The sequence below is a fragment of the Ahaetulla prasina genome, chromosome 1 (assembly GCF_028640845.1).
Source record: "Ahaetulla prasina isolate Xishuangbanna chromosome 1, ASM2864084v1, whole genome shotgun sequence".
NCBI lineage: Eukaryota > Metazoa > Chordata > Lepidosauria > Squamata > Colubridae > Ahaetulla > Ahaetulla prasina.
The window spans coordinates 248,053,786-248,125,874 of record NC_080539.1 but is presented as its reverse complement, the minus strand read 5'-3'; the positions used below and the strand labels follow the sequence as shown (position 1 = coordinate 248,125,874).

The window sequence follows — 72,089 nt, the reverse complement described above, 5'->3', positions numbered from 1 at the left end:
AGACAAAATGGAGGCTGGAAGCTGATTGGAAAGATGGTCCATTTATTGATGAAACAGAAGCACAAGGGTGGTTCTGGGCAGCTGACCACATGGAGTTGAGAGTGGGGGTTTTTTATACCTTCTCTTGGGCTTTGAACTTGAGCTTCCTGTTCCTGTGCAAGAACATGTATTCTATTGGTTGTTGTAGGGGACATAGCTGGCTCTGTAAGTTTGTCTAAGCTAAGTTTGGTTGAAGTTTGGAGGGTGATACAATGTCCTTAGGAGATTGTGCAATGTGGTGAGCTCTGCTGCTAGATGGTAGTGGTTAACCCTACCTTTGTTCAGACCTCACTGCAGAAAGTAATGGATTACCAAATCTGCATTTCCAAAGCTGCTCCAGCTCAGTATCTGTTTGGAGCGACAGGGAGTTGGGGCTCTGAGTTGGCACCTTCTAGGAGGGGAGGTAGCTTCCACACTCTCTTAGAAAGAACTGAAACACCATCCAGAGAACAAACTGATGCTGGGACAAAAGAGAGCCTCCACTTATTTATAGCTTCTTCTCTATGCCTGACTTACCAAATAGTATTAAAGTAGTTGGAACAACATACCACAAAAGGTTGAAGGTAATTTCCCAATAATCAGTTAGGGCTTTTCTCTTTTCTGACAGTATAATTTTATCTCGGCAATATTTGGTGAAAAAAAGTATTTGGCATCTTACGTGTTTCTTGTGAAACTTGTTTTGAAATACTATAATAGAAGTTCTACTTACAGTCTAGAAAGAAACCCGTAGCCTTGGTTATCAACATGCTCATACTTATGAATGAGAAATAACTTATGTGAATATGACACATCTGTAATTTGTTGCTCGGCTGTAGGCTAACCAGAGAGATCACATCAGTCTTTACTGGTTTAATTCAGGTTATGCCTACTTACAAATGTCACTCTTTAAGAGAATAACAGAATAATAGAGTTGGAAGAGACCTTTCAGGTCTTCTAGCCCAACCCTCTGCTGAGGCAGCAAGCCTTATAGTACCATTTCAGACAAATGGTTGTCCAATCTCTTCTTAAAAACTTCCAGTATTGTGACACCAGTGGTGGGTTTCAAAATGTTTTAATGCCAGTTCTGTGGGTGTGGCTTGGTGGGCATGGCATGGGAAGGTTACTGCAAATCCCCATTCCCACCCCATTCCAGGGGAAGGTTACTGAAAAAATCCCCATTTCCTCCCGATCAGCTGGGACTTGGGAGGCGGAGAATAGATGGGGGCGGGGCAGGGGTGAAATCCAGCAGGTTCTGACAGATTCTGGAGAACTGGTAGCAGACATTTTGAGCAGTTTGGAGAACCGGCAGCGGAAATTTTGAGTAGTTCAGAGAACCGGCAAATACCACCTTTGGTTGGCCCCAGAGTGGGATGGGAATGGAGATTTTGCAATATTTTCCCCCCAGGAGTGCGGAGGGAATAAGGATTTTCTAATATCCTTCCCCTGGAGTGGGGTGGGAATGGAGATTTTGCAGTATCCTTCCCCTGGAGTGGGGGGGGGGAATGGGGATTTTGCAGTATGCTTCCCCTGCCACACTCACCAAGCCACACCATGCCCACAGAACCGGTAGTAAAACAAACTGGATTTCACCACTGGGGTGGGGCCAGTCAGAGTTTTTACTTCCGGTTCTTCAAACTACTCAAAATTTCCGCTACCGGTTCTCCAGAACTGGTCAGAACCTGCTAAAACTCTGTGTGGCACCCACAATTTCTGGAGAACAATCTGTTAATTGTTCTAACTGTCAGAAAATTTCTCCTTAGTTCTAGGTTGCTTCTCTCCTTGATTCGTTTCCATCTATTGCTTCTTGTCCTGCCTTCAGATGCTTTGGAATATAGGTTGACTCCCTCTTCTTTATGGCAATCCCTTAGATATTGGAACACTGCTATCTTTGTATATTCCTCCCATGTCCCTACCTTTCTCCTTGTCTGTTTTCCCTTCCCCCAGCCCAGTTTCTTCTAAGAACATACCATGTTTTCAAATTAGTCATTATATTTGTAAAGGAGCAGGTTCCATCCAGCTGAAGCTGGTTAAAGAACAACTTTTCAATCAGAGCAATCAGACTTCTGCAAGTTAAGTTGGAAGGAAATGATCCTTGAAAAAAAATCATTCTAGGTAAGCTATGAAATTATGTAGTGCTTTCCAGTTCTCTAAAGAGTGACAATAAGTTGAAATTACTTCTAAATAACCTTGTTCTCCATCTTCAAATACTCCTACAGAGTGACTCGTTCGCTATATCTGGACCATGCCTATCTCCCTATGCCCTTCCATGAAATACCTGCCAATGTGTTAAAATGGAATAATTGCTAAGGTTCATTTACTTTTATGACAAGAGATAAAAATTAATTGCTGGGGCTTCCACAGATGCTGATATAAAAGAGTGACTGAAAAGATAGGATTTAACGTGGAAAAACCACTGTGCACCATAGCTTGGTGTTCCCACTGATTTCAATTAGAACCTACAGGTTGTTGTAATTTACATAGCAGGTAAAAAACCAGGATGCCGTGAATTTTAGTCCTTTCTTAGGCACAGTGCCAGCTGGGTGACCTTGGGACAGTCACTTCCTCTCAGCCCCAGGAAGGAGGTAATGGCAAACCACTTCTGAAAAACCTTGCCAAGATAAGGGCAGGAATTTGCCCAAGCAGTCTCAGAAATTTGGACATGATTGAACAGAAGAAGAAAAAAAATATCCACATAGAACCAATAGTGTCAGTGGGTACTAGCATGGTGAGACGTTCAGGTTCAGTTCCAAAAATTGTGTTTTTAGTCCACAGAGGTACAAAGCTAACACTTGTCTGCAACTCTTTAAAAGAGCCGCCTCTTTCCTGAGTTCACAAAACTGCTTAAAGAGTTGCAGACAAGTGGCAGCCTCACGCTTCCCAGTGGTGGGATTCAAATTTTTTTACTACGAGTTCTGTGGGTGTGGCTTGGTGGACATGGCAGGGGAAGGATACTGAAAAATCTGCATTCCCTCCCCACTCCAGGGGAAGGTTACTGCAAAATCCCCATTTCCTCCAGATCAGCTGGAACTCGGGAGGCAGAGAATAGATGGGGGCGGGGCCAGTCAGAGGTGATATTTATTGGTTCTCTGAACTACTCAAAATTTCTACTACCAGTTCTCCAGAACTGGACAGAACCTGCTGAATACCACATCTGATGTTCCCTAAATGCCCTAAATGGCCTTTTTAGAATTATATACAAAGCCTTATGAAGCCCTTATACACAAAGGTAAGAGGGCTAAATATAAAGGAGAAATATCCTGCATCTTGAAATATTGAAATAGAGTGATATAATGTTGCTCTATTAGGAATGAAGATAGGTTTTGTTGTTCTATGTGGATGGTTGGGTCACAAGTCCATATATAGAGTAGTGAAGGAAATGCATCTATTTCGCCCTTGCAACATTACCTTGAGAAGCCGGTTGGTATTTGAGACAGCAACAGGGCGAAGTTGTGCAATGAGTTTCTATGGCTAGGTATCATTTAAGGCTCAGCTGCGCTGAAAAAAGAAAAATTAACAGCTCCAAGTTGTATTTCACATTTTGCCTGCTGACATTCCCTCTTTTGATACGATTTTACAAGACACACAATCCCTTTGCATTGTGAAAAAGAGTAGGAATGAACCAATCCCTGCTCAAGTAACCTTTTCAAGAGGTGCATTTAATAATCCCTGTCATGGCTCCAGGGGTGGTATTCACTTACTTTCCCTACTGGCTCACAAAAGTGAGCACATGCACATCCACGCATGCGCCCGGCCTTCTGCGCATGCATTTTTATGGTGCACACGCCTTCCGTGCATGTACCCGGCCTCAAAAACGTGCCTAGACAGGATGGCATAGAGCCGGAGGAGGGGGGCGGGTGGCCTACCCGTAATTTCCACTACCAATTCGGGCGAACCAGTCCAAACTGTCTCAATACCACTTCTGCAGGGCTCCCTCTTGGGATTTTTTAATTCAGCCCATTTGTGACAAAAAGCAACAAGGAAAAAATGGATAGATGGAGCACTTCTAATTCCCCTGCTCAGTTCCAGCATTTCTTTTTTATGTCAACACACAATTTTTAATTTCTGTTTCTAATTGTTTACATACATATATGAGGTTTTGTTATAAAACCTGTGTTTGTATTCATTTTATTAAAAAGTAATAACTTTTGAAAATCCTACCAATAGGTGCTGGAGAATGTGACTACACTAGTGCTTCACCATTATCGCTGCCCTGAAATTGTGCCCAGAAATGCATTCTCGCTTGTAACTATCCATGGTGGCTAAGAGGTTGATGCTAAGCTCCAGCTGGTAGCCTGTTTGTTCTGTCTACTGCATCTTCTTAATAGTTGTGCCATGCACTTCCCAGGTAACCAGGGATTTCCCTGCAAATACTTCCATCATTTCTATTTGTGCAACAAGGATGTAATGATGGGAGATAGGAAGAAGAGCCTAGATAACAGGATGGCAAACAAAACCTGAAAGGTTTTGAGACTGAAAGGGAAGGGGAGACAGCATGCAATATTGGCAAATATTTGTAGCTCTCTGAGCCTTTGGGTTGGTTTCTGAACGTTTCGCTACCAGGCTAGGTAACAGCTTCAGTGGAGTTTAGGGGATGTCAGAAGAACATTTTTTTAAAAAAATAAATAAATTGTTAAACTTGTTTATAAGGGCTTTGTGTGGTCAGTAGGTCTTGTGATGGGTCGGGTATGGCTGTGTCAAGTGAGAAAGCATTTCGGAAGGGACCCTCCCAAGTTTTCAGAGAGTAAAAGTAAGGGATGGGAGGGGTACTTCCAGACTTGCAAGATTCTTCCACTGCAATCTTACAATAAAGTTGTTACTTGTGGTTGTGCCTCTTATCTGTGAGACCTTGAAGGGCTAAATCGATGATGTAATGTAACATTGTCTAATTTAATAAGGAAAACCTTGGTATAGAATAAGCTGAAGGGGAGAAGGGAAGAAGAAATACCAGTGGTATACAGGGGAAGAGAGTGAGGTGCAAGAAGCTGCTTTCAATCAGGAAAATATTATTTCAGAGGATGCACAGGCAAGCCTATCACACACACACACACACACACACACACACACAAACACATATATATATAGGTCTTGGAATATTCGGGTCTTTTCCTGTGTAAGATTGAGAGCATCTTGGCGATGTTTCGACGAGGTCTCACTCATCATCTTCAGGCACCAGTGTGTGTGTTGTGTCTGCTGCACCCCCTCCCCCCGAGCCAGGTCTCCTGGCTGAGAGTGATTCAGAGAGTGAGGGGGAAGAGCCGACAGGGCTTCCCTCTGCAGAATCTTCCTCTCTGGCTCCGCTCCAGATTCCAGAAGCAGGCCAGGTGGAGGAGGAGGTGCTGACACAGCCTCTTTCCCCCGACCCCTCCTCCTCCTCCCTGGCAGAGCTCCAAGAGCCAGCTGAGGAGAATCAATTGTGGTTAGATGCAAGGCAGCGACGCCGAGTGAAGCATGCACAGCAAAAGGAAAGGAGGGGCCAGCCCAAGGAGTGCTGAGTCATGGAGCCACACCCCACAGGGTATAAAAGTGGGCGGAGCTGCCTTTGGGCTCCGTGACGGACAAAAACAGACTTTTGGGAAGTTTGGCTGTGCTATTTTGTGATTCAGACTTTGGCTTCTGTTTATTCCTGCACTGCAATTATGCTGGTCTGAGGAGAACTTGGCAGGCAATTGCAGGTTTGTTGCCAGAACTGTTATCTGTCGTCGGAGTAAATCGCTGGCAAAGATAATCAGCTCGCGTGTCGTTTTGGTTGTGGTTGGGAGGGGACAGAACACCAACCTTACACAGGAAAAGACCCAAATGTGCCAAGACCTACATACCTATACCCGTGAAAACCTACGAAAACATACACACACACACACACACACTAGTAATACAAACAGAAGAGAATCTACAAACATGCTTCAAGTGAGGAGACTTAAAGGCGTCTGTGGGGAAATATAAAAAAATGTGAATCCCGAGAAGAAGAATTTAAGACTAAGGTAAAAATAGCCTAGGAGAATAAGTGTTAGAGAGGGAGAGATACAAAGAAAAAAAATATACCACCAACAGTAGTTGCTGTTGTTAGTTGTGAAGTCGTGTCCAACCCATCACGACCCCGTGGACAACATTCCTCCAGGCCTTCCTGTCCTCTACCATCCTCTGGAGCAGGGGTCCCCAACCTTTTGGATCTCAGGGACCACTAAATTCATAATTTTAAATCCCACGGACCACTAATATGGTCTGCCTAATGACTGGCTGGGTGCGCGTGGCTAGGTGGTCCTATGACCGGGTGGGCATGGCCAACTTGATGTCACTCACATCGAGGGGTGCCTCACTCCTTGCCTGCCCACTTGGGCTCCTTAGGGCCCTAACAGGAAGCAGTTCTTGGAGCTAAGCAAGAATGAGAAACTATGAGAAACAATTGGCAAAACAGCTGGCTTAGTTTATATTGGATCTGACCTAGAAGGAGGCTTGGTAGAAGCACCTCACTGACGACTAGCAACATAGGTTTTCCAGGCAGAGGGAAGACCTGCGGGAGTGCAAGGCCAGGTACTGGCGCCTGGAAGCTTAGTGGGCTGAGTGGGCTTAGTGGGCTGAGATGGTCAGTCAGTTCCAAGCCCTGATGCAGTCCCACTGGATCAAGGCCCTCCAGCTTTTCACCACCAGTGGCCCTTCGCTCCAGCCTTCACCCAAAGCCCCGCACCAGGAGGCTGAAGCAGACCCCAAGTCAGAATTTCTGCCCCCCTCTGACCTACACAAGAAGACCCCAAAGGTGAAGACTTTCTGCAGCAACACAAGCGTTCATTCCATGTATTCAGCCCAGGGGCCGTACTTTGAGGACCCCTGATTTAGTGCAATATTAAAAAATGCAAATTTTTCTGCGGACCACCAAAATTTTCTCACGGACCACCAGTTGGTGACCACTGCTCTGGAGTCCATTTAAGCTCACACCTACTGTTTCAGTGATTCCATCCAGCCACCTCTTTTGCCCTCAATCTTTCCCAGCATTAGGCTCTTCTCCAGTGAGTCCTTCCTTCTCATTATGTGGCCAAAATATTTGAGTTTCATCTTCAGGATCTGGCCTTCTAAAGAGCAGTCAGGGTTGATCTTCTCTAGAACAGACTTGTTTGTTCGCCTTGCAGTCCAAGGGACTCGCAGGAGTCTTCTCCAGCACCAGGGTTCAAAGGCCTCAATTCTTTAGCACTCAGCCTTTCTTACGGTCCAACTTTCACAGCCATACATTGCAACTGGGAAAATCCTAGCCTTGACTATACGCACTTTTGTTGGCAGGGTGATGTCTCTGCTTTTTAGTACGCTGTCTAGATTTGCCATAGTTTTCCTCCCCAGGAGCAAGCGTCTTTTAATTTCTTGGCTGCAGTCCCCATCTGCGGTGATCTTGGAGCCCAGGAAAATAAAATCTACCTCCATTTCTTCCCCATCTATCTGCCAGGAATTGAGAGGGCCAGATGCCATGATCTTAGTTTTCTTAATGTTGAGTTTCAAGCCAACTTTTGCACTCTCCTCCTTCACCAACAGTAGTAGACAAAGTGAAACTGTGACGTGCAAAATGTGCAAAATCTCACTGTAAAAGTATTACTTTTCTCAAGCATAGCATGGCAAGAACTAAAGTCAACCTTTAAAAAAAAGTCACCCTCTACTAACCAAGATATGTCAAAGAGCTAGGAAACAAGATAGAAAGTAGCAGCAGTGAGATGTTTCAGTGTCATGCTGAAATACCATAAACCCATGTCTGAATTCCTGGCCAAACACTTCCCTAGCAAGAGTTCTGTAAACCTGTCCCTAAGACCAAGAAACCACACATTGCCCCCATTCATTCCTTTCTCCCACAAAATCTTTGTGGCTCATAATCTGAAGAGTCAGAGCATCCTTCCTACCAAGAATGATGTCTGGATCTCTGCCTGTCTGTCCATCTGTCTATATGAAGTTTAGGACTGAGGACCAAATTGCATCCCTAACACATGAAGCTCAACCACTTTAGGATTCATACGTGCCTTCTCTTTGACAATGATCACCAGGAATGCAAAGAAATTGAACTGCTATATTCTTGGCAGTATAGAAAATCCTGCACATTTAGGGGGAGTGGGGGGCAGTTCAGCTTCAGATTTACCATTTGCGTTTTGGAGAAAAACTGCTCACCTTTTCTAGAGACTTGTCAAGTCTCTTTATCTGACCCATAAGCTTGCCTCCATCACATGCTTAACATTGGCATGTAGCTCATAGGAGATTAGTGATGCAAGGAATGCAAGCCTACAGGCTGAAAAAGGATCCTACCCCTTGCTTCATAACCTTCACGAGCCTGAAGGAGTTCTAAGGCTTTCTTTACAGTCCCCGTGCCACATTGTTGCTAGAAAAACTGACTTCTTGTACACTTTCCAACAATTGACCAACAATTCACCTCAAGCTCAACCCTCTTGTCTTCCCTCATCTTTGCCTACCCTTCCCAGCTCATAGAGCAAGAGTCATCCTACTAGCACTGGGCTATCATCTTAAATATCTACTAGCACCTGGACATCTCTCGTTGTGTTGTTGAAATAAGATTCATCTGCCAGTCCTTCATCTCAGTTCCCAAAATATGCTGAGTCTCTCCAGCTTATCCTTTTGATGTGTGCTATGGCAGCCGCACATCATCATGTCCGCTAATTCCAGGTAAATTGCTTTCCCGTTATCTTGTCCTGGCTTCAGTATCTTAGTATCTGGCTGACCTTGACTAATTAGAATCCTTGACTACACCAAGCAGGGTAGAATCTGGCTAGTAGTTGGGGAGGGGAAGGACTTAGCTGTCAGCCAGAGTGGGAAGTACAAAAAAAAAAAAAACCCAGAAAGTGGCCATGGTAAATCACTTTGTAACTCTGCCAAGGAATTGGCATCACTGGTCAACAGGAGTTGGGCACAACTTGAGGGTCCCTTTTATCTTTTTAGAACTTGTCCTGAAGGACCTGCTAAAGGAGAACGGCATATTAAGATTCCCATAATAAAGCCACGTAGCAATTCTCCACATGTTGACCTTCCTAAACGAATGTTCTTGCTAAACCCATTGTCAGTGAGAATGAAGGAAGTCTGGCAATAAATGATTGCTCTGGCCCCAGCTGGAGGTTGGCACTTTCTGGTAGGTGGGCGTGCTTGCTTTTTGGACATTCCTCAGCATCTGATAAACTAACATTGCAAGTTGCCAAAATATAGTAAGGGAACACACTTGGAGCCTGGCATCTAGACAAACAACTCATTTTGGAACCCAGAAAATCTTTTAGTTGTCCAAGAAAGGTAAAACTATTCCCTCTGACTTGCTTGCCTTTCTCGGTTTAACTGGGAGCTGATTTTCTTCATTCAACCAGTGGGAAGATTTATCAGGTGCCAGGGGGGAAAAACAGTTTATCAATGAAACCTTTCAGCCAGGTTGGAATTTTCATATAGTAGGAGTCCACTTTTGCTTTCTTTCTCTTTTTCCCCAAATGCATTACTTTCTGCATGGAATGGATATAAATATATACTGAAACCAACTATAAAGAAAATCAGTTTAGATGAACAACAATAATGCCAGGTTTCCAGGGAAGGGCTGCTGGGGGTTTGCAAGGGTTCGGGAGAACCTCTAGCTAAGATTCTATACAGTTTGGAGAACCTCCAAATTCTACTCCTGGCTGGCCCTGCCCACCCCGCCCCTCCTAGGAGTCCCCATGCAGCCCTTTTTGGATGCAGGTAAGTGCAGGACATGCACGGAGGCTTGGGGAGGGCGAAAAATGGGCCTACTGGAAGTTTGGGAAGGCTGGAAACAGCCCGTTTCCAGCCTCCAGAGGGCATACAGAGCCTGGGGAGGCAGTTTTCGCCCTCCTGGAGGCTTGAGGAAAGCCTCTGGAGCCCAGGGAGGACAAAAATGCACCCCCCTGCCATGGTGCAGAAGGTCAACTAGGCCAGTGAGGGCTAACCTTTTTGCCATCGTGTGCCAAAAGTGGGGGAGCATGGGGGGGTCGCGCATGTGGGTGCCCACATCCATAATTCAATGCGCCCTGCCCCCTGTGCATGGACGCATGACTCCCGCACACTTCTCCCGCTTTTGGCATGTGATGGCACAGTGGGCCTGGTAGGCCCATTTTTCGCTCTCCCCAGGCTTCAGAGGCTTTCTGGGAGTCTGGGGAGGGCTCAAAATTTCCACTACAGGTTCTCCAGAATCCGTCAGGACCTGCTGGATTTCACCCCTGCTGTGAGGATCAGTGGGGTCATGAGGTACCACATGGGGTGTCACATGGGTTGGGATGCCACATGGGTCAGGGAGAATGAGCAGGGGTTGGCATGGGTTGGGAAGGGTGCCTGGATGGGCTTCGAAATATGTGACAGGTCAGGAATTCCATTCCCTTGAAAGTCATGGATCCTGGAATTTGAATTGCACTCTGTAAATTAGCCCATTTGAGGTACCTTGATTCAAAATTTGTTGCCCTATGATGCACCAATTCATCCAGTTAAAGGTCAGGACAATAAGAGTTTTAGTAGTATATAGATTAAGAAGGATAATATAACATAATATTTTCTACACCAAAGAATAGTGTAGCAGAAAGCCACTCTCTTGGTTACGTATGTCAACACAAAGTATGCTTTTGGTATTTTGCTGGTTGGTTTGGAGACCAAATAGGGGAGTTCCATGCTGGAAGTGGCCGGTGGATTGATCACAGACTCCACCTCCCTCCCCTTACTCTTTGTGCTCTGCTCTCCACCCATCCATCTTTTAGGTTATCATATTGATGTATCCTCATTGTGTTCTTTTTCGTTTGTTTATTTATTGTTCTATTGCTTTACTTCTGTTCTATGCACTCCCTTTCATTTCTTGCTTTTTATTGTTGTAAGCCACCCAGAGTAGCCCCATGACCAGATAGGTGGCAAATAAATTTAATAAATAAACACATCTTTTGAGCATACTTTGGGATGTGACTGAAAGGTTTACATATTTAATTCACCAACTGTATCTTTTAACAAGGCTGGCTATTCAAGCGCCCCTATATGCTAAAAAGCAGATTTATTTTTTATACAACTAGCACCTATACCGTGACTGTTAGTTTATTTTCCACACTGACAATATATTCCAATGTTTGCAACAGAAGCTAGATAATAAAGTTTCCATTAACAGACTTACCTAATCTAATCATGATTTATCTTAGACTCTGAAATCAGGTCACTTTCTTTCTCATTTATACAAGACTTGTTCACCTTGCACAATTTACTATTTTTTTTAATACTGTGATGATAAGATTTTGCCACCTTCTTCATCTAAGGGGGGGAAGACAATCCAGCTATGTTTTCCAATGTTAGCCATCCCTAAATCCTGACACACTTAAACAATAGTCTAAGCCTAACAAAGAATTATAAGAAAAAGCTAGAAGGGTTTGGATATTATTTTATTTGTGATTTATATTTATAACTTAGCACGTATGTCACTGTCTCCACCTATTTTTTCCCCAACAAAGACTGAGAGAGTAGCTGGCTCAAAATCACCCAGTGCATGTCCATGGTTGATAGTGGACTAGAACCTGGATATCCCTGGTGCCAGTCCAACATTTTAACTTGTATCTGCTTTTTCCTACATAGATAAAGGTAGATACAGAATCATCTCTGAATCACTATGTGCTAGCAACATATTGCATTAGTAGTTGCAAAATCCATCGTACTTGATATCATTTCCATCCCATCATTTTCATTTAATACTGTAACTTTTTTTAATGTAATTTTTAACTTCCATTCAATTGTGTCCAATTCTCAAAGGCTTCTGGACAAGTCCCTGTAGTCTTCTTGGCAGGATTTTTCAGAAGTGGTTTGCTATTGCCTTTTTCCTAGAGCTGACCCAAGGTGACTGGCCCAAGTTGATCTAGCTAGTTTCCTGCCCAAGGCAGGACTGGAACTCACAGTCTCCTAGTTTTTAGCTCAATGCCTTAACCATGACACCAAACTGGCTCTTCTAACTGCATTAAATTTAGCTATTTGCCAGTCCAGCATTATTAAATGGGTGTGAGGCTGGTCAGATTGACAACAGGACATGAATGCTCAAGCCTTAATACACCAATGGCTAAGTTCATCCAACCATAGAATTGTTTTGCTCTACCTTCTGGTGTGGGAGGGGTCTATGATGACTGGACTATCGCCTCCCCCCAGAGGTCTATTCTCCTCAGTCATTTCAAATTTCTTTCTCCTTCCCAAAGAATGCCACACTTCCACTCTTGCCTTCCTTCAGATCTGATAAGAAGAATGGTGTTCTAAGAATAGAAAAACTAAGAATAACGGAAGGAAATGGGAGCCAGGGTTTCTGACCTCCTTTAAAATTCCATGATTGAGCATGACTGCTGTACAATAAAGCACTTATCTGTTCTTTTTCATTAATGGCACTTCTGATCAAATAATTAGACGATTACAGTTTTCCTTATGTGGGATAAATAATGGTTAATCCATCACCTTCTGAATTTATGCAAGTCAAGCTATTATCAAAACTACAATTATAGAGTCAATAGAAATGGTCTGCCCAGAGGTGGGTTTCAGCAGGTTCTGACCATTCTGGAGAACCAGTAGCAGAAATTTTGAGTAGTTTGGAGAACTGGTAGTAAAAATTCTGACTGGCCCCGCCTCCATCTATTCTCTGCCTCCCAATTCCCAGCTGATCAGGAGGAAATGGGGATTTTGCAGTAACCTTCCCCTGAAGTGGGGTGGGAATGGAGATTTTACAGTATCCTTCCCCTGCCACGCCCACCAAGCCATGCCCACCAAGCCATGCCATGCCCACCAAGCCACACCCACAGAACCAGTAGTAAAAAAAATTGAAACCCACTTTTTGGTTCTGCCTCACTTTATAAAGTCATGGATTAGATTTTTTTTAAAAAAAATGTATGTACCTCCATATGTTTTAATTATGTTTTTAACTTTTGTTCTGTGTATGTTTTTATTGGCTGTAAACCGCCCTGAGTCCTTCGGGAGAAGGGCGGTATAAAAGTTTAATAAATAAATAAATAAATAAATAAATAAACAAAGCAGCTAGCAAGCAACTGGAAATAATTTCATGAACACCAATGGTGCTTCCTACAAAGAGCTATGCTAAACTTCCTAAAGTCAGCACAAATTATGTGGTGGGGTTGCTACATTTCAGGACTCCCTAGGGGTTTATGTCACAAAAAAATGCCTTCATTGCCATGTCCAAAAATATCCCTTTTCAAACATGAGCTTGTAAAACTAGTAAACTTGCCAGGTCAAGACACGAGGTCAGCTGCATTTAAGGAAGACAGAGAGACAACTAACATTTTGAGAGCTGTGGGAACGAAATGTACAGATGAAATAAGTAAGCCAAAAAAAATGTACCTTAGGCAACTTGTGTTCTGTCCTGCTCCATTATCTCAGGTGAGCAGTGAATTAAATCAGGCTTGCTTGCCAAGAAAACAAATGTCTAGTACTGTAATTTCCTACTAAGGATCAGGGCAGAATGAAGAATGGGAAATTCATTATATTTAAAGTGGGAACAGTTAAACAGGAAACTTAGATAAAGGAAACTCTTTCAGTGATCTTTCAAATTAGAAGCTACAGTTTTGTTTCGAAACTAGTTTTCAGGAAACATCGAGGAAATCACTTAAAATAAGGTTATTCATTATTTTACAATGAAGGCACTATGGCCTCTGTGCAGTGATGAGAAGTCTTACATCTGCCTCAATCTATAATAATAATTGATAGAAATCATTTGTAGAATTTTACTTTTCCCTATCTCTTTCATTCTTTTGGAAATGGAGGCAGGATAAAGATATATGTGAATCTGGAAAAAACCCAAAACCACAGGGAAAATGTAAGTGGGTATATATCTCAAAACTATGGTCCCAAGCACATCTAACAAGATAGAAAATTATTAGATTAGTTGATCTTAAGAAATGCTATTTACACTTTTCAATTATGGCCCAGTTGAAACCACTAATTCATATGATTCTGAATGTAGTTTCTAGCAGTAATTCGTTTAGGGCAGAGACAAATTGTGGCTTTGTAGATACAAGTAGTCCTCGATTTATGACCACAATTGAGCCCAACATTTCTCTTGCTAAGTGAGACATTGGTTAAGTGACTTTTGCCCCACTTTATGACCTTTCTTGCCACAGCTGTTAAGTGAATCACTGCAGTTGTTAAGTTAGTAACAGGGTTATTAATTGAATCTAATTTCCCCCATTGACTTGGCTTGACAAAAGATAATTACATAGCCTCAGGAAACTGCAACCATCATAAATACAAACCGGTTGCCAAGTGTCTGAATTTTGATCATGTGACCATGGGGATGTTGCAATGGTCGTAAGAGTGAAAATGGTCATAGGTTACTTTTTTCAGTGCCATTGTAACTTTGAATGGTCGCTAAATGAACTGCTGTAAGTCGAGGACTATCTGTATTGATAAATTACCATTCCCAACATCCCTGAAATATGGCCAGTGGTGAGGCAGGCTGAGAATGTAGTCCAGAAACAACCAAGATGTACACGTTAACCTATTTCTTACCTACCAGATGGCAGAAAAAGCAGGCATTCTGTAATCAAGGTAAACCTTAAGTGAAAAATGCCATCTCAACAGTCAGATTAGCCTTTTTCAACTTTGAAAACTTCCATATGTGTAGACTGGAATTCCCATAATTCTTAGTTATGGCCATACCGAGTGTGGAGTTCCAGAACTTGAATTTGCCAAGATTGCCAATTGCCAAGTTGGAAAATTTGGACTTAGAAAAAGGAATTCACCAAATTCTACAAGCACCATAGTAAATAACAGACTTTTCACTATCTCTTTCATTCTTTTGGAAATGGAGGCAGGATAAAGATATATGTGAATCTGGAAAAAACCCAAAACCACAGGGAAAATGTAAGTGGGTATATATCTCAAAACTATGGTCCCAAGCACATCTAACAAGATTGAAAATTATTAGATTAGTTGATCTTAAGAAATGCTATTTACACTTTTCAATTATGGCCCAGTTGAAACCACTAATTCATATGATTCTGAATGTAGTTTCTAGCAGTAATTCGTTTAGGGCAGAGACAAATTGTGGCTTTGTAGATACAAGTAGTCCTCGATTTATGACCACAATTGAGCCCAAAATTTCTCTTGCTAAGTGAGACATTGGTTAAGTGACTTTTGCTCCACTTTATGACCTTTCTTGCCACAGCTGTTAAGTGAATCACTGCAGTTGTTAAGTTAGTAACAGGGTTATTAATTGAATCTAATTTCCCCATTGACTTGGCTTGACAAAAGATAATTACATAGCCTCAGGAAACTGCAACCATCATAAATACAAACCGGTTGCCAAGTGTCTGAATTTTGATCATGTGACCATGGGGATGTTACAATGGTCGTAAGAGTGAAAATGGTCATAGGTTACTTTTTTCAGTGCCATTGTAACTTTGAATGGTCGCTAAATGAACTGCTGTAAGTCGAGGACTATCTGTATTGATAAATTACCATTCCCAACATCCCTGAAATATGGCCAGTGGTGAGGCAGGCTGAGAATGTAGTCCAGAAACAACGAAGATGTACACATTAACCTATTTCTTACCTACCAGATGGCAGAAAAAGCAGGCATTCTGTAATCAAGGTAAACCTTAAGTGAAAAATGCCATCTCAACAGTCAGATTAGCCTTTTTCAACTTTGAAAACTTCCATATGTGTAGACTGGAATTCCCATAATTCTTAGTTATGGCCATACCGAGTGTGGAGTTCCAGAACTTGAATTTGCCAAGATTGCCAATTGCCAAGTTGGAAAATTTGGACTTAGAAAAAGGAATTCACCAAATTCTACAAGCACCATAGTAAATAACAGACTTTTTCACAGTTTATCTAATCACTTTCTTTTAAAAGATGGTAGGTCAGACAGCATTTGGGATGGCATTTTTTTCAATTATTGTTGCAGTATCACTTTCTTGTTAAGCTATAAAAGGTATATTTTTTTAATATAAAGTTTAAAGTTTATTGTCATTGTACGCAGTATACCCATACAACGAAATTCACATAACACCCAGAGACCAAGCCCAACACACATGACAATCCCCACTCACCAAAAATTCCCCACCCCTAAATCACCTAAGCATCCACGCAGCAGACCAAGTAATGCTGTCCAACAGCTCAATGATGGTGGCCTTTTAAGTTCATTTTTGAGTGCAATTATAGCTCTGAGATAAAAACTATTCAGAAGACATGTGGTCCGAGTTTTAACTGTTCTGTATCTTCTGCCAGAAGGCAACAGTCCAAAAAGATTGTAAGCAGGATGGGAAGAGTCTCTGACTTTTTATTATTATATGGGGAATGAAAGTTCACCAATGACATATTTTCTACAAGAACAAGTGGTTGCAAACATATATACTTTCAGCCAGTGGTGAAATCCAATTTTTTTTACTACCGGTTCTGTGGGTATGGCTTGGTGGGGGTGTTGTGGCTTGGTGGGGGTGGCAGGGGAAGGATATTGCAAAATCACCATTCCCTCTCCACTCCTGGGGAAAGGATACTGCAAAATCTTCATTCCCTCTCCATTCCTGGGGGAAGGATATTGCAAAATCTCCATTCCCACCCCACTCTGAGGCCATCCAGAAGTGGCATTTGCTGGTTCTAGGAAAACTCAAAATTTCTGCTATCGATTCTTCAAACTGCTCAAAATTTCCGCTACCGGTTCTCCAGAACCTGTCAGAACCTGCTGGATTTCACCCCTGCTTTCAATCCAGATGTTTTATTTTTCTAGGGACAGGAGTATTTTTCTAGAAGGCCACAATTACTATTAGTAACTTTAAATTTCCTTTCTTTTTCCAGTCTAATGCCTTTATTGTTCATTACATTCTTTTTTAAAGTCCACAGAGAATTCATTAAACAAAAGCAAATATTTTTGGTATAATTTCTAAGCATGTTTCCTAGAGAGCAACATCTTGAAGATAGTTTACTTCAAAAATATTTAAAATTCAAGATCTTGTTTAGTTCATTTTATAGCATCCCAGTTCTTTAAAGACCTTCCAATGGTGTCTTCTTCTTGTCTTTATTGAACTCCATCTTAACTCAGGCTGAACCATCACAGCCTCAAGCCACACCGTTCATTGCACTGACATGCAGAAGTTCAGCAGCTGAAATCTATCAACTGTAAATTTGTCAAGAAAAGTTTTACCAAATTTATGTTTGTCAGGTTGTTTTGAAAGCACAGGATTTAATAAATTATGAACATGATAGACTGAAACTTCTTTTTGTTCCACTTTTTAGTTTTCTAATCTATAAACATAATCCACAAATCCATGAGATTAAATTTGAGGTTTATAATACTATGTCCCATCAGTTTACATGAAAACGGAATGTGGGTACAACGTGTACATCAGAAGAATAAAATCCAACCACCCCTAAGCAGGGCATTCTCATCGTGCTACTATATATTTGTCCTCAGGCCTCCTGCTTTCTCAGACTGTAGCCATTGCTTAATATTTATCTGGCATTTCTTCAGCCTGACCCGAATTTGACTCTTGTGTGAAACTGAAGAGAACCAGAAAAAGTGTGCAGTGTTGTGCAAAATCCATCAGGCAGTCCACTTCAGGATATTTCATCAGCCTTATTTATTTATTTCTAAAGCATAATTTAAGAGGTTCTGCCATGTATACCTTACATGTAAGTATCTTCTTGTTTTGCATCAGAACTTATTTTTAGCTAATTGTTTTTCTTAAATAGAGATTGTATGAACTTTTGCCTTTGGTATTGTGAATTGTACTGATGTTGTTTGGGTAATACTGATGAGAAGACAATTCCTCACCTCCACCCTTAGTTGTGAAGAGGAAAGAGAGTGAAGGGAGTAGATTAGAAAACAAATAGAAGGTGAATCTTAAGGTCGATATTTATTCATTCATTCATTTATAAAATTTATTGACCCCCTCAATCTTGAGGGACCATGTGAGCTAGTCATGGGAGACAAAGCTGCTTGCCTGCTGAATTTTAACCTGTTTTGTAATGCCTAAGGAAAGTAATCCTTCTTTTCGTTTTCTTAGCCTTCCTTCTTTCCTTTCTTCCTTTCCACTTGAAGGAAGAGGGGAAAGGGGAAGGTAAGAATTACTCTCTTTTTATAAGAGAATAATTTGTGTGAGAAGGACAGTTTGGTGATTTTAAGGTATCAGACTAGAAACTGTGAGATTACGACTTTCTCTCACTCCTAGGAAAGAGGCAATAACAAACCATTTCTGAAAAACCTGGCCAAGAAAACCACAGGGAATTTTATAGGCAGCCTCCAAGAATTGAACACAATTTTAAACAGTTTTATATGTGGGAACCAGGGGTGAAATCTAAAAAATTTCCCTATCGGTTTTGTGGGCGTGGCTTAATTGGTGGGTGTGGCTTGGTGGTCAGATGATTGGGTGGACGTGGCCAATAAAAATAAATAATAAAAATAATAATAGGCAAAGTATACAAAACAATAAGAGGTACCAAAAACCAACTTTCACACTTTACTGGTTGATGATCTCTGGAGGGCTCGGGACAGGGGATGTTCCTCTGTCCTAGTCCTATTAGATCTCTCGGCGGCTTTCAATACCATGAACCATGGTATCCTGCTGTGGTGGCTCGGGGGGCTAGGAGTGGGGGGCACTGTTTATCGGTGGTTCTCCTCCTATCTCTCCGACCGGTCGCAGACGGTGTTAGCAGGAGGGCAGAGGTCGACTCCGAGGCACCTCCTATGTGGGGTGCCACAAGGTCAGTCCTCTCGCCTCTTCTGTTCAACATCTATATGAAGCCGCTGGGTGAGATCATCCGTGGCTTTGGGATGCGATGTCATCTGTACGCTGATGACACCCAGCTGTACATATCCACCCCAGGCCACCCCAACAAGGCCGTTGACGTCATGTCCCAGTGTCTGGAAGCCATACGGGTCTGGATGGGGAGAAACAGACTTCAGCTCAATCCCTCGAAGACCGAGTGGCTGTGGATGCCGGCTTCCTGGTACAGCCAGCTTACTCCATTGCTGACCGTTGGGGGCGAGTCATTGGCCCCCACAGAGAGGGTGCGCAACTTAGGCGTCCTCCTGGATGCACGGCTGCCTCTTGAAGATCATTTGACGGCCATCGCCAGGGGAGCTTTTTATCAGGTTCGCCTGATTCGCCAGTTGCGTCCCTTTCTGGATCGGGTTTCCCTGTGCACAGTCAACCATGCCCTCGTTACGTCTCACCTGGACTACAGCAATGCTCTCTACATGGGGCTCCCCTTGAAGAGCACCCGGAAGCTCCAACTGGTCCAGAATGCGGCCGCGCGGGTGATAGAGGGAGCACCTCGTGGCTCCCATATAACACCTCTCCTGCGCGGGCTGCACTGGCTTTCAGTGGTCTTTCGGGTGCAATTCAAGATGTTGGTTATCATCTTTAAAATGCTCCATGGCTTAGGACCAGACTATTTACAGGACCGCCTACTGCCACAAACAGCCTCCCACCGACCTGTGCGCTGCCACAGGGAGGGCCTCCTTGGGGTGCCGTCGGTGAAACAATGTCGACTGGCGACCCCCAGGGGTAGGGCCTTCTCTGTGGGGGCTCCTGCCCTCTGGAATGAGTTGCCTCCAGGGCTTCGCCAACTCCCCAACCTTTGGACCTTCCGCCGTGAGTTGAAGACTCTTTTATTCCATCGAGCTGGGCTAGCCTGAATAAGTAATTTTAAATGGGGTTTTAGTTTTTTGTATTACTTAGTTTTTAATATTTTTGGCCACTATTTATATAAATTTTAGTCTGTTTTTAACTTGTATTTATTGTATTTTTTAACTGGCTGTGAACCGCCCTGAGTCCTTCGGGAGAAGGGTGGTATACAAATGCAATTATAAATAAATAAATAAACACACACAACATAACACAACACAAAACAATGTACACAATGTACTGCACCTCACCCAATCTGGCTTCCAGCCCATTTCTGTTTGATTCTTTCAGAGTCACTGTGAGTTTTTGACCAAAAAATTTCTTTTTTCTAACAAGGAAACATACTTTAGTCTAGCAGAGCCATACTTGACTTTTTCAGGAGTGCACCAGTCTACCTTCTTTAAAAATAGAGGCACCGGTCTACTAATTACCTTTTTTGGGGAGCGCACCGGTTTACATTCTTTAAAAATAGAGGCACCGGTCTACTAGCTGCCTACAGTGCTGATCAGCTGTAGTGCGGCCCTTTGAAGCACCGTGGCAGTCATTTAAGGCCGTTTGCAGCTATATCACCACTGAGAGCTTCAGAGAAAGAGAAGAGGAACCACAAGGCATGGGCGGTGGGGGAGGCAGGGATTTTTGCTACCGGTTCTCCGAACTACCCGCCCCTATCGCTACCGGATCACACGAACTGGTCCGAACCGGGAGCATTTCAACCCTGGTGGGAACATGTCTAATAGCAATTTAGAAGTGGAGTCTAATATAATTTACAGTTATGAGGTGTGGGGGCACAGTGGTTAGAATGCAGTACTGCAAGCTACTTCTGCTGCCAGCAGTTCGGCAGTTCGATCCTGACCAGCTCAAGGTTGACTCAGCCTTCCATCCTTCCGAGGTCAATAAAATGAGGACCCAGATTGTTGGGGGCAATATGACTGTGTAAACTGCTTAGAGGGCTGTAAAGCACTGTGAAGCACTATATAAGCCTAAGTGCTCTTGCTATTAATTAATAATTAAATTACTATTCAAGATTACTTTTGAAATGATCATTTGAACTGAATGGTTGATGACAAGACCTCAAAAACATGAAATTTTTCATTAGCGACAAGGTTAAATGAGCAGTAATGGTGGATAAGCTATCTTTCCCCCATTAAAGAATCTTCCCAAATTTCTGGCACACCTCAATATTTTCAGAAACATTTTTATAACCAAAACATAATGTTTTGAGTAAAAAAGCATTTAGCTTGTTATGCTGCAGAAGGCAGGAAGAAGACAAGATATGGGAAGCAGAGTTGTGATTAAACACTTTACATTGTGGTTCAGCTGGTAATTCTCTCTCCATACTGAACTCCAAAGAAATCAGTTACACATGTCTATAGAAAAACCCAGCTGTGATTTCCCTCTCTTCCCCCAAATAAGCCCCACAGCCAACCAACCCTAGGAATTCCTAGGTAAACCAGATGATGCAGTATTGAAATATCTTTGTTCAGGTGTTGAAAAACAACAAATTCTCCATTTCTATGGAAAGTTGTTCTTTTGTATCCTCTGATTAGCCCCGTTATAGCATGCCAGCAATTACTTTTTGCTTTTTTAAAACATTGTTGCATTGTTCAATGTTAAAACCTTTGTTGTTTTATGAAGAAACAAAAAATCAGTTTTCTTTTAAGACATTTTATTTCCTGCAAAGCTTAAAAGCTGATTAACAGAAAATGTTGACCAAATCATTATAATTAATAATCTAATCTAATCTAATCTAATCTAATCTAATCTAATCTAATCTAATCTAATCTAATCTAATATAATATAATATAATATAATATAATATAATATAATATAATATAATATGTGTGTGTATATGTAGGGGTGTGTGTGTGTGTGTGTGTGTGTGTGTGTGTGTATTTGTTTTCTGAGGTTTTCGTGGGTGTTTGTATGTAGGTCTTTGGTTATTCGGGTTTTCTCCCACGTAAAATTGGAAGTGTCTTGGCGACGAAGTCTCATTCGTCATCTTCAGGCTTCAGGCTTTGCTCCCAGAAGCACGAAGCTAAAGCCTGAACATGACGAATGAGACTTAAACGTCACCAAGACACTTCCAATTACGGGAGAAATCTAACCAAGACTATATATATATATATATATATATATATATATATATATATATATATATATATATATATACACACACACACACACACACACACACACAACAAGAGAAGTATTACTACCTGTGTTTCCCCAGAAATAAGACATTCCCTGATAAGTCCCCTCCAAAAATACCCCCCCAAAAGTAAGCCCTCCCCCAAAATAAGCCCTCCCCAAAAATATTTAAATGCATGCGCAACTGGTCCCTGCCATTTCCTCTGGTTAGGGTCAGGGAGACAGAGCTGGAAATCAGGCAAGACGGCAAGAGGACCCCGTCTTGCTTCACGCACCCCAAAATAATAAGACCTCCCCGAAAATAAGGCCAAGCACTTTTTCTGGGGTTCAAAAAATATAAGACAGGGTCTTATTTTCGGGGAAACACAGTATTAGTAGTAATTCCAACAGCTAGTGATTCAGCCCATTTCTGGCTTCTGATAGTTCTGCAATTTATAAATACGGACATCAAACTTACCTGCTACATCTTACTAAAACTAGAAGGGGAAAAAGTATTAATTTTTCAGCAAAACACTGTGTTTCAGAATCTAGAGCTATTTCTACCCAGCACTCAATAAACAGTGAGCCTATTAACAATTAGGGGATAGTCTTTTTTATTAGAATAAGAAAATACATTCTATACATACTTTCCTTATTGTAATTCTTTGCCTCAAGAGTTGGTTCTCAACCTTTATCTTTCTTAGAGTGCTCAGATAAGAGACCACATCACAGCCCATCCAAACATTGCTCAATATTGGACCTTGACATCCAATAGTTAAACTTTCTCATGCATCTTCGTATCACATACACACTATTCTTAGCAACTACCCATTTCCCTGAAAATAAGTCCTGGTCTTATATTCTTTTTGCCACCAAAAAAAGGCACCATCTTATTTTTTTGGGGGGGAGGATATTGTCCACTGACTCACCTCACTTGTACTCATCACCCCTGGCCTTTTTTTCACTGCCAGAGGCTGTCAGAGGCCTTCAGGAACTGAAGGTCAGCAAGGCTCTCCTGAAGGACTCTGTAGCCAATAACCAAGCTCTGGATGGAGCTCTGTTATTGACTGCAGAGGCCTTCAGGAAGCCTTGAAGGCAGAAGAAATGGGCCGGCAATGCAGGTGTGCAAGGCCTGTTCGAAGGTAAATAATAGGGCAGCTCCACCCCACCATAGCTTAATTTTTACCCATGTATCCTGGAGTGGATGAGGTCTTAATTAGGGCTTATTTTGGGGGTAGGGCTTATATTGGGCGTGCGTGTAAAAATCAAGCTAGGACTTACTTTCGGGGTAGGTCATATTTTTGGGAAAACATGGTAGCTTCATGAGAATCATGCCCAGGGCTACAACTGAAAACAGGTTCCTAATTATAGAAGAATAATTTCAGAAATGGGGCAATTCACAATTTGTAAATGACAAAGCAGTTCAACGGGGGAGACTCAAGGCATCTCAATTCACTGGTAGTTTGCTGGATCACAATTTCAAGAGACGCAGGGAAGGACCATGTTCCTAATATCTCATAAATCTTAGAGCATTGCCCTTACTTCTTGGAAAAATATTACGGTAGGCATATAATCATTGACAGCCAGTTTGTTGTGTAATGATTAAGATATCAGGCTAGAAACCAGGAGACCGTGAATTTTAGTCCTGCCTTAGGAACAGAGTCAGCTGGGTGACCTTGGGCTAGTTACTTTGTCTTAGCCCTAGGAAAGAGGCAATGGCAAACCATTTCTGCAAACTCTTGCCAAGAAAACTGCATAGTGTCTGAATAATTTCAGATCCACACTCCAATTTCCCCTATTTAGTTCTACTCCCTGTAAGAGTAGGTCCAGTACAATATGATTGCACTTACGCTGGATATCTAAGTCTTCTGTTCCCAATAGATTGTATTATCAATTTTACTAAAAAATCACGAGTGCCATTTAGTTGCTCCACTGTTTTTCAATTCATGATCATATAAAATAACTTCAGTTTGTTTTGCTGTTTTTACATTTTATTTCCGTTCTTTCACAGTAGCAGAATCTGGGAAGGCAACAAATTAAGCCACCTCAGCAGAATTGTCAGTAGAAATCTATTTGTAATTCTTTTCTCTAGAGTCTTGACTGTGAAAGTAATATTTAAGTGGCAAAAAGTCAATCTCAAGACACTGAATGAAATGAAATTAAGCAGAAGGAATTAAAACGATAAAAAACCATCTGAAATAGAAAATACATATACTTCAAAATCAGAACTGTTTTTTACAAACAAGTTTATTTATAGTTTTACCAGAGCACAAAGTTGAATGACAGCAAACCTTTTTTTCTGTACAACAGTAGAATGGCCAGTGCAAAATATGTATTTTTTAAAAATGGATAAACAAACATTCTGACACTTTCACTCAGAAGTCTTATTCTGGGCCTCCATTCTCCCTTCATTTAAATCGCAGTTAAAATTGTCCTTGTGTTACACAGTAAAAACAAGAAAATTCCCATACCCCTTCTGAAAGACACAAATACCCTAATCGAATCATCTGAAGATATCAAACTTTTAGCAAGATTAAGATCAACCAGGCTTCACAATAAGACAAAAAATAGGGATAAAACAAAAGGCATAAGCGCAAACATTCAGCATACATTTTTAAAAGTCAGGCATTGATTTAAAGCTGCTTTTCCTGAGAAACTAGCACTATTAAAAAGTATCGTGAATCTAATATCCTTTTCATCACCAAACATTTCATTACCCAAAAATTTTCTTTCAGGTGTCAGGGTCAGTACAAGAGAAAACAGACAAGTAAGGTCTCAGACAAGCTGTAGATACAGCAAGATAATACAATTTTCTGGCAGTAATTTCTCAAAATCCTATCCCTTGGTTCCTACCATCCCAAAATTTGTTTACCGATTTAAATTTTAAATGGAAAGTTGGCATGCTGCTTAACCATTTCCAGCAGTTTCTTTATTTCCACAATAAAGTGCATCCAGACCACACACAGCTGAGCATACTGATCACAAGAGGTATTTATTTGTGAATGGGAGCTCCAGCATGTTCATTTGGTAAGGGGCTCTCAGTCTTCCAAATAGGTCCTCAGCTCAGAAAGACTGGCCCCCCTCTTAGTCTAAAGGTATTTTGAAGCAGTCAAGGATCAGCGCTATTTTATAAACCTCAATCAGCTTCTTTATTGGATTACAAGAATTAGCATGCAGTACTTAAGGCAGAAAAACATGTTGACTCAAATGGTTTGCACTTTTTAATCTGAAATAACAAGCTTTCTCCATTCTTTTTCGGGGGGGGGGGGGATAGCTATAACCTGCTATGAAGGCTGTTCATGTCAGGAAGTTAAAAAAAGACAATTATGAAGAACACAGAATTTATACTTCTGTAAAATGCAACACACAGTTGGGACCAAAATTGTATTGTGCCATGAGACATTTCCTTCAGAAATGTTTGAGGAGTATAATAGTTCAATATTTTGCTTAATTTCAAGAGCTTGATGAAAGCAAAAAATATATAAATCAAGATTCTGGTCTAAGAAGTTATCTCTACACATATGAGGATTCTGGCCATGAGCACTTACTCAACAGATGTCAATCAAATGTTGCATGATGAAGCTGCATATAATCTACCACCTCAACCAGTGTTGTCTACCTTTGTGTGTGCAATCCCAATCCAGGGCCTATCATACAATCATATGGGAGATCGATGTAGATTTAGCTTTTATGTATGTTTCTAATCCAACAGGCAATTTTGTACAGAAGCTACTTCTGCACACCTACCCTATTCAATTGATCAGGGTGCAAGGGTATGTCTTAAATGCATCTAAAACATATATTAGACATCTGTCTATCCAGTTTAATGTGATTTCTGTGCAACTCTATGCAATATCTAAGAGAAGTGAGCAATGTAAAATCTGCTTCTCCCCACTCTAAAGATTAGAAATGTGAAAGTCCACGCTACTTGAAGAAGGAACATTAACATACAAAGCATGTACATTCCTGTACTTCCAGATTAGAAAGCATGAAAAAAACAAACAGAAGTGGCAAATCCAACAACAATCTCTTTAAAGCTTTGAGATGAAGGCATGGAATCACCACAGAAATAAGAGTTTTTTCACACGTTATAAATCCAAGGCACAAAAGCCAGATATTCCTGATTATGCTTATAGCTTTCTACTTACACAGTGAATTGAGCCATTTTCTTTATTTGCACAATAAAGTGCATCCAGACCACACACAGCTGAGCATACTGATCACAAGAGGTATTTATTTGTGAATGGGAGCTCCAGCATGTTCATTTGGTAAGGGGCTCTCAGTCTTCCAAATAGGTCCTCAGCTCAGAAAGACTGGGCCCCCTCTTAGTCTAAAGGTATTTTGAAGCAGTCAAGGATCAGCGCTATTTTATAAACCTCAATCAGCTTCTTTATTGGATTACAAGAATTAGCATGCAGTACTTAAGGCAGAAAAACATGTTGACTCAAATGGTTTGCACTTTTTAATCTGAAATAACAAGCTTTCTCCATTCTTTTTCGGGGGGGGGGGGGGGAATAGCTATAACCTGCTATGAAGGCTGTTCATGTCAGGAAGTTAAAAAAAGACAATTATGAAGAACACAGAATTTATACTTCTGTAAAATGCAACACACAGTTGGGACCAAAATTGTATTGTGCCATGAGACATTTCCTTCAGAAATGTTTGAGGAGTATAATAGTTCGATATTTTGCTTAATTTCAAGAGCTTGATGAAAGCAAAAAATATATAAATCAAGATTCTGGTCTAAGAAGTTATCTCTACACATATGAGGATTCTGGCCATGAGCACTTATTCAACAGATGTCAATCAAATGTTGCATGATGAAGCTGCATATAATCTACCACCTCAACCAGTGTTGTCTACCTTTGTGTGTGCAATCCCAATCCAGGGCCTATCATACAATCATATGGGAGATCGATGTAGATTTAGCTTTCTTTATGTATGTTTCTAATCCAACAGGCAATTTTGTACAGAAGCTACTTCTGCACACCTACCCTATTCAATTGATCAGGGTGCAAGGGTATGTCTTAAATGCATCTAAAACATATATTAGACATCTGTCTATCCAGTTTAATGTGATTTCTGTGCAACTCTATGCAATATCTAAGAGAAGTGGGAGCAATGTAAAATCTGCTTCTCCCCACTCTAAAGATTAGAAATGTGAAAGTCCACGCTACTTGAAGAAGGAACATTAACATACAAAGCATGTACATTCCTGTACTTCCAGATTAGAAAGCATGAAAAAAACAAACAGAAGTGGCAAATCCAACAACAATCTCTTTAAAGCTTTGAGATGAAGGCATGGAATCACCACAGAAATAAGAGTTTTTTCACACGTTATAAATCCAAGGCACAAAAGCCAGATATTCCTGATTATGCTTATAGCTTTCTACTTACACAGTGAATTGAGCCATTTTCTTTATTTCCACAATAAAGTGCATCCAGACCACACACAGCTGAGCATACTGATCACAAGAGGTATTTATTTGTGAATGGGAGCTCCAGCATGTTCATTTGGTAAGGGCTCTCAGTCTTCCAAATAGGTCCTCAGCTCAGAAAGACTGCTTTAAGGGAGAAAGTAGTACATATCAGTTATAAAAACCTGCAATTAACTTCCTCTAACTGTCTGGAAAGAGAGGAGACAATAGAATAAGCCCAGTCAATTTCAAATTCACATCCAAGATGAATTCCAAAACCTGGTGGTTTATTGCATCAGCTTATTTCATCTGTCATTTCAATACTTTCTGAACAAGGCACTTGACTCAAAATATCACTTGATCAGGAACAAAGCAAAGGCATTATGTCATCCTCAAGTCTCCCAAATACATTTTAAAAGTCAGGCATTGATTTAAAGCTGCTTTTCCTGAGAAACTAGCACTATTAAAAGTATCGTGAATCTAATATCCTTTTCATCACCAAACATTTCATTACCCAAAAATTTTCTTTCAGGTGTCAGGGTCAGTACAAGAGAAAACAGACAAGTAAGGTCTCAGACAAGCTGTAGATACAGCAAGATAATACAATTTTCTGGCAGTAATTTCTCAAAATCCTATCCCTTGGTTCCTACCATCCCAAAATTTGTTTACCGATTTAAATTTTAAATGGAAAGTTGGCATGCTGCTTAACCATTTCAGCAGTTTCTTTATTTCCACAATAAAGTGCATCCAGACCACACACAGCTGAGCATACTGATCACAAGAGGTATTTATTTGTGAATGGGAGCTCCAGCATGTTCATTTGGTAAGGGGCTCTCAGTCTTCCAAATAGGTCCTCAGCTCAGAAAGACTGGGCCCCCTCTTAGTCTAAAGGTATTTTGAAGCAGTCAAGGATCAGCGCTATTTTATAAACCTCAATCAGCTTCTTTATTGGATTACAAGAATTAGCATGCAGTACTTAAGGCAGAAAAACATGTTGACTCAAATGGTTTGCACTTTTAATCTGAAATAACAAGCTTTCTCCATTCTTTTCGGGGAATAGCTATAACCTGCTATGAAGGCTGTTCATGTCAGGAAGTTAAAAAAAGACAATTATGAAGAACACAGAATTTATACTTCTGTAAAATGCAACACACAGTTGGGACCAAAATTGTATTGTGCCATGAGACATTTCCTTCAGAAATGTTTGAGGAGTATAATAGTTCGATATTTTGCTTAATTTCAAGAGCTTGATGAAAGCAAAAAATATATAAATCAAGATTCTGGTCTAAGAAGTTATCTCTACACATATGAGGATTCTGGCCATGAGCACTTACTCAACAGATGTCAATCAAATGTTGCATGATGAAGCTGCATATAATCTACCACCTCAACCAGTGTTGTCTACCTTTGTGTGCACTCCCAATCCACGGCCTATCATACAATCATATGGGAGATCAATGTAGATTTAGCTTTCTTTATGTATGTTTCTAATCCAACAGGCAATTTTGTACAGAAGCTACTTCTGCACACCTACCCTATTCAATTGATCAGGGTGCAAGGGTATGTCTTAAATGCATCTAAAACATATATTAGACATCTGTCTATCCAGTTTAATGTGATTTCTGTGCAACTCTATGCAATATCTAAGAGAAGTGGGAGCAATGTAAAATCTGCTTCTCCCCACTCTAAAGATTAGAAATGTGAAAGTCCACGCTACTTGAAGAAGGAACATTAACATACAAAGCATGTACATTCCTGTACTTCCAGATTAGAAAGCATGAAAAAAACAAACAGAAGTGGCAAATCCAACAACAATCTCTTTAAAGCTTTGAGATGAAGGCATGGAATCACCACAGAAATAAGAGTTTTTTCACACGTTATAAATCCAAGGCACAAAAGCCAGATATTCCTGATTATGCTTATAGCTTTCTACTTACACAGTGAATTGAGCCATTTTTCTTTATTTGCAAAAAAAATGCATTATTCTTGAATATATCACTGGCTCAAAAGTAAAACTTAATGTGCAGCTAGTGTGGCTAGGTTTTTGTTAAACAGCAGGCTATGTACACATGCAACCATTTTTATTGTCTTTCAAAGTCAAATCTCATCCAGTTCCATGAGGGTTTTGTAGTTCTCAGCTATAATGGTGGGAAAGCCAAACTCGCAATCTCCCGTTTTCCCACTTTTCATCTATGCAATAAACCCGAAGGAAAGTCAAGTTGTATGCTGTAACATAAGCTAGCTACAACGAGGGGCATCATTCAGTTGCAAGTAAGATCTGACCCTATTTGTCCTGGTTTTAGTTTGAAGTCTGAAGCCCATACAAAAGAAATGAATTAAAAGTTTAAAAATGGAAACTGGAGGTATAAAAGATCAGGAAAAAAAGAAAAAAGAAAACCCCCTGTTAATATGAACAGAGTGCAGAAACTTTTTCTCACGATGAGCTTAGAAGATAGTTTCTTTGCTCTGAATAAGTGTCTGTGAACTTTGGCAATTTGATGGTATGGGGAATTCTTTACAGCTGAAATCCACATATCTTCAAGTTACCAAAGTAGTATTAAAAAATACTGCTTTAAGGGAGAAAGTAGTACATATCAGTTATAAAAACCTGCAATTAACTTCCTCTAACTGTCTGGAAAGAGAGGAGACAATAGAATAAGCCCAGTCAATTTCAAATTCACATCCAAGATGAATTCCAAAACCTGGTGGTTTATTGCATCAGCTTATTTCATCTGTCATTTCAATACTTTCTGAACAAGGCACTTGACTCAAAATATCACTTGATCAGGAACAAAGCAAAGGCATTATGTCGTCCTCAAGTCTCCCAAATACACATTTTAATCTTCTTTGTTAGGGCTTTTGGTTAATAAGACTGTTTTATCCAATGGATTTTCTATCTTTACAGGCTGAGTTGCAGGAAGGAGAATGAGACATCGTGCTGTGCAGCTGATCCAAGTCCAAATATACAGAGAAGTGGGTCATTTCAGAATAATATGGTAACCATCATTACTTTCAGCTGTAAGATAAGGGTGAAAAAAACCCATCAGGAATTCATTGAAATATTTATGTTTTTAATCCTATAAATATCTACAATTCTATGGTTTGAACTTTGCTCGGATTCTGGTTGTACAATAGGAGACTGTAAAAATGCCATTCTGCAAAATCATTTTGAATGTATTGGGAAGTCACATCAGTGTTAAATTATGGGGTATTTTTTGCAAGAAAATATAAACTTTTTCAGTGGGAGACAAACTATATACAAGTAGATGACTTACCCTGAGTATCAGTCATAAAAAAAATAAAAGAAAGATCAGTCTAATTCCAAAGCAAACTTCTGCAGTTTCCCTCTCAGAACACCTACCCAATGGTAAGCAGCCTTTTTACTCATTTGGCTCCTGGGGCTGTGTTTTATCAAATTCCCATTCAAAATGTTCTAACAATTACCAGGAGGACCTCTTGACCTACTTAGAGAAGCAACTGGAATAACATAATTATTGCTTCTAGAAGAGGGCTCCATGGATGCCATCTGGCTATATCTTCATAATTATAGTTGAATGTTAACCAAAGAACTTTTGAAAAATGCTTATAGGTTGTTTCTTGCATCTCTCAGTATGTGACCAAGAAAAACTACTACATTGTGGCAGAAAATATATGCAGATATACCTTTCAATGTGGAGATGAGGAAACAAGATTCATCTTGAAAGTTTTGCACCATCTGGACGAAGAGAAAAATGGAACATGTTTTTATTTCTTTCATGACACATTTTTCTATTAATCTTTATTTAACAGGAAAACAGTGATCAGGCATGAGTGACAAACTCCCAATGATCTCTGGATGGCAAAAAGGAGTATATTTTTTATACAACCCAATGTTTTTCCAGAAGTCGGCAGCTCTAAATAAGGTGCTGTTATTTTAAAATAAAGTCATGTAGATAGTGTCTATTAGTATTAGCAAACCCAACTATTAAGGAAGGAAGATTCCCATCTGAATTTGAGGGAAAAAAGGGGGCTAATTCGAATATATTTGCCAACAGATTTCAAAAAGAATGGTCTTGTGGATTATTTCTAGGGCAAAATCTGAACTTAAGTTTAATCTGTAGCAATGTATTTAAATGGAGGCACTTTATTCTAGGTGATATACACGTGAAATATTTAAAAATAAATAACTACCCTGTGACAAGTATGACTGTGCAAAGTATTCAAAAGAAGTGTTTGGGAGGTCCTGCTAGTGAGAAGACTTGTTAATAAGCCTTCAAAGCATTAAAACAGGGGTGTCCAAACTTGGTCCCTTGAAGAGTAGTGGACTTCAACTCCCAGAATTCCCTAACCAGCATGAGCTATAAATATGAGCAAGTTGCTGGCTGGGGAATTCTGGGAGTTGAAGTCCACCAGTCTTCAAGGGGCCAAGTTTGGACATCCCTGCATTAAAACCATCATGACCTTTGCAAAGGCTGTGCAAGTCCTTCCAAAAGTGACCTGGCATATATTAGCATAGCCACTGTGTTTTTTTCATAGTCTGGGCAAAAAAATGTCACTGTATGCACCCACAGATAGGTATATGGTTATCTTTGCTATAACCCCTGAAGTCTTGCAAAGCACACAAATGCTTTAATGCTTTGGAAATGTTTCGTACTACTAATGCACTTTGCAAAGCATCTATTTTGAATGTCAGGCACAACCTTACAAAACAGTTCACCCAGCAGACAAGACTGGAAAGTAGAAATTTGTCAGATTCAATGCATACTTTGAAACCCGTTATTACTTCAGCAATACAGAGTTAGTTACAAGTAGTAGATGGCAATTGGTTTTTCCAGGAAGGTCAGCTCTGAGGAAAGTTGAGAAGAAAACAATGGGAAATAGCTTCACTTATGATTCAAGGAGATTTTTCTGGCACAATTTCCATTATTTGTAAACACCAATTTGAGGCTTTATCTGTCTTTGGTTTCCCCCATTATTCCTTTTATCATACAAGAAAGCACTCATGTAGGAGAAAATTAAGTAGCCATTTCTATTGTAGGGATTTTTGGGCTCTAAAAACCGTATAACATAGTAGTACTACTATTACTACCACTATACATAAATACATACATATCCAAACACCATACGCACACAGACACGCACAAAAGAAAGTATTTCTGTTTTAGTTCTTGAAAATGAGAGAGGAAAAAAGCTTTCCAATTCAATATTCTAACATTGTTGAATGACGGGTGCTCAAGTACTGAAATGCACAAATTGATTGTAAATGTTTACAGGCATCAGTACATTTAGCACTTAATCTCTGTAGACATTTGTTCAGATTGCAAGGTGCTATAATGTTCATGGGTGACTCTAAGACCTATCTCCCTCTTATAGTTCTTACAAGCATTTAAAGTTTCTTCTCTCACACTCACTTGTCAAAAGTAGAAATATTCACCACAATTAAAGTCACAGCTACTAGCATACATACATACATAAATCAAGCATGAGGTACAACAGCTTCTGCCTTTCCTTTACATCCCTGCTGCCACCCTACCATTAGAACACAAAAAATAAGGCAATAGCAATAGTTAATCAGTAACCTAAATATTTAATGAAAGCCTTTTCGCACCAAAGTTAGTCAAGGCCATTCCACTTTCCAAATGCTGCCTTAAAGCATTTCATGACTATTCAAACGTTACAAGTTTCTGAATCATCAGGGTGAAACAGTAGAGCAACTCTCAAACAAACATTACAGGCTTGATCCATAACCACATGGGAATTTTGCGCTTAGCTATAACTCCTGTACAGAGGTCAAATACAATGAAACTTCTTAAGTGATTCTGAAGCATGCAAAAGGCTACTCAGAAAAAGCTGTAATATTTGACAGGTAAATACAGGGTATAATTAAGTGAGATATATTTAGAAGTAGTTAGAAGAAAGAAGGTAAATTTCCTCCCCGTTTGCCCCAAAGCAAGACACTTCGTAGTTATTAGGGCTGATATCAGTTACTTTTACTTTTAAAAATACCTCGCATTTTTATATATTTCAGTCTTTATATACTAATGCTATCTAGGAATGTCTGTTCTTTTTCCTTACCATCTGCCTGTAAGATTAATCAAAATGAAACAAGCCACAGATTTAGCAGTTGAAATCACTTCCTAAAATGTAAATTGAGATTTCCTGACTTCCCTTATTTTTATTCAAAATTAACTATATTTAAACCTGTTTATGCAATCCTCTCCTGTTTATATCAAACTTCCATCAGTTAACTGGACACGGGGGTGTACCCTTCTGCTATTACTCTTCAACAATTGAAAGTCACATTTTCTTATTAGATAACTACAAATCATCTCAACTGTTGCCATGTTTCTCCATCCATGCCTTAATTATCTTTCAATATTAGCCTTTTGTAGGCAACAGAAAAATTAGTCAATGTTTCAAATATCGTTTTGTCTGCCTATTTATTTGCAGGGCTTATAGCCTGCTCTGATCTACCATCTCTGACTTTCCCAGGTTGAACACAGGTAATATGATAGGGGGGAAAAAACAGATTGGAAAATAAAAACTAAAACATTAAATAAAGCAAATTAGGAAATTATAAAGAAAAAAACTAACTGAACTTTCAACTTGTTGATTCTACTCACTTTAGCACCATATAAATTCTACTAGAAATTTCTGATTTTAAATATTTCAAAGATCAAGGCATCTTAAATCGATGAACTTTTTTTAAAAAAAGCAGTAAAGAGTGATTAAGACATTTTAATGTTTTGAAGCTAAGTCGTTTGAAGGGAACATAATTCAGAAAAAAGAAATAAGTTAATGTTATGCCTGGGACATCAAAATATAGTATCAGGTGCAAAACTCTTCTAGTTAAAACTCTTACCTCGTTGCTCACTAATACATGGATCCCTGTAGGTCCCTGCCGATAGATCCGGTTTATCTGCTGTGGGGAAATACTGTACAAGTTTGCAATCTTCTCCATCAACTCCAGTGTAGTTAACTCTTCTAAGAAGATAGCATGGTATACTGCAACAATATTGGAGAAAGAACAACTTTCAGGAGTGAACATACTGGCAAGTTGCAGCTGATTATGTGGGACCCTCTTTTGTGTTAGTCACTCTCTTTCAGCCCAACCCACCTCACAAGGTTGTTGTGGTTGTAAAGAAACTAAGAGAAGTATTAGGTATGTTCCCTACCTTGAGTGATTTATAAAAATAATAAAAATGGGATATAAATAAAGAAATAAATAATGCTAGCTAATGCAGTAAACTGCCACAGATCAACACATTACTAGCACAAGATCAGCCTATAAATATTGAATTGCATCTTGAGGGACATGCTATTTACATTTCATATGATGCAAAGTACCCTCTCCTATATTTCATTCATCCATAACTTGACGAAGAGTGTTGAAAATCAGACATCATGCTGGTTGACACACATCTTACCAAAGGTTTTTCAGGAGGCAGGCAAGAAATCTTTTGATGTTGTATGTCTTACAGTGAAAGCCAAAATCCTCTTTTAAAAGTAAGTTTTCCAAGACCACAGTCTGATTCAAAAGGTAACAGCAGGGTTGCAAACCCATGTCTAGCCCTTGGAAAGAGATCCCCTAGATATGGTCAATTATTGACTTTATATCAGTCTTGCACCTAAACCATTAGATGCAATAACTGTTTGCCCTTTGAACTAAATGTTTAAACCAGGGGTGTCAAACTCACAACATCATGGTGGCATCACTTGACATATCGGGACTTTTTTCCCCTTCACTAAACCGGGTGTGGTCGTGGTCAGCATATGATGCATCCGGCACATGGGCCAGGAGTTTGACGGCCCTGGTTTAAACCTTAAAACCAACTTGTCTATTTGGCAAGGAGACTAGGACATGAGAAGAATCCTTCTGTTATCAAGAGAAGGAAAGGACATTGTGAGACTTATTGTAGTTACGTATGAATAGGGGTAAAATCATAAATATGCCTCATGAATATGTCTGAATATACTTAATTGAGAGATCTCATTTTGATGATTTGCCATATGTTGGTGCAGGAAGCTTTCCAGGCCCAAAACGGGGCACGGGTGAGCATCGCATATTCTCCCCCCCCCACACCCTGTTTTGGCTTCCAGATTGGTGCAGGAGGCCTTCCAGGCCCAAAACAGGGTCTGGGGGGGCACGCGCAAACCCCCAAAATGCAATGTGAGCGCCCCCATGCATGTGCTTCGGGCATGTGCATGCATCCCCTGCATGTGTCCCTCCCCCCACGAATGCACGCCAGAGACCCGAAGACCAGCTAGCCAGTGGGAGGCACATGCGTATGCACAGTGGAGCTGGCCTGGGGTGACGGCTGGCATGCCATGCGACATTGCTCCGCATGCCACTTTGGGCACGCGTGCCATAGGTTCGCCATCACGGTACTAGAGGAACAATGGATTGATGATGAAAAAAAAATCCTTTCATTTTTTTTCTTTACAAAATTTTTATTTTATTTATTTATTTATTTAATCGCATTTTTATACCGCCCTATCTCCCAAGGGACTCAGGGCGGTTTACAGCCTAATAAAACATACATATAAATACAAAATAAAACACCAATTTAAAAAACTTATTAAATAAGGCCAAAATTTGGTCATGGAAAATGCAACGGGGCAGAAGGAAGATAATAAATGTGAAGCAAATAGTGGCAAGGACAGAAATACTGAATAGTGAATAAAAAATATTTTATTATATTGTTTTAACATCCATCTATGTTAAACACTTGAATTGGAAAATTCTGATAAAACTATTCACTATGTTAGAACCTAAAGCTGTCATTTAAAAATTATGATTCCCATCATTCCACCTTGGAATTTTTGTTATTCAAGAGCTTCTAGGTTATAAGTTTTATAAAAAGACTATCTGTGCTATGGAATCACTATACAAGATTTCAGGATAGCTTCAGTTCTACATATGATCCATTCTGGAGAAACTCCAAACATGCCCTGAATCTTCCAGAATGCATCCAACAGGATTTTTCGGAATCTAATTCAAATGTTAGATTTATATGTCTAACAAAACTATTTTTATAATTTCTTAAATTCTGTGAAATGAATCATAAAAGCTCTCAAACGGCTCAGATTCTGCCCAAATGACACTTACTACAAAGAGTACCATCTCCATTCTCTCGTTTTTGATGATGATGAGTCCGATTTTGCTCAGGTTCTTGACAGACATAAATGGTCATCTTAGGCCTTACATTCCTAAAGGCAAAACAAAGTTTTCTGTTCAGTTTTGGCATTGTAGGGAAAAGTACAGTTCTCTAATCTTAATCAACAGCTTTAACATGACTGCCCCAAGGATACAATCAGTATGACTTCTGTTTAAGCAAGGGATTGGACTAGAAGATCTCCAAGGTCCCTTCCAACTCTGTTATTCTGTTTTCTGTATCAATAAATCTGTTTCTGTATTCTGTAATTGAACAGTATGGTGCAAGCAGAATGGGAGAGGACATCTGTGATTTTTATAAGCAGGAGTAATGATCACTGATGATGCAAAGTTACAGTATTAAATTTGGGCCCTATCTTCCACAGTATTCACATATTCAACAACCCACAATGACTAGTATAAGAAGAAGAACAATAACAAACCTTCCTTTAATGGCATTAAAAAGTCGAATGCCATCAGCTGGGCCACAAATCTGAACAAAGTCTTCTTTGGACATCTTCAGTAAGTCAGCACCTATACATTTCAAGCAGAGGTGATTTTCTTTTTCCTTCCAAAAACATATATCCAAGAATACAGACCCACCTTTCACAGATGTTTTATGATAGATGCTGGCTAATTAGAAAACGGGGCGGGGAACAGAAAAGGAGTTTTGTACATAATCATCAGAAAGCCGATGTATACAAATATGCATAATTAAATTACAGTATTGCGCAGAAATATCAACACATGACCTACGCAAAGTAGAGGTGTACCTCTTTTAAGCATACATTTAATACACATACCTGAGAAACTTGAAAATAGTCTACAGAACTGAGAAAACCTATTTCGATGAAGCCACTGCTGAGCATCTTGAATAGAAGCAGAGGGAAGGAGATGCTACATTGCAAAAAGAATAAGAAGGTCTTGAAATGAACTGTTCATCAGTGTCCTAAAAAAGAAAAGCACCACATTAACATGATCCCAGATACTTACATCATTGCTGGAAGGCAGGAGCTCCACCTGATGAGTTGGAGAACTGTTGCTAAAAAAACATACAGAGTTGAGAAAAAAAGAAAGCATTTTTAAAATTCTCATTTAATCATGTTGGCCATCCCCCGCCACCCCTTCCACCATACAGCCTAGGCGATACAGTAAAACATCTAAAATGAATTTTCTTTATTATTATTTTTTTATAAATTTGGGCCAATGCAAAGACCCGGTTTGAACAAGAGCTGCTTGAGTCTTATCAAGCATCTATGCTGGTTAATGACTACAATGCAGTTTCAAAATAAAATATCAAGCATCTAAACCGTATCTTGATTTTTAAAATCAAATTGGCATTATTTGGAGCTAAATCTTATTCAAGTGACAGAAAAAGCTTTGGCATGAACTAGGTCTCTTCCCGCAAAGGTTGTCATCTAGCAGGTCCTATGAAGTATTCCTTTTTAATTGAAATGCCCATGGGATTTGTCAGACTCTCACCCTTTTTTGATTTCCAGAAAGTTCTAAATAGCTTGTTTTTCCCACAAGCATGGGGATAGGATGAGGTTAGAACCCAGGGCCCATATTTTGGTGCTATATTGGAGAATATCAGGTTCTATTACTGTTTCTGGAGTTTTAATATTGTTGAGAACTATGGCTCATAAGATGGATGGTCGTATTTTTAAAATAAAGGTATAAATATAAGTTCATTATCATTGTAGATTACTATTCTAGCAAGGTTTGAAGTGGCTCATATTAATTTATGATGACAAGATCTTGAGATCCAGATGTGGTTTATAGTTCAGACTGAGGGAAATCATATCCAGATCTTCATTTCGCCTTAAAGCTTGCTACAGAACTAAGCAAACCACTATCCCCTCAGCCCAACACATCTTTTTGTTACAAAGCTATAATGGAGGGAATAGGTTGCAAATTATATCTTAAGGTCTTTGAAGAAGGAATTGACATATATATCTAAAATAAATTAAAACATTACCTTTTCCCCTAGCTCAAAGTGGAGGGAAATCATCTTTAGAATGATTTTAGAGAGCTTTAGAATCATCTAAAAGCTCTCTTGCATGTATTCTCTTATGTAAATAGCTTTCAAATAAGGCAAAGTTGTGCAAGAGTTCAGCTGAACAGGAATGGATCTTACAATCTCAGTCCATCAACATTAAGCTAGGCCTGAAAGCCAGGTTAAGCTTCCTAATCTTTCATATTCGGAAGCGTTTAGAACACACAACCATAAAATCTCAAAACTGGGTTGCCTGTCAGCAGAAAAGACAAAAATATTTATCACGTACCCTTCTCCAAGGCTGAAACTGTTTGGAGAGCTGTTGTAATTTGGAGATGGAGCGTTGTTCACTTGATAAGGCACATCCGGCCATGGGGAACACTGTGCAAACAAAACCAAGGTGTTGAGAAAGAAAATCCAAAAATTCAATCTCATTCTATTTTAAAACTAGCTTTTGTTGGATCATCAATAGCAAAAATATATTTATTATCACCTACATGCACACTCCACACTTCTGAAATTATTTGATTTCCAACAGTGATTGTTATATGCACTAGAATTCAAGCAGCTACTCAAATGTTAAGCATAAGTGGGGAAATAACCTACAATTAGTTTCCTAGCACTGTAGATTTGTACATGGTGGAACAAATAAAATGCCCTACTTCAATTGTATATTCAGTGGGGAAAAGGGCTGCTAATCTATAAATACAGAAATACATTTCAAGCCCTCTTTACTACATATAACCATGTTGTACCTAATATATGCAGAGTGGGCTTACAAGAAAGCTAACATAAGTCTACCCACTCTCTTTTTACACAGAAATAATTTTAAACCTATGCTTAAATTGTTATATATTATTATATAACTAAATTCTTAGCAGAATCTAATGTTGTTAAAGTAGATCTTTGTGCCGCTGGAGGTTTCCTGCTTCTCCTCCAACCCTACTTCCCTATAGCTGAAATATACTTAAGAAATCCCCATATTATTCATTATCCATACTGTGGATTTGCTGGTGGCTGTAAGGGGTGCCACAAGTGGGACAGCTGAAAGGATTTTGCCATTCATTTTCAGTGATATAACAGGCAACTTGTGCATTAATTTAAGATTTCTCTTCACAGTAAATACAAACATTAGTAAATATTTAACTTTTTTGGAACAAGGACTATATAACTTCCTACTTTAAGGTGCTAAAGGTCATTCTCATCAACAGCAGGCCACCTCAATCTAGTAGTTCTTCAAAACTAGGTCATTTTCCAGGCAGAGGATTCACTGCCCTCAACCATTAGGACCCATAATTATGTGCTGGCTAAATGACACAGACAGATATAAAAGGTTCTATAAATGAAACAGCAAATTTGTTTCAGCTCTTCTTTAAACATTTAACTTTACCCTACTTTCTCAATGTTTGTTTAATCTGGGTCTTGCAGCAATGTGAACTTTAAAACTAAAAAGTCAAAATCCAATTAAGTCTCAAAAGAGGAAAACTTCCCTGCAGACAGAAAAAATATCTGCCTATTGATCTGTTTTTACTTTTGTTTGTTTAGATTGCCCAATAATGAAATGAAATGAACTGCACAAATAAAACACAAAATCTAAAATGAATTAGAAGAATTGAAGGGAAAAAATACCTTGAAGATAGAAGCAAGCAGAAGATAACACAATAAGATCAAATAGTTATTTTTAAAGATTTAGAAGACCTTCACTGTGTGCTGAAAGAATATGCAGTATACATACATCAGTAAACCTCTATAGGGAAGTCAGTCTATAATCTGGATGCCCTATTGTTAAGGCTCTGTTTCAGTGGAGGTACTCATCAAGAGAATTGTGGTTCCTTCTCACATGTTATTTCCCCAGCATAACAGCACAACCATTCTCCTTCTGTACACTCAGCCTGGCGCATTGTGAGTATCATTTTGAGGAGGTCTGCAGAATTACACATTTTGAGATTACAATATAATTGTACATGCAGCCTGAGGTGCAAAAAATGATTATTATTTTTATTCTGATGGCAGGTTGGAAGGGGAATGGGTGGGAGCTTTACCTCAATTCATTGCCAAAAGTGGCTTCTTCAGTGTATCTAAAGATAGGGCCAAGCCTGTGGATTTTAGAAAATTACCTTAGTATCCAAGTGGGGACACTTTAAATAACTGGTTCCAATTGGTTTAGAAAGTTATTATTGATGACCTGAATTTCAGAATCCAGCAGAACATCCTTTTCAGCACTTTGGAACTTTAGGAAGCATCAATTTTAGGATATATTAGTTTTAAATATAGGTCAAGCAGGTCATACTGAGCACCATCAAATCTAAAAATGCAACAGTGTCCTGTTTAGACTTTACCCATTGTATCATTTTGCTTCAAAATTGAACACTCCACAATATTGCCTTTTATACATATAAAATATGCAGTCTTTTGCAAGTAATAACCATATAACACTGCAACTCTAGGACAGTGGTACCTCAGTGAGAATGGTTGTATCATAGGAAGGCTGATATTTCTCCCTTTCTTGAGTGGTTTTCTTCTCCATTTTTTCTCTGTCTGTTTTCTGTTTCCTATCTGCTCCTTTAGGCTATAAAAGCACATATAAATTTAGTTTGTCTTAAGCAAAGGATTATCAAACAGAAAGTGCAAAAGTTTTTATTGATAGATGATAAACGTGACATTGAGGCATGTTTTAATGGACATTCTTCCCTTGTGTATATGTGCCATGGGATATAGGATTGAAAATTATTTTTGTAAAATTGGCATGGGCAATCTGTTCCAGGTGTTGTTGAACTCTAAATCTTGCCAAAATACGGCTCTGGTGAAAAATACCGGTAGTTCAACAATATGTAGAGGGTGCTGATGTTTCTTCACCCTTTCTGAAGGATACATTCCATTAGCAATGGCATCAGTGGATACAACCATGGGGAGCAGGACAATTCCTGCTTTTCTTTTGCAAACCTTGGAGTTTAGCTACTCAACAAACTTAGAAGGCTCACAGATATTGGAATTATTAAAGTGATTATTCATCAAGTGAATTTCATGGCAGAGAGGATTTTTATTGGAGAACTGCCTTTTATAATTTTTACTTTATTGCATATAAAACAATATCCCAATAAAGTATCTATATCACACTCTCCATTCCAAACATCAAAAATACATAAATATATACAGAGATATGCCCACCTTCATTCAGATGGATATAATCTATTATGTTAATCATCATTGGCTAATATTCCAATTTGTTCAGTAATAGTTAGAATTAAATTTTGTTTCTAATTTTATTTATTTATTAGATTTTAGCGTGTATTATTCCGGGAATTGATCTGAAGTGGGATGCAGGGCATGAAATCACACAATAATGAAGGCATATATGCAGGAAGAAATAGGCCAAATCACATGAGTCAAGAATCTTTATATAAATGCACAAATTATAGGGAACAAACAGAAAGAACAAGGAGTCTGAATGCAAATATGATACAGTCAACATTACAAAATTTGATGTTGGATGAAACTCATGAGTGAAATGTAGGGATTGAATGATATAACTTACTCAAAAGCAATATGCCAGGCAAAAGGGGAGGAAGAGTAGCTTCATATGTGGGAACTGCATACATGTGTTGATAGACAGGAATTTTAGTGTGAGTCTATTTGGAAGCACTTTGTAAGAATACAAGGAAGGGAAAATCATTAAAATGATGGTGTGTTGTAGACTACCAAGCCAGACAGAAATGGATAATCATTCTTAAATATCTTAAAGAACTTGCAGAGAGAAGAAACATGGTAATAATAGAAGAATTCAAACATCTGGAACACAGTTGGAAACAAACGAAGTCAGCACCGCAAGATCTTCATAGTTGGGCTTGCTGACTTCCATTTGCCAGACAAGAAAAATAAGAGACGGGCTTTCTTAGATCTGATCTTAAACATTTGAGAGTGGTTACCAAAAAAGTAAAAGCAATGAGAAAGTGGCCATGCTCAAGTTATATAAAAATAGAAACTGAAGCAGTCATTCATTCACCCTTCAGGAGAACAAATTTTCCCAGAATTTGAGAAGTACTAGGTAGGATCCCATAAATAGAGATCCTTACGTCAAATGAAGTGCAGGTTGGGAATAAGATAAGTACAATTGTATCCCATTCTAATGAGGGGGGAAAAATGAAAAGAGATTAAGAATCAGTTCTTGGATGCACAGCAAGCTTTTCAATGAACTAAGAGGTGAAGGGGCCATATAGAGGAAATTGAATAACTGACAAAAAAGGGGGAATGATCACCAAGAGGAAGTAAAGAGATGTCAAAAATTAACCAAAAATCCAAATTTTAATATGTGATTATCTGTAATTTTCACAGAACAATCTTTCCGTGCCCCCAGTTGTGCCAATTTAAACTCCATACATTCTTCTTTTCTGAGAGCCTACAGATCCCCTCATATCTGTCCAACCATCCTCTTTTCAAGAATAATGAAGTAAGGTGGGGGGGGAGGAAGAAATGTCATTTGTAGCATCTCCTTATGACACAAAATTAATAGAAGAAATTAGCCACCTACCTTAAATACTTTGATCTGGCAGCTTGCAGAATGCAAGTGTTCTGTATACTCCCCATTTTCATTCTGTTTAAATGTATCCATTTGTATTCGGAATGGTACCCCTTTCTCCCCTCCATGTTTCCTTGGAGTAAATTCCGTACTAATACAGTGCACCTAACCAAAAGAGATGTGCTTAGTGCTCAAGTCCAAAATCACACTGTTTGAGATTTGGGTTGTGGGTTGTTGTTGTTTTTAATAGAAATATTTGACAAGTTTTATGTGGGGAAGCTGAACTAATAATGTAACCTACTGCTTAGCTATGGGAAAGGAATCAGTATAACCCAAATTGAGGTACCCACTGAATCCTCAGGGCGCAGTGGATAGAATGCAGTATTGCAGGCAAACTCTGCCAACAGCCTGGAGTTCGATCCTGATGGGGCTCAAAGTTGATTCAGCGTTACATCCTTCTGAGGTCGGTAAAATGAGAACCCAGAGGGGAGCAATATGCAAATAATTCTTTGATATTGTAAACTATCCAGAGAGTGCTGTAAAGATCTATGGGGCAGTATATAGGTGCTATTGCTACTACCCAAATTACATTGTCCTTTTCATCAGCTCTTCCCTAAAGCAGCTATTTCCTTCTACCAAACATACAATAATGGAATTTGTCCTATCATTATCTGTCTAGTGGCCAGATAATGCCAAAAGTATTAATGATTAAAAGTTCACTGGTAGTTTGGACCATATTTCAATATTGTTACTATTGTTATGCTCAAAAGTAAGGCCTCTTTTAATACTGAAAAAGTATAAATATTCAGAGATATCTTTTTTAAAAAAGTATTTTACTCTTCTTGGAGAAAAATGAAAATTATGTAATCTTTAATAACTGGAATATAAAGTGCATAATATTGCTTATTTCTATCTTCCATTAGTTGAACTGATTTTTTTATAAAGTTAGTATTATACTGTATATAAACTATGATTGAATGGTGAGATATATTGTTCCAAGGCTGTTCTCTTATAGTCTTGTTTATTTCTTGCCTTTAAAACATTAAAAGTGAAAAAAAAAATCAGTTGACTTAATTATGGCATATATGTAACACATGCTCCTGATGTTAGGAACACAGAACAGGTAGTCCTCAACTTACAACAGTTCATGTAATGACCATTCAAAGTTACAGCGGCATTGAAAAAAGTGACTTATGACTATTATTCACACTTATAGCCATTGCAATATCCTCATGGTCATGTGATCAAAATTTGGTTGCTTGGCAACTGGCATGTATTTATGATGGTTGCAGTGTCCCGGGTTCATGAGATCAACTTCTGCAACCTTCTGTCAAGCAAAGCCAGATCCACTTAACAACAGTGTTACTAACTTAACAAATGCAGTGATTCACTTAACGACTATGGCAAGAAAGGTCATAAAATGGGGCAAACCCCACTTAACAATGGTGTCACCTAGCAACATAAATGTTGGCCTCAATTGTGATCATAAGTTGAGGACTACCTGTACCTGCTCTCACATCTTTGTATGTCAGGCAATTTTCTTTCAGTGCAAGTGGGTGAATCTGATGGAAATGGTGAAGTAAGGCAAGAAGGGGACTCTGTGTACTCTGCTGTCAAGAGGGTAATGAGCAGCCATGTCTAGCCCTCAGCCAGCCTGCAACTCTATCATCATCATGCCCCTTTATTATGCAGATTGAAGAAGTGCCTGAGCTGCAGGTAGCCCATCCATTCTCCCATCTTGGCAGCATCATCACTTCTTCTAACCTCCACCCTGGCAGGGTCAAGCAAGTCCAAGGTGCCACCCTCTGGATGCTCAACTGATAAATGTAATTTATAGTCCCAAAAGGGGATTCATGCTCAGCAATTTGGAGCCCTAATTTTTTTAAAAAATACACTTACTGTAAAGATTTGAAAAGAATTGATTTTCAAACATAAGTTAAGGGTTTTTCGGTCCTGCCCATTTAGTAAACATTCATGTCCTTAGAAGTGTTATTTTATGAACAATCTCATTTTATAACAGCCATTCTTCAAATTCCAAAATGTGCATACAAGACCCTAGAGGTGGAATGTTACTGTTAAATGCACTGTATAATCCTGTTTTTACTGTCTGCTCACAATTCATCATCAACATAAAGATTCCAACTTCATTTTAAATTATATGGAATTGTTGTTGTTTTTTGCTTTGGTCTGATTTCTGGGCAATAAAGAAAGGAATACCAATTAAAGTTAAAGGGAGGCTGAAATAAAATTCTCAGATTCTCAATCCCATATAGTCTCAATCAAATGTATCCCAAAGAACATGAAAGAATGATGCCCTCTAATGGCTTGAGATAAAACATATTCCACTTAGGGGTATTTTCTTTCCTTACCTGAACAAATGCAGATGCTCTCTTAGATGGTTCCCACAGAAATTCAACTGTATTCAGCTGGGTGGGACTTGCTCTGGGATCTAAGATACCAACTGACAGTGGGATATCTGTAGAAGAAAACCCCTAAAATATTAAAAAAATTAAAAATTGAAGAGCAGAAACATTACAATATAAACACCAGATGTATTTGAAAGACCAGCCTGACACAACTAGCTGCAGAGTAAGAATAGAATAGAATAGAATAGAATAGAATAGAATAGAATAGAATAGAATAGAATAGAATAGAATAGAATAGAATAGAATAGAATAGAATAGAATTATTTTTTTGGCCAAGTGTGATTGGACACACAAGGAATTTGTCTTGGTGCATATGCTCTCAGTGTACATAAAAGAAAAGAAACCTCGTCTGAGCCTTTCCATCTGAAATGGATTCCTGGAGTTGTATTTCACAATCCTGGGAAACTAAAGTTATCCTACCCTATTTATACCTCTTCTGGCTTTCATAGCACAGGTAAAGAGTTTGTTTATAGTACTATCAGCAAAAAATGGATGTGGTTATATAAAAGCCACTTTTCTAACAGCTTTTACCTAAAAGGTGAGAAATAAATACATTAATGCAAAAAAAAAAATGTTTCATTGATATTGGAATGAAATCTAACAAAAGCAAAATCTTGTTGATTATTTCAAGACACCAAGTATTTTCCAATTCTTAAATATTACAACAGGTATAAAGGACCAACTATTTTCCAATTCGTAAATACAACAAGTATAAAGAACACTTTGTTGTATTTTACAGGCAAGTCATACTGAACATTCAAGAAAGAAGCAATGGATATCATAACGAAAAGTTCTCACCTATGTCAAGGATGCGGTCTCCAGGCCGACTCCATCTCCAGCCTTCTAGCTGTTGGTGCTCAGTATATTGCAAACGCCGATCATGAAAAACTACCCGAATAATGCTCTGTGGGGAAAAAAGTGGATGAAATAATAAAAGAAGCTAGATGCAGGTATTTTAAAGAAATTATACTTTCTACTTCCAGGACAAAGCTGATAGAAGACTTGCAATGTGTATTTTATTTAAGTCGATGTGCAGAAATCACCCATCATCATAAAGAATAATATTTTAATTAAAATAAAATTTACATTCAGAAAATACTGACAACAATCTGCAATCTGGAAAACAGTATTGTTTAGTAGTATAGTATCTTGTCATGTGATATCCATTGCAAATAGCAAGATACATCCCACTTTGTAAATCATATCTTACTGTCACTAGTAGTTTTTAACAAATCCTTGGAAGAACTAAACATCAAGAAAGTGAAATATTTTTGATTGAGTAATAGAATGGAGATTAATACTCTGAAATCTCCAGGAACTGTCAAAAGATAAAAGTGAGTAGCTTTTATAATATAGGATATGAATCATTTGTCTTTATTTAATCAGACCATTTATTAAGGGAAAAGATCTTAGAAGTTTTATATCCAAATGAAGAGTCCAATAGAGATCCAAAACAATCTGTGTTTTTTATATTGATTTCCGTGTTATGAACTGTAGGCTTGCGTTTTGAAATAGATCATGGGTGTCAAACTCAAGGCTTGCGGGGCTGCCCTTGAAACAGCGACGGACCGGCCCACGTTGCCTCTGCCCAGCTCCATTTTCACTGGCAGAGGGTTGCAGGAGGCCATCACAGCTGAAAACAGAACTTGGGAGCATCAAGCTGACCATGTGCAACCTAGCCATGCCCACCCTGGCCCCCAAGGTCAAACACACCCCTGATAATTTATAGTCAGTGAAATCAAGTTTGACACCCCTGAACTAGATGCATTGAGGATCCAATGGCATTTTGTAGGTTGTGCCTCTGATTGCAAAGTGGCTTGTTAAAATTCCAGTGCAATTCATGAAATTTATGTATCTTTCTTTAGACAGAATAGAAATATGTAGTCATTTTATTACATGATATTATTTTGTTTTTTTGATTCTAAAACACAATATATAAACAAACACTGAATTCTTAAGTGGTAGTAAAACTCCAACTTATAGTAATAAATTCTCAAGTCATAAATTTACAAGTCTGCTGTGCTGACCAATTAGTCAACAAATTTCTGTTAGCATACACTGGGGCAAATGTGGCAAATGCTGGATGTTGTCAAAAACTACAAAGGCAGTCTTACCTAGTTGCGGTTTGTATATACCTGCAATAAAAAAATTAGTATCCCTTGATTTGATATTTAATAGATGTTGCACTGTTGCAAATAAGGATGCAGTCAAGAAATGTAAATGCTATTTCAGTCCAAAATATGTCTAACTTTGTGACCAGAAGACCACAGGTGTAGATCAGTAGTTCTCAAACAGTATTTATTCTTTGAAATTCCTCAAACATTGGGGATTCCTGAAAAAGGACCATGAGTATTCAAGTTTCCTTAAAAAAAGATTTATGCATCATGAATAATAATGAAAAATATGAAAGAATCCTGGATGTAGAAGTGTAGAATCAGGTTCTACACTTGGCAGACAATGTACAATGTACAAAAACTGCATCTAGAATTGACTGTGGAACATTCCAATATGCAAAGCGTATCTGGCAGAAAGGCACAGATTAAATACAAATAATTTATAAAGAAATTGTTCATGGTTGTCAGGGAATTTAGAAAATCTTTAATGTACCCAAAACCCTGGAATTCCCATTATTTCTAAGTAAATCAGGAAACAGAGCAACCACTGTGGCTCATGTACCCTTAAAGTATTTTCCAGCAGCATAATCTATATCCAGTGTGTGGCAGCAGGAAGAAAATATCCTTACCTTTACATATTTTGTGTTTAAATCTTGAAACTCTCCCAATTTCCTATTCTCAAGTAGACGGATTTCATATGACTGACCTAGGAGTTCAAGGAAACATTTCCAAGTTGTTTAAGCATGTTGCAGCAAGAATAGCAAGAGACAGTTGCAACGGCATCAATCATGTTTGGGAGAGATGCTTTGGGGCTGTTGTTGTTTTTTGACAATTTTCTCCTAATAAAAGGTCAGACATTATTGCAACTTATGCTTAATTTAAATATTGTAATTTTTTTGTTGTTATATCAATGATGTGGATATTCCAAGAATTTAGAACCTTCTAATTCCTTCCAAGACAACTTGAAGCATATTACATGGTCTATTTGTCATGTAATCATCTGAAAGAAGAGTTCTTACACAGCTACATCTTTCAAACCAGCTGCAGGTCCAAGAATACACAAGTATTCTTGAATATTTTCTATAATTGTTTCAGCAATATGTGTTTTTTATTGTGTTTTACCATCAGAGCGAGAATCCATAGAATTTGACTAATGGATCTTTACTTCAGGTATTATCAGGAGAGGTTACTGCTATAGCCCCTGAGTCTAATCCTAAAATAAGAGAATAAAGCTCCACTGGGCACTTTTGAATAATCAGGTATAAATTTGTACTATTGCTGTTTTCTAAAAGGTAACTGCACATAGATGAATGATAAATACTAAGCAGAGAATTCAAGCAATGACCTAAAACTGGTCTTCATACAGTTATGTTAATTAAGAGCAGGTATAATGATGGTCTGTTTCAGGGGCGGGTTTCAAAACCCGTCGCTACCAATTCACTCGTGGGTGCACTTGCGCATGCTCACACAACACTTCTGCACGTGCACAGCCTCCCACCGCCACTGCTACCAGTTCGCCCGAACCAGGGCGAACCAGTAGCAACCCACCACTGGTCTGTTTCTTATTTTTGGGGGCTATTTATTAGCTTTCTGAGGAGCATATGGATAAGCACCTAAGGACAAGATCAAATCTTTAAATGGCTCCTAATAATATAACTGTGTATCAGAGAAACCCTCAGCATGAAATGAGCAGGTGTGTTTTTAGTAAATAGCAATGACTTTTCATTTATTTTAGAAATAGCTTTGAACATTTGTTTTGTATTAAGCTTGTCACATATTGCTATTAGAAACATAGTTGAACCTGGTCAATCATCTTTCAAGAACTATACAATTTACTATAAGAGTTCGGTTTAACACAAGACCTCCCAGGAATTAAATCTGCTCTTCTATCATCAAGGTAAGAATTTGGCATGTATTTCCATGTATATAAGCCTAATCAGAAATATAAACGTATTTATTTTGGATATAATACTGTTTGTTTGGTAACCAAATGTTGGGAACAAGAACAAAATTATAAATACAATAAAACAAGAAGCAGACACAGAGAAACTGGCTTTTCAAGTTCTTCTTCTAATCACTTCCCCTCCTTGTACAAGAATGCAGTTCAGTGTATAACAATCTAAAATGATAATCAGTATGACTTCTGGTTTGACCAGTGAAGTTGATCTTTTTTAAAAAAAAATCTTTTCCTTATTCAGAGAAAAGAAAAAATGTTACATTTCTGGAATTTTGTCCAGAAATAATAGTGGTTTTCTTTTTGTTACCCAAATACTTTAAGCGTTTTACACCAAACTTCTAGTGATATGGACCTTGAGAATCGTACCAAAAATGTTAACGACTTAACACATATAGACTTCACAGAAGATAATGTTGAAAAAGCTCTTCGCAACCTGAAACCGTCATTATCTATTGAGTCCCTCGGGAGATAGGGCGGTATAAAAATGTGATTAAATAAATAAATAAATAAAACCTGATGGACTATGTGCATATTTTTTTTAAAAAAACTTTCAATTAATATAGCAGAACCCCTAAGCATAATCTTTGGAAAAGCCTTCACGACTAGTTCCCTTCCCAAACTCTGGTCTCTAGCCACAGTCATCCCTATCTTCAAAAAAGGAGATCCCAGCTTAGTTGAAAATTACAGACCTATCTCTCTATGTTGTGTCTCATGCAAAGTAATGGAATCTATCATAAACCAATCCATTACACTCCACCTTGAAACAAACAACCTACTCTCTAACAAACAATTTGGTTTCAGAAAAAAATTATCTTGTAACTTACAATTTCTCCATTGCAAAAACATATGGACTACCAACCTTGATCAAGGAAGAGCAATAGATGCAATCTACATAGACTTCTGCAAAGCTTTTGACTCAGTAGTACATGATAAACTTCTCCTAAAACTAAAATCCTACAGCATTTCAGGACCTCTTCACAATTGGATAAATGCCTTCCTATCAAACAGACAACAAGTGGTCAAAATTGGCAATGCTCTATCAAATCCTGTTCCTGTCAAAAGTGGCATTCCCCAAGGTAGTGTTCTTGGACTAACGCTCTTCATACTATACATAAATGATCTCTGTGACTTTATCTCAAGTTATTGTGTTCTCTTTGCTGACGATGTCAAACTATTTAATACCACTACCCTTCAAGAATAATACTATAATAAGTATTTAATAATAAGTATATTATATATATATAATATATTATATTATATATAATATATTATATTATATTATATATAATATAATATATTATATATATTATTATTATATATTATTATTATATTATATTATATATTATATATTATATTATATTATATTATTATATTATTATATATTATTATATTATATTATATTATATATTATATTATATATATAATATAATATAATATTATAATATAATATAATATATATATATTATATTATATATTATTATATATATGAAATAATAAGTATTTCAAGAAAAATACTTCTACCCTTCAAGAAGACCTTGACTTTGTTTCCGATTGATCTAAAACTTGGCAACTCCAAATCTCAACCAGCAAATGCTCAGTCTTACATATTGGAAAAAAGAACCCTAACAACAAGTACAAGCTTGATGGACATTACCTTACTGACAACCACAACCCTGTCAAAGACCTTGGAGTTTTCATATCAAATGACCTAAATGCCAAAGCCCACTGCAACTACATAGCAAAAAAAGCTCTAAGAGTTGTAAACCTAATTTTACGCAGCTTCTTTTCCAAAAACTCTACACTACTAACCAGAGCATACAAAACATTTGCCAGGCCTATTCTTGAATACAGCTCATCCGTCTGGAACCCATACCACATCTCTGACATTAATACAATCGAACGCGTCTAGAAATATTTTACTAGAAGAGTTCTTCACTCCTCCGAAAACAACAAAATACCTTATGCCACCAGGCTTGAAATCCTGGGATTAGAAAACTTAGAACTCCGCCTACTCCGACATGACCTATGTTTAACACACAGAATCATCTATCGCAATATCCTTCCTGTAAAAGACTACTTCAGCTTCAATCGCAATAATACAAGAGCAAACAATAGATTCAAACTTAACGTCAACTGCTTCAAACTTGATTGCAAAAAATATGACTTCTGTAACAGAGTTGTTAACGCTTGGAACTCATTACCTGATTCTATAGTCTCTACTCAAAATCCCAAAATCTTCAACCAAAAACTGTCTACTATTGACCTCACCCCATTCCTAAGAGGACTATAAGGGGCATGCATAAGAGCACAAAAGTGCCTACCTTTCCTGTCCTATTGTTCCCTTCATTATATCAAATTAACATAGTTGTTGCATACTTTTGCTTAAATATATATATTTCTTTTATGATGAGTTGTTGTTTTTATGTCGATGTTTATGTATACTGTTGTGACAAAATGAAACAAAATAAAAAAATAAAAAAAATAAAATTATGGAATTAGCTATGGCTGAATAAGAGTTCAAGAATAATACAAAACTCTCTGAAAAAAGAAAAAAAGGTATAATCATTACTATATCTCTTCTGGAAATAAAGGAAACAAATACAGAGCAAAGGAAAAGAAAAGAAAACCAGCTCTTCCACATAAAATTGTGTTTAGAATAATTCCATACACTTTATTAAGATTATCAAGAATAACCAGAGATTCCCTCCAGAACGCTTTAGCCATCGTCACTGAAGACTTGGCTTGATAGAGCTGGAATAGCATGAGCTGATTGCATGTTGGAAGTTTGATTTGGCACCAGTTCTTTTTTGTTATGATTGTTTCTAATGTTTATGGTTTTAGTGTGGCTTTAATACAGGTAATCCTCAACATATGACCACAATTGAGCCCCAAACTTACATAGCTAAGTGAGATATTTGTTAAGTGAATTTTGCCCCATTTTATGACCTTTCTTGCCACAGTTGTTAAGTGAATCACTGAAGTGAAATTAGGACACGGTTGTTAAGTAAACCTGGCTTCCCCATTGACTTTGCTTCACAAAAAGTGATCACCTGACTCCCCCGGGCCACTGCAACTGTCATAAATATGAGTCAGTTGTCTGAATTTTGATTGCGTGACCCTAGGGATGCTGCAACAGTTGTAAGTGTGAAAAATGGTCATGAGTCACTTTTTTCAGTGCCATTGTAACTTTGAACAATCAGTAAATAAACTGTTGTAAGTTGAGGATTACCTATAGTTTATGTAGCCTTAATTCTTGATTGGGAGCTGCCCAGATTTTGGTAGAAGACAGGAGGCTATAAAAATGTTTTAAACAAACAAAACCAAAAAAATAACTAAATCATCGTTAAATGTGGCAGTTGCTAAACAAAGACTACCTGTATTTATAGTCCATCTTTTCTTACTGTGGTTTCCCAAAGCTGAGCCAATCAAAAGTAAAACCACCTATTATTAGGCCATTCCCAAAACAAAGTACAAATGGATATTGTAACACCAATTCACAAGAGAATTGCTTGATGTAGAATGGGTGGGGGAAAGGCACAAGGAACAGAATATTGACTGTAGTATAAATAGAACTTGCATTGGATAAACTGCAATCACTAGATGTCTTTTGTAATGGATCAAAGGCTTGCCACAATAAATCAGCTTTATCTGTGTCTTTGTGCCCTGGAAAATATATTCTTTCAATATTTTAACTTGTCAGCTGAGAAAAGCCTGACAGCAGTTCAAGACAAACCATAGCCAAAGGGGTTTGTTTATAGGATTCTATGAAGCAGGCAATAATACATATATATTCGGTGTGGTTCCACACTAATAAAAAGAAGTAGTAAAATCGGTTAGGTTCACAATGTTCCTGAATTGTATTATATGCAGAAATTCCACCTGTCTTCAAAAGAATTTTTATGAGCTCTCTGCATCAGGTAACACCATTTTTGCCTGCAATTAAAAACCTCATAAATAAAACAGCAGTACATTTGGGCACTTAGGGCAAAAGAGTTGCCTATAAAATAAAAATAAAATGTTTGAAGGTGATATATACTGACAGCAGCAACAACAACAAAAACGCGGGATTTTTTCTTTCTAGTTTGGCAAATTCATGGCCAAGTGTGGCAGAACATTAAGTTCCCTCATAAACTTGGAATTATGGGATTGGAGAAAAAATGGTTTGATGATTGAGCGTCCAATCTTCCCTTATTCCGATTTCCAAAGCTCAGAGGAAAGTTAATGTCTGTTTTGCTAACGAGATATAGAAAGACAGAAAAGGATATTTATTATTTTTTGCCCCTGAAGGGCAAAAATCCGCCCCCCCCTCAAATAATTCCTTTAAAATAATACGAATTAGAAAGAAAAGACACGGATTTGTCTGAATTATAATATGCTGAACCAACCAGAAACAAGGCAAAAAAAGAAAAAGACATGTTTTTCCATTCATGATTTGTTTGTTGACTTTTTTTAACCGCTTTGATCTTAGTAAGTAGACTATTTGGAGGCTTAGACAGGCCCTAAAATGCTAGAAAAACCACAAGCCTTGTATTTTTGTATCAACATCTTATTGGGCTACAGTTGCAATCAACAAGCAAGTAACGAATTATGGTTTAAAATAAGGATGACCTGATCAGCTAAATAAATTGCATCAAGTTTTAATGCAAAGTGTAAACCAAATGGCTTCAATAGTTAATAAATTATCAGTGGGTGTCAGATTGCATTTATGCTTTCTTGTATTCTACGACAACACTGTTTATGTTTTATGGAATTAGGAGTGCTCATTCTGTGGGACTGCTCTTGACAATTAGCATACATATGCCAAGATTGCTCCATCTTTCTTCTGGAGTGGTTTGTATGTCTTGCATACCTACAAGACAAAAGCCAACCAATGTAGAAATGTATGCATGTTGACTTCAGTATAAGTCTTATAATGCAACTATACTTGAAGAATCTCCTAGCCTTCAAAATGTCTGAAAGCAGAAATTGCAGTTGAGAAATGTTAGTAAGGGGATGGGGCTAATTTCAAATTTGTAACAGATGAACAGGGCTAAAGCCTTCAAGCCAGGGAGTATTTTTAAATTCTTATATCATCAATGCATTGTCGCTTAAAGGGCCTGATTTTGATAACTTTGATAACAATTTGTATAAATCTTTGGTTATTTCATAATAGGAAACAAACCAGAATATTTGATGTGATGATTGAAAGCTAACAATTGGTTAATCGTCCCACTCCTTTTCCAATTGAAACGCTGGTTACTTCCATGAACAGAACAATTTCCCATCCTGGTAGTCCCCAGGTCTGTTGGATGTCATTTCCCTTTATCAGTCTTCAGACTGGCTGAAAATTTTGGAAGCAACCTGTACTGTATTAGCATAATCTTACATTCTGCACTGGCATATTATGCTTTAGTTGTAGCTTATGTTCTTCAATCAGAATTTCTATTAGCAGGTTGTATAATGATAGTACAAGCAAAATAACAGAATAATGGAATTGGAAGAGACCTCAGAAGTCTTCTAGTCCAGCCTTTTGCTCAAGCAGATCTTCTACCATTTCAGGCAAATGGTTATCCAATCTCTTTTTAAAACCCGCCAGTGATGGAAAACCCAGAACTTCTGAAGGAAAGCCATTCCACTGATTAAGTGTTCTAACTCTCAGGAAATTTCTCCTTATTTCCAGGTTAATTCTCACCTTGATTAGTTTCCATCTGTTGCTTCTTCTTCTGCCTTCAGATGCTCTGGAGAATAGGTTGATACACACACCCCTCTTCTTTGTGGTAGGCTCTTAGATATTGGAACACTGCTATAATGTCACCCTTAGTCCGTTTCATTAAACTAGACATACCCAATAAATCTGCTGAGATCATTTTGTATCTTGAACCTATATTCTGGAGTATTTGCTATTCCCACCAGCTTAGTGTCATCTACAAATTTGTTATTTGATTCTGCAAATCATGTGATATATGTCATCATGGTCTTCAAATCCAACATTCTTAGATCCCAGTTATTCCTGGCAGGTGCTAATCTATAGTTTTATTTTACACATAATTTTAATTAATTTATGGTTCATTTTTCTTAATGTACATTTTTAAGCAGAGTCAGTAAAGACCATATTCATAACAGAAAAGAACACTTAAGTTTTTTGTACTTGAACACATCTAAGTTAAGTCATTTTATGTTTGCATGAACCTATATAAAAAAATTTAAAATCCTCCTTTTTAAACATCTATATATATTTCCCATACCTTTTTTAAAATATGAATTTCATTTTTCCTTCTCAAAATTTGAGTTGTGTGTGGGTTTTGGGGTTTTTTTTTGTTTTTGTTTTTGTTTTTTTGTTTTTTGAGGAAAATCTTTCATTTGGTTCACACTGGTTCTCCTTATATAGCCTATAGAAGAGAAATTTTCCAAAAATCTACAAATATCAGGAATTAGCAAAACTGTTCATCTTTACAGTTGTAAAGTGAAGAAAGACCAGTTCCAGGAGACTGAGTTGACATACCTAAGCCATATCTATTGAATAAGGCCAAGTTAATAATACCTGGATTCTGATATAACACTAAAAAAAATGCATATTTCTCAGATCACAAAAGTTCAGTCCCTACATTCCACCCATGTCAAAGAACAAAACACACTCCAGCATAAAACATAATCCAATGGAAATCTTGTTAAAGTGCAGTGAAAATATATTGTGTTACTGATGCCCAGCTGACTAACAAACTAAGAACTCCTAATTTTTTAAGGTTCTTTTTCACTGAACTTCTCTGAGTAACACATAGTAAGAATACCATTAGAGGGAAATTAAAAACTCTTTACTTTTTCTGAAAATCTCACTAATGTTTCATCCTTGGTATTCAGTGCAAAATGGAAGCAATAGTTACAGATTGTATAAACCTTTTTACCTTTTAGAAATAGATTGATTACTTTACAGCCAGAAGATACGTGGTTGTAATGATAGCAAAAAAACTTATGCCTTTTTCTGCATAAACATTGGAAAAAGCTTTAATATTTTAAGAAACCTCCTCCTTGTAGAACTCTCTTTTTATCTAAGGAGCTCCCCTAACTTTGTATGAAATGTTATATTATTTAATGATGATAATTTTCCTGCAATTTCTTTGAAAAGCCCATTTTAAGACAGTCTGTTTCTTTTGGAAAATGTCTAAATTATGCTCTATGAATTAACCATGTCAAAGAAATAACTGTTTGAGACTTCCTAGAACAAATGATCCTTTGAAGTGAATGAAAAGTTCTTCAGCACTGAAGAGCACGTGTGTTGGTTGACATATCTAGTACAATATAGCAAAGCCTTCCTTCTGTAAGGATGATTTGTGATTATAACATCTGCCTTCTTTTGATCACAATGCAGGAGTTCACACAGACAGTACATTCAACAGTACAAAGTTATTATGAAGCCTACAATTTTCTTGGAACTGTATAGATGTTACAAAAACAAATTGCTGTCCAGAGGCTGAGTTAAATTGGCATGATACAGAAAGGGAAGGCAGCAGTTTTGCCAGTGATCTATATATAATATTAATTTGGCTTTTTATTTGCCATGATGATATTTGTTACATATTGAAATTGAGTGAGCATAGGCTTCACTCAGGTTCGCAAATCGGGGGAGGGGGGATACTCAAACCTCATTGGCCGATCCGTCTGACAGCTCCCTATAAAAGGGCATGCAGACAGACGAGCTGACTGCTGGGTTATACTGATCTACTAATAAAGAGCTGTTGTTACTCTGAGCACTGAATCCTGTCTCTTCCATCACCTGATCCAACACTCTTCATGGGAGGTAAAGGATCTAGTTGCCCTGCAAGTCAACAACAATAGGAGATGTAGGTTCTTTCTGGTAGGAGATGAAAGTGGCTTCAATCCTGGGTGATAGAAGAGAGCCAGGCTATGCCTTTTCTTATTATGGCTGCCCTATTCCCTTTATTGGGATTAATTTTTACCCTTCTGGCACACAATGTTCAAAGGTCTATGGAGATTCTCAATCATCCAGGTCATGGCTTTCCCATAGGTGCTTTTTCCAAAAGGCAACTGGGCTTTCTTGTTTTTTTTTCTTTGAAAGTGTTTCGCTTCTCATCCAGGAAGCTCCTTCAGTTCTGACCTGATGAGAATGGATAATTTCTTCTCCATTTTTAGTGTTAAGTTTTAAAATAGCAGTGACATCTGGTCAGCACTAAGTTTAGGGAAAATAAAAATAATAAACACAATTTTACTACTACCAAATGCATCTAGTATGATTCTTTAGCTTTTATGTCTTTCAAAAAGTGTAAAAAAAGATAATACTTTGTATTATAGTTCAACAGGACTGGGAGTTATGAGGTGGACTTTTTCCTCTGGGGTTAATTTCCAGTAGTATTGGGGGGAAATGAGGAAACAGAACAAGGGATTGCATTGCCCTTAATCCAGTAAAACAATTCAAGGTGCTGATTGTCACCCTTCATGGCTTGGGACCAAGTTATCTGAGGGACCGTCTCTTGCCGGTCACATCTACCCAACCCATCAGACCAGGGAAGCAGGGAATATTGTGGGTTCCATCCCCAAGGGAGATACACCTGGTGGGACCCAGAAGAACGGCCTTCTCTATGGTGGCTCCCTCTCTCTGGAACATCATTCCCCCAGAGATTAGAATGGCCCCCACCCTAATTCTCTTCCAGAGGGCGCTGAAGACCTGGTTCTGCCAGCGAGCCTGGAGAACCCAGAGCAGATGGAGCCCATTAAATGGCTCGTGTGATCAGTTGTCACTGGTGCGGGAGGTGGGGGTCAGGGGTAATTTTATTACATTAATTTATTTGATTTTTTTATGACTTTTACCGTTTTTTAAATGTGGTTTTTTATATTCTGTAAGCTGCCTTGAGTCGCCATGGGCAAATAGGCAGCAATATAAATCAAATAAATAAATAACTAAACAACAGATTAAATTATTTTTTTAAAAAAATTTCATAATGCCTATTTTTCCTTATATCCAAAGTATTATTCAAGCACTACTAATGTTGTTGGTAAATCCTTATGGTACTGTTAGTTACTACAGTGCATGCCTATGTTGCTGTCAGTTTTCATTACACAAGAGCTTTGTAAACATGTAGTAATAATGGGAGGGTTTGGTATATAGAGTCTAGTTATATATTTCCAAAAACAATTCCAACTGCTGTTGTTAAATAACTGATTCCTGTTAAATAGAATACATTTCATCCATACTAAATAGTGATTACAGAATTGACCCATAGGTACTAATTTGAGTGCTTGTCCTCAGCATCAGATCAAAAAGAGTGCAGAACTGATTTTGGCATTTGTGGATTGCTAGAGAGAGCTAGGATAAAAACAATATTTGAAAGGTTATAGCCCTTAACTGGATGTAAGGCCTACTGAATCCAATAGAGTTAATTTTGAAAAGCCATGTAGAGCATTAAACTCTAAGTGTCTTGAATCACTGAGGTTCTGTTTGGCTATTACAATTCATTCAGGAATAAAAAATGAATGTATTGTAATATCCAACTGAAGTTGGATTCTACAGTTGACATGATTTATACTAAATTCATATTAACAAGACCAAAGAGCAAATATAAATAATATACAATATTTTAAAAGCAATAACAGAACATCTTGAAAACAATATTTTTATTTACAAATAATTTTTGCCCTAAACAAGCTTACGGAAGCATTGTCATCAATATTAATAAAAGAGAACTGAAAATAATATTTTCATTTTATTAATTAATAAAACTATTCCTTTTCACAGGAAATTTTGTAATTTCAGGCAAAATAAATGTGAATAAATGCAATTTTTTTAAAAAAATATTTTTGTTATTTGTAGTAGAAGAAGGAAGGGGGAAATATATTTCTTTGTTTACTACAGAGAAAATTATTGGTATTGATGTTAGAAATAGAAATAGCACTTAGACTTATATGCCATTTCATAGTGCTTTACAGCACTCTCTAAGCGGTTTACAGAGTCAGCGGTTTATATAGCCCACAACTATCTGGGTCCTCATTTTACTGACCTTGGAGGGATGGGAGGTTGAGTCAACCTTGAGCCAGTCAGGCTCAAACTCCTGGCAGTGGGTAGAGTCAACCTGCAATACTGCATTCTAACCACTGCATCATTGTGGCTCATTACAAAATGGAGTATCTTATTTTAAATTTTGTCATCCTTACTTTTTGTGAAGTGTTGCTTCTAGCAAATATATAATGCAGATACACATACACAAATATGTGAGAAATATCCCCATATTTGTTAACGAAAGAGAAACCTCCAAAAATAGTTTAAAGCACAACTGACTGAGTTTATGCAAGAAGCTATCAATAGCATGCAAGTTCAACCTAGTAACTGTGGGCTGTAGAAACATGTATTTTTTGCACTATAAGATGCTCTGGACTATAAGATGCACCTAGCTTTTGGGGAGGAAAACAAGAAAACAAAAAATCTGCCTCTACTTCCCAGCTCCAGCTTGTGGCTCGTCAGGGCTCCGCTCTGTTGTGCCCACCACCAGTCAGCTGAGTGATAGCTGGATCCCAGCCTCCCATAGCCCCACCAATCAGCAGGCTGGCTGACCAGAAACAGGCTATCGGCAGTTGGATCGGCCTCTGGGAATACCGCCTGTTCAGCTGTTCCAGGCGGCGGGCATCACGGCCACCTATGGCCAGTGAATGGCGGCAGTGGCAACAGGCAGCAGTGATAGGCAGTGGTGATCCCCGCCACCTGGAACAGCTGATCAACGGTATTCAGGGAGGCCGATCCAACCGCCGATAGGTGGCGGAGGCGAATGGCAATAGTGAGCAGCAGTGGTAGGCAGGGGTGGTGAGCAGTGGTAGCAGCAACAGATAGTGGTGGCAATATTCGCTCCATAAGATGCATAGACATTTCCATCCACTTTTGGGGGGGAAGTGCGTCTTATAGTGCAAAAAATACGGTACTTTTTCCACAAATCAATCACTATTCAAGCCTCAATATTGATTGATGTGTTGCATCTTTTATCTAAGAAGCTCAGAATTATACACAACATTTCCCAACTCATATAATGCACACACCCAGCATAAACGTCTTCCAGATGTGTTGGCTGACAACTCTCAGAATTCCTGGCCAAATGGTGGTTATGCTGGATGGGAATTCTAAAATTTAAACATCTAGAGGGAACTAGCCAGGAAAGACTGGTATATACTGTCCAGTATTTTGTATCAGAATCTCCATACTACATGGTGTACATTTTGCATTTTTCTATTGCACCTTGATTCCTAGATTTGGTAACCAGATAGTATTGTCTTAAGCAAAAACAAAGCAAAATCTACAATCTCTCACCATTCAGTAAAGTGCTGTTTTTCTACCTTAATAGAAGAATTAAGGTTAAATGGGTACAACATTGCAACTGGCAATCACAATATTTTTCATTAGTCAAATATGCCCCTAACACAGAAGCAGTGAAAATATAAACTTCCTAAATATGCATAATTCTACTCCACCATGGCACATTTCAGGCACAGTACCTTAAATGATGTTGGTCCCCCAGACAAGCACAAGCAGCCTTCGTACCAAATTAGGGTCTGCTATGTTTAGTCTTCAAACCATCAAAGTTCAATTTAAACAATCAGAATCCATTCAATTTTGTTTTGGTCCTACCTTGGTTGAGATAAGTCAGAGTCTCTTCATGAAGCTTTATGGCAGGAGATGTTGCTGCACAGAGCACATATTGAAACGGAGGAAGTTTTGCATCATTCTCAGGGGAAAGTTGAGGCTCTTCTTGTTTAAAGAACGGCAGTGCAAGCACATCACTGAAAATATAAAATGAAAACTTAGTTAGCAATGGGTTGCCTCTTTTTTCTTTTTCTTTTTTTCTATACAGCTGCAATGGAGTTAAAGGCAGAATCCTCTGAACCCATATTCCATGAGTATTTTTTCTGGGAACACATTCATTTAATAAGTTAACCTTAAAAAAAAATGATATCAATTTCAATCCATTTCAATACAACCACATTTATTCATTAATAAATTTATTCATTAAAAAATGTGGTCATATTTCACCATTATAATGAAAACTGGCACAATATACTCAATGATACACGAAGAAAAGGATTTAGAAATATATGCTGTGATGATACTATTTTTCAAGTAATTATTTAGTGCAGTATCATATATTCTGTCACATTCATACGTAGATAGATGTAGACTGAATTATTTTTTTAAAGAAAGAGTCATGTTAATCTCTAGGAGCAGGAGCCACAGGGAGCTGTGTAGCATATTAAAGTTTAAGAAGTTTGCTATTTCACAGGCTTTTATGGACTCTAATCCACTTCATTGGATGTATGGAATCTAGTGCTCAAAAAAGGGGTAAAACAGAAAGATAAGTTATGTATACGTACTCCTACTATTGATGTAGAGAAAGGGTCCCAAAGGTGTTTTTTTCAAAAGGCAACTGGACTTTGTTTTTCCTTGAAGACGTTTTGCTTCTCATCCAAGAAGTTCCTTCAGCTTTTCTTTAGATGAAGAAGCTTCTTGGATAAAAAGCGAAACATCTTCAAAGAAAAACAAAGTCCAGTTGCCTTTTGAAAAAAGCACTTTTGGGACAACCATGACCTGGATGATTGAGACTCTCCATAGATAAAAGGGGTGGTAACAATACGAAAGGAAATATGAAATACATAATTGTGTTGTTGTTTTTTTGCCATCAACAAAATACCATTGAAATATTCTACGAGGAAGAAGAGAATTAAAGGATTCAAGCCTGACTTTACTTTAAAGTTATCTTTATGATAAAGATATGCAGCTCATGTTAGAAAATAGTTCTTTTTAAAAATAACAATAATAATAAAGGACTAAATAATAAAGGTAAATAGGAGACAGATTTCCCCAAATATATTTCAATCTATGCAATTGTTCTTAATAAGACAAGACACTCCAATATACTCCAATACTTCAGCACTGCAACCTCCTCATACCTAACCTCTCCCACCAAGAACAAGGAAATACCTCTCAGTCTATCCTCCCAGAAACTACCATTCCTAGAAATTATTCCCAGTCTCAAAAGTTATTCAGTCTCACACACACACACACACACACACATTATAAAAAAATCAAGTAGGTACAAAGACATGTGTGCATGTTTAATAGAATCTCATACTCAGTTAATGGTACCTGATAATACTTATATGCATGATCTATAGCTTGGTAACTGCAGGAGAAATCTATTATCTGTTCACACTCTGGTGTACTCCAAAGTTAGAACTAAAGTCTTGTTCAACTTCTGGTGACTTCCTTGACTATTCATGTTTGTTTGTTTTTCAATAGTAGTATGCAAATAGTTGCCACTGCTTTCTTCCAAGCAGTTTTTTTCACTCTATGTTTAGCTACAGGTATTTCCTAGTGTCTGCCATCCGAATACAAATCATATTTGCCCAGACTTAGCTTTTCTGAGATAAAGTAACGTATACCTCCAGGTGGGGTAAATTGGGATTATATCTCCAAATTTCCAGTCATGTGGCTTTTAAAAACCCCTCTTCTTGATTATAGATAAGTTTATGTTTAGTATTTCCAAACAAGTTGGGTCACATTCTAAAACTGTTTAACTAGTCATAAGATTAGGAACATATATGCCAAAAGTTAAAAAGACTAAATGTATATAATGGAAAGTCCAGTTGGAAACCATGAGGTTTCAGGAAACTAACATTTTATACTATTAAAATTACCGTAATAATGCTGCATTCACAGATCATTGTAGTCTATAAAATGAAGGAAAAAAAGCATATATTGTACCTTTTTCTAAGCAGGAGCCATCAAAATACTTAATTATTTTCTAATGAATCAAATTCATTTAACTTAATGACCTTAATTTTTGCTTTTGATTCTAAATATTCAAGAGATGCAACATTAGGTCAACTGTCTTCCCTAAATATTTGTATGCATGTGAAAAAAACTACATTTTCTAGATGCCACCATATCTACAATTATCAATAAACATCAACTGAAAACCTAGGGCAAGAAGGTGTTTCTCTCGTGCCTACACAGATTAATAATTCACTTTTTCACCAGCAGGAAGATTTAAAAAAATTAGCTGTATCCATTAATCATATCTGTTTGATAATAAACATGATAAAAGTTCTTAACTGAAAGAGAATGTGATTTCATTTTATGGGGAACTAAAATTAAAAAGTATGTGAACTGCAAAGTTAATCATGAAAATTTAGACAGCTTTGCTGGTAATTGACAATATCTTGACAATTTTATTTCTTTATTTTATAGTTTGCTGAAATAATTGTTTCAAAGACAGCAAAATAATATATTTTAAATCGGGGTGAAATGCTCCCGGTTCGGGCCAGATCACACGATCCGGTAGTGATGGCGGCGGGTAGTTCAGAGAACCGGTATCAAAAATCCCTGCACCCCCCTGCCCGCCCACCCATGCCCAGCTGAGCTGCGCGACCATCAGAGTGGGGTTTTTTTTACTTTTGAAAGCACTTTTTCTTTGGCCAAAAAAATGCTTTTAAAAGTAAAAAAAAAGCCTCTGATGATCGCGCAGCTCAGCTGGGATCGTCAGAACCCTTTAAAAGCATTTTTTCTACAACCTCTTCAGCCGAAGAGGTTGTTTAAAAAATGCTTTTAAAAGGCTCTTCTGGCGATCCCAGCTGAGTTGCCTGATCATCAAAGGCTTTTAAAAGCATTTTTACAACCTCTTCGACCGAAGAGGTTGTAGAAAAAATGCTTCGAAAAGTTTTTTTTAAAAATGGCCACGCCCATCCAGTCACATTACTGTCCCCACCAAGCCACGCCCACAGAACTGGTAGTAACAAATTTTACATTTCACCCCTGTTTTAAATGCAATATACAATTTATGTCAGCAAGAATCTAAACCAGTAAAATACACTGTGTTCTTTTCGTCTTCAGGTCTACTATATAAAGCCTTTACACCATCTCAACATAGAGAGCTACCATAATGATAACCAGAAATGTATAAAAGGACTGTATATTAATAAACTTGTAAAAAAGAGTGGCTGTTATGAGCACACAATCTCCTTCTTTTGCTAAATCAAACAAACCAGAGTGAAGTAGTAGCTGAATGAGTATTCACCAATCTGGTGCACTCCAGATATATTGGGTCTTGTGATCTGGATGTTGTTTGTTCTAATAGAATTTAAATATTCTAAAAGAACAATAAATCATAAAATTTATAGCCTATATACAGATAGACCTTGACTTACAAACATTTATTCAGTTACAACAGCACTGAAAAAAGAACCTTATGACCAGTTTTCACACTTACGACCATTGCAGTATCCCCATGGTCATGTAATCAAAATTCAGGTGTCTGGCAACTGGCATGTATTTATGTCCCAGGGTCATGTGATTCCCATTTGTAACCTTCCCAGGTAGCTTCTGACAAGCAAAGTCAATGGGGAAAGCTGGATTCACTTAATAACTAAATGATTCACTTCCCGACTGAATGATTCACTTAACAACTGCAGTGATTCACTTAACAACTGTGGCAGAAGAGGTCATAAAATGGGGGCACAACTCACTTAACAACTGTCTTGCTTAACCTTAATTGGGCTCAATTATGGTCATAAGCTGAGAATTACCTGTAGACATTGTTACAAGAAAATCTGCACTCGGTTCAGAACAGATTGAAGAATGAAGTGACTTGGAGATATGCTTAAATTAGAAAAATGTTGTATTTTGGCATTCCATGTGGTCCAGAACCATGTTCTCTCCTTTGAAAATATCAACAAGAGTTAATTTTTGCACTCTCAAAAAAAAAAAATTAAGGAAAGTAGTAGAGGATATTTCCCTATTATCGGCTGGCATGTGCACTGGAAAATTATCATTATGCCTTTAATAGGTTCCCCACTGAAACACCCATTATTATATACCTCAGAGCTAAATGGAGATTGCTGTTCCTGGGTTGGAAAACTTTCCAGATGGTGTGACCTCTTCCATCCTCCACTTACAGCCATTTTATATAGCATATTTGCATTTCTTTTATGAAAAATCCCTTACAGTATATATCCATTGTTTTTCTTTTGAAAGATTTAGATTTATAAGCTTGACCCATCCCAAGGGCTGGGCTGGTAGCAGAATTGCACAAGATGAAATCACAGAGCTCTCCCTCCCAGAAGACTTGCTGTTTGCAGTATTACAAAACCAGATGAAAAAAGGAAGATGAGAAAAGATAAAAGAATAGAAGACCTACCCCTTGCCAGAATCATCCCACACTCAAATTCTGACACTGTTCTGCCCAGAAGCCTAAATCTAGATGTGGGTCTCCACAGACTCATGTTATCTCCCTCGTATTCCAATTCCCATGCCTCCATCTATTTTACCTGAGTCTCATGAGAATATGCTTAGTTCAATTCCAGTGGGAAAATGCTAATTTTAAAACATCCAGTGAAGTTAAGGAAGTAGATGAACAATGGGGTAATAAATCTCCCTCATTTAAATTGTATGTTCAGTTTCACATTCAAGAATCCATTTAAAATTATGCTGTCTTCTTGATCAGAAAAGTTAATATCCAAGGAAGGAAAATTATAATTATATTGCTGGCAATATTATTTAGGTGATAGAAATACAAGAAATAAATGTCATAATGCTGCATTTAATTTTAGTCTGCTACGGACTTGAACAAGGACTAGAAAGCATTAGTCTTAGACAAGAAAATCTGGGCTATAGAACATTTCTTTAAAAAAAAACACACGTCCTATATGTACATTGGTAACCAAATGAAGAATGCTTATTCTTCAGGTTCACTGCTTCCATAACTAGCACACAAGGTAATCCTTGACTTACGACCACAATTGAGCCCACAATTTCTGTTGCTAATTGAGACATTTGTTTAATGAATTTTGCCCCCTTTTATGACTTTTCTTAAAACAGGTTAACAAAGGTTCTTAAGTGAATCACTGTAGTTGTTAAGTTATTAACAGTTGTTAAGTGAATCTGGTTTCCCCATTGACTTTCCTTGTCAGAGGGTCACAAAAGGGGATCAACTGCTCACCTTCCCCCATTTCTTCTGATTTCTTTTTAGAGTCAACATTGGAAAAACTTAGGAATTTTCTCTCCCTACTTTCCTTCATTTCCTCCCCCAGAATGTTAACATTAGGGATTAAGAGTGTAATTCTGTGTACAGTTAAAAGTACAATCAGAAATAAGCATGTGGGGCTGAGTTCACACAATCTGGAAAGCCATTAGGTAACCTGGTTTGATTCAGTGCTGCATAAACTCTGCCACTGTGGCTTATGCAAACAACAAAGCAGGGTTGTGAAGTTACCTAAAGACACGTATTCTGTACTAGGATTTTCTGTAACCCAAGGAAGCATCAGATTCCTGTGAATTTAAAGTCGAAATTAAACGAAGCTATATTGTCTTTTTCAAGGAACTCTGTCTTGGTCAGAAATAATGCAGGTAAACATCATTAAAAAGAGCGACTCAGCATTAGCCTCAAAGGATTCCATCCTTCACACAAAGAGATTTAAAAACAACATAAATAGTACCTGGGAAATAACATGTGGATGGAACTTGACTGTACAATGAACATCAGCTTCCACCAAGCCAGCTATGAATTCACCTTGGTGCCAAGACAACTGTTTTACACAACTTGCTCATCCATGGTTAAATGAATGAATTTTCTTCAGTTTCTGGATTTGCACAATATATTACATCATAAACATCAAGTGGCCTGGCTCCATGCAACATGCTGGCTAAACATGATTAGCCTGAGTGTCCTGTGGCATAATTTTATTACATTAACTGAAAAGTAAGATTTGAAACAATGATAGTTTCTACTCTAGTCCAGCAGAGGTGTCTTAGATGATTCCTGTGCCTTTCGGAAAATGCCCAGAACAGAAAAATGTACGAAGTGTGTCTAACAAAGATCAGCAGTTATGAGAGAAACTAAAAACAGCTGTGTCCTCCCAATGCATGGAAATAACAACTTTACCAAGGCAGTCCCAGCAAGCTCATAAAATGACAACAGTCATAGCAGGGTTCCTTATCATACAATTATATGACTTCAGCAAATTCAGAAATACTTGTGTTTGCCTCTGGGAAATTAAGCGTCCCAAAGTGGCATTATCCTTATTTTCTTACCCCTTTCAGATCTATTGAAAAGTAGGTAGGTAAGTAAGGATGACAGCTCCCAGACTTTTTAACCAACAGGATGTGCTACTGGCTGGGGAAATCTGTAAATTGAAATGTGCCCCATTGGAAAGACAAGTGGGGAAAAGGTATACTAGTTGATAAGGTTTAAGAAGCCTGGCTCCTGACCTAAGCAAATTCTCACATGCTTTATCTAGATTAGAGTTGGCAAAGTGTTATGCAACAAGTCTCAGGCTTCACTTAAGAGCAGCGTATGTTATAATCCTCTGTAAAGTTTCCTTCAAGTCATATTCAGATTGTGGTGATTTCATAGAAACATGAGATTTTCTTGGTACATCACTACATTTTTCTGGGATGTTTTGTTTTCTAATTAGCATACCTATTGGTATTCCTTGTAAGTTTTTTTTAATCTAAATAGTAAGCTAAGCTCCAAGAACAGACTGGGTAGGTGCTGCGACCTTTTGAGACACACTCTAATCCTTAAGAGGGGATGCGGTGCCTCAGTGGTTAATATGCTGAACTTTTTGATTGAAAGGTCGGCAGCTCAGCGGTTCGAATCCCTAGTGCCATGTAATGGGGTGAGGTCCCGTTACTTGTCCTAGCTTCTGCCAACTTAGCAGTTCAAAAGGACATAAAAAATGCAAGTAGAAAAATAGGGACCACCTTTGGTGGGAAGATAACAGCTTTCTGTGCACCTTTGGCATTTAGTCATGCCGGCCAAATGACCATGGAGACGTCTTCAGACAGTGCTGGCTCTTCCGCTTAGAAACAGAGATGAGCACCGCCCCCTAGAGTCAGGAACAATTAGCACATATGTATGAGGTGAACCTTTACCTTTATCTAATCCTTAGATAATGACATTAAAACTTCTAAGCAAGACTTAAGTGGGTGACTTCTCAGGCACAATAACTAAATTAACACAGAAACGAAGGTGAGCCAAACAAACAATATGATTTCCGAATCTGATTTTACTCAACCAATTCTGCTTTCCTTACCCTCTGTCCTATCCAATCTGATGAAGACTTCTGTGAAGTCTGAAAAATTATTTATTTATTTATTTATTATGGCATTTTAGTTAGCTTAAAAAAGATGTTGCCAAACAATGTATTTTTAAGCAGCATGAACAATTATACATTTTTAAAAAATTATTCCCTAACTACATACATAAAATAATATTAAAACAAAGGGGTTCTCCACTTATGGCTTGCTGCTTAGGGGGCTCAAATGAAGACCTTCAATTTGTTCTTTCACTGTTCCCTGCCCTTTTTGCTTAAAGATACTTAAGTAGAACATGACTAACATAGAAATAAAGCAGGAAAAAACTGGATTCATCAAGTCCAGTAAGTAAAATGAATTAAAGGAACTACTCATCATGCATAGATGGGAGGGGGTAGCGGGGGCAGGGTTGAGGCCACAGATTTAAAGAACCATTAGAGAATCTTTTAAATCTACAAATGCTTGGCACTTCTGAAAGAACACTTTATGTCTTCCAAATGTGTTCATTAAACGGTTTTACTTCAGGCAACCTCATTTGAGCATCTTTATTCAATATAACCAATAGGTTATTTTCTTTTGAAAATCATCTATATCTAGTTAAAAAGGACTGGTCTGTGGATTATGTTTGTATTTTTCTGCAACAAATTAAGCATCTTTTATTATTTGAAAGTTTTGTTGCTCACAGCCTACTTGTCTACTTAAGAGTTTTCACATACCTGTTGGAGTGGACCATATCTCCAAAACTTTTATGCTATAATAAATTGGACAGTTTTTAGTCTTTAAAATTGGTTATTTTTCATCGCTTTGAAATATCACAAGATCTTTTGTTTCTTAGATAGCAGTGTGCCTATAGATACTCCAGAGAGATGGTTGAAACAAGGATAATTTGCAGGGATAGAATGATTTAATGAATAGTATTGTGGAATGTTGATTCAGTCACATTTCCTTTTTTTCCCTCTTATCTCCTGCTTTCCTTTTCTTTTACTTCTTGTGGGGTTTTTCCCCCTGTACTTTGCATTAGAGCTGCATATTCTGGCACGGATTTGCATAAGGAGCTGCAGCAAAAACAAAGGTTTTGAACCTTAGAAACTAAGACAAACAGAGACACACTATAACCACTATAACTCTTGCCTTATTTTCAAATGTTTCTGCTTCTAGCCCCCACTTTTTGGTACTACACCTTTTGAATTGAAAATTCCTTTGGGTTCATTGATTATTGGATTCTAATAAAGATATGATGGACTAAAATCCATACATTTGCAGAGATCTATATGGAGAGCTAGTTTGGTGTATTGCTTAGGGCATCAGACTAGAAAAAGGGAGATGGCAAATTTTAGTCCTACCTTAGGCAGGACATCACTTGGATGATCTTGGGCCAATCACTATCTCAGTCCATTAAAAAAGGCAATGGCAAATCACTTCCGAAAATCATTGCCAGGAAAACTGCAAGGACATGTGCAGGTAATTGTCAGGAGTCAAACACTGACTATAAGCCAAGGCATATACACACAAAAAAGAGACTCATAGGTTACTAAAAAGATATGTCTGCCAAATTAGAATAGCATTTAGTGAAAGTATTTATTCTTTAGTAAATGTATTAATCTTTTCACAAGGTAGTATATTACAAATTTCAACATTGACTACCTAACTGACTCTTCCACAACAGGCAGTGAGGGGAAAAAGTATGAGATAGGCAACTGCTGACAATTCTAAAAACCATCATTGACAGACATAAATGGGGAAACCACACAATGCCAGACTGCTGGTTATTTAGTCCAAATTATATGGTGCACCATCTTCCCATCTTCAGACTCCACCATAAATCAGCTTCCCTAAATCACACATTTTTAATTAATCTGATTAGTCTGATCTAAAATAGTTAACCCACACACTGACAGGAAATAGGAGTTGTAATCAGCAGAGGTTTTCTGTAATGTTCACTTCTTTAAGTATTTCTCAGATATCCACTATGAGGGATGGTCTTTAGGTACCCCAATATATTCCACTACACAGAGAACAGGCAGCAGTTCACAGAGGGTGTAACAGCCTAGATACATCTCTCTCTCCCAGTTCCTAGAGCAACCCCAATGCAAACAGGCTCCCAGGATGGAATCTGCTTCAGGCACTCTAACATCCAGGAAGTCATCCCCAAATAAAGACGCTCAAGCAGCGTTCCTGTATAACTTGGATGTCCCAAAGGTGCTTTTTCAAGAGGCAACAGGGCTTCCCGGTTTTTCTTTGAAGATGTTTCGCTTCCCATCCAAGAAGCTTCCTCAGCTCTTCTTCAGAAAAAACCCCTTTGGGATAACCATGACCTGGATGACTGAGAATCTCCACAGATGTATAACTTGGATCTTGCACTCATATTGATCTGGAGGAAAGGGCGCGATCCTTGTTAGCAAATCTTTTTATTCAACAAACCAGTCTTTCGGCTGTATTTTTCCTCTTTCGGTTCTTTTGTTGTTTCCCCCACCGTTCATCGTATGATGTCAAATCTTTTAGAAAGGAGAGCCGTTTACGCTCTCAGTACAGCCAATGCCCCGAAAAACACCCCCCTGGACCCGAGAGTGCGATTACATACAGTCCAAACCCACGCAAACTCCGGGCGCAGGTTGGTTCTTCCTTATAAAGCTGCGTTTCCCCGCTCCTCCCGCCCGCGGGACGGCCGGCAGCTTCCCCACCAAAGCCTCTCACCAAAAGCTCAGGATCCCTCCTGAAGTGGGCACGTTGAATAACACGGACTGGTTCGCCCTTGTTAAAAGATGCCCCCGGGTCACCCCCGTGGCCCTCGCTTCCGAAACCTTCCCCGATTCAGCCCCCCTCCCCGTCCGCCGCCGCCCCAAATTCAGACCGAAGCGACACCCCCCCCCCAATGTAATGCAGTCTTGCCAAAGGAGCGGGCGATAGTTTCTCCTCAGCGACTACTTTGGCTTCTCCTGACCAGTTGACCTTCCAGGCGCGTCTTTTCTTTTCTTTTCTTTTTTCTTTTTTCTTTTCCCCTTCTCCCACCCCCCTTCCCCTTAGCTCGTGGGCATCCCGCGACCTTTTCCCCGACCCGCCCGCTGCTGCTCGCCTTTCGCCTGACTCACCGCAAATAGCTGCCCGTCGAGTGCTGGTTGTAATGCTCCGGCTGCGTGTGCCAAAACAGCATCTTTGCCCTCCGCTCGCCGGCCAATCCGACCCCCGAGTCAAATCCTTTGGGTCGGGTCGGGCTGCCCACCTCGAGGCGTTCAGGTCGGTCAAAAGTCGGGAGCGGCGAGGCAGAAGCGACGGCGGCAAGTCCTCGAACGGCCGGAGCCGCCGCTCGACTGGGCTTTTATTGGTCAAGCCGCGTGAGGCGCTGGGCGGCCGCTCCCCAGCGCTGAGGTCAGCCGCGAGTGCCTTCGGCTTTCCCGGGTGTTTTGTTTTGTGCTTTTTTTTTTTTTTTCCCTTTTCCTTCCTCCTCTCCGCCCCGCCGCGACTGGGCGCCGGTTCCTTGGCTCGTGGTCGCCCGCGGCATAGGTGGAAAAGCTGAGGAGGAGCCACCGAAGCAGAGGGGAGACAAGAGAGGCGCAGCAACAGAACGAGAGGCGGGCGCCTCTTCCCCGGAATACCAACCCCTTCGTCGGCGTCCCCCCCTTATTCCCCCCCCCCAGTTGCGGTGCTTGACATTCGGTCGCCTGCGCGGGGTGGGGAGCGCTTCGTCTCCCTCAGGGGGCGCTTTGCAGCCGCCCCC

The 72,089-nt window shown here is 38.5% G+C and overlaps 1 protein-coding gene across 1 annotated transcript; it reads right to left on the bottom strand.

The window, feature by feature from the left end:
• Nucleotides 1–28,649: 28,649 nt before the first annotated feature.
• On the bottom strand, nucleotides 28,650–71,756 carry TFCP2L1 (transcription factor CP2 like 1). Its single transcript, XM_058195511.1, has 15 exons — nucleotides 71,464–71,756; nucleotides 60,917–61,068; nucleotides 47,987–48,063; nucleotides 46,042–46,147; nucleotides 45,187–45,293; nucleotides 42,830–42,982; nucleotides 40,760–40,870; nucleotides 38,591–38,682; nucleotides 37,299–37,347; nucleotides 37,109–37,202; nucleotides 36,749–36,839; nucleotides 36,261–36,361; nucleotides 34,014–34,156; nucleotides 30,836–30,887; nucleotides 28,650–30,188 (listed from the first exon to the last, which is right to left on the bottom strand). Exons 1-15 carry the CDS (start codon nucleotides 71,523–71,525, stop codon nucleotides 30,151–30,153), a joined length of 1,428 nt encoding a protein of 475 aa, XP_058051494.1. The 5' UTR covers nucleotides 71,526–71,756; the 3' UTR covers nucleotides 28,650–30,150.
• Nucleotides 71,757–72,089: the final 333 nt, after the last annotated feature.

What these genes read in the sequence shown, in the direction of transcription:
- TFCP2L1 (XM_058195511.1), bottom strand. Translation starts at nt 71,525, where the DNA reads ATGCTGTTTTGGCACACGCAGCCGGAGCATTACAACCAGCACTCGACG. An exon ending in TAAACACAAAATATGTAAAG is followed by an intron (nt 46,148 to 47,986) that starts GTAAGGATATTT and finishes TTTTCCCCACAG; the next exon opens with AGCATTATTCGGGTAGTTTT. An exon ending in TCCTGCCTTCCAGCAATGAT is followed by an intron (nt 37,203 to 37,298) that starts GTAAGTATCTGG and finishes TTTGCAATGTAG; the next exon opens with CATCTCCTTCCCTCTGCTTC.